We start from the raw sequence: 72,089 nt of genomic DNA, 5'->3' as shown, positions 1-72,089 counted from the left end.
ATTCAGACAAAAATTGTGCAAAAATTCTGCAAGCCACTGTGCAAAACTTTTATTATAGAGCCATGGCAGACCTGCAGATCATGCGGATGGCTTTTACAAACTCATCTACAGCAAAATAGTGCCATTTACCATCTTCGGAAAGATGCAGAGAAGGGGCATAATTATAGTAGTGCCACTGGGGCTCCTATATAATCAGACAGGTAGGAAAAAGGGTTAAAATAATGTACCTCTGTGGTCACTGTGTGCACCTTTGGTAGATTTTTTTTAAATGAAGTATTAAAGTGGAGGCAACTGCTGAGCTGCCCTTGCTGCAGACAGTAATAGGGTAATGTGCATACACTAGTCCTGGACATTGAAGTAAAAGTAATAGGCTTTATTGAATAGATAGGTTGCTAACACTACATGTAACTGTGCCCTTCATTAGGTGGTGCTAAAGAAGAGTTCTGCATAACAGCATCATACTATTGATTCACTTTAGCTTGTGGTTCAGTATAACCCTCTCCACACTACTACTTCCTGCACAGTCCCTCCCCATTTTATATGTGTGCACCTGACTGGTCCTTCCTAATAGGAACACTCTGCATTTGCCTTGTTAAATTGCATCCTATTTACCTCAGACCATAGCTCCAGTTTGTCCGGATCATTTTGAATTATAATCCTACCCTCAAACGCTTGCAACCCCTTCCATCTTGGTATTTTCCACAAACTAATTGTACTCTCCATGTCATTATCTAAATCACTGATGAAGGTATGGAACTGAACTGGACCCAGGACTGATTCCTGCAGAACCCCACTCATTATGACTTTTCATCATGATAGTGAACCATTGATAGCTACTCTTGGGGAACAGTTAGCCACCCAGTTATGTACACACCTTATAGTAGCTCCATCTAGACTGTATTTTCCTAGACTATTTCTGTGAAGATCATTCAAGACTGTATCAAAAGACTTATTAAAGTCTAGATATACCATATCTACTGCTTCCCCCTGTGCACAAGGCTCATTACGGTGTCAAAGAAAGCTATCGGGTTGGCTTGACATGATTTGTTCTTGACAAATCCATTCTGACCATTACTTAACATCTTATTATCTTCCAGATGTTAGCAAATTGATTATTTAATTATTTGCTCCATTATCTTTCCTGATCCAGAAGTTAAGCTGACTAGTCTGTAACTCTCTGAGTTGTCTCTGTTTCCCTTTTTTTTATATACAGCACTATATTTGCCCTTTTCAGTCTTCTGAAATCTCTATCTTCCATGGCTTTTAAAAAATAATAGCTGCTGGTTCAGATACATCTTCTGTCAGTGCCTCAAATATTCTAGGATGTATTTCATCAGACCCTGATGATCCATCTGAAGATGCCTAACTTGTCTAAGTAATCTTTAGCACATCCTTTCCCTATTTTAGCTTCTGAACCTATCCCATTTTCACTGGCATTTTAATGGCTTGCAAGCTGAGGTGCGTATCTCTGATATTTATGAAGTTCCATAATGTCTTAGATTAGTAAAAGTAAGGGTTTAATTAAGCCTATGATTAAGGAACTCTTAAAAGGAGACTGCTATTAAGGAAATGTGATTGTTAGACTAGTGTTCCTTGAGCCTGGGTAACATAACAAAAGACATTCTTACTTGTTTTGCAGATTAGTTTCCTTTGCCTGACATGAAGATAAATAGTTCTTCAGGTTGTTTTAATCTATGGGAATACTTACCGCAAAGCTTTTTAAACCCATACAATATACCAGCTTTTTCATTTTAGCACCAAAACCTGCAAATACTTATTTGTGTGCTTAACATGAATCACATGAGCGGTCCCATTGATTTCACTTTCATATTGATTTCAGTGGGACTACTCAGATGGCCAAGCTAAGCATGTGAATAAGTGTTTGCGGACTGGGGCCTTAATCAGGTCTCTTGGATTTTTCCAGATGGAGCATTCAGAATTCCAAGAACTCTATTTTTCAATAAGGGCAATTAATCATTGCAACAAACTATCAATGAGAGTAGTGGATTCTCCATCTGTTGAAGACTTCAAATCAAGCCTGGATGCCTTTCTGAAAGTTTTGCTTCAGACAAACACAAGTTATTGGACTCAGGAGTAAGTGGTGAAATTTAATGGCCTGTAATGTATAGAAGGGCAGACTAGATGACCTACAGGTCCCTCCTGGCCTTAAATTCTATGAGTCTATTTAAAGTTTATTTTCCTCTCTAAAAACATTTAATCCCCTGCACCTCTCTCTGTATATTTTATTTGTGGTTTACATGTAAATATATATTTATACAGAGTGTATGCAAGTTATATGATTAAGATAACTGTTTTGTAAGAAATGCTGATCTTGTGTAAGATTATTCTTTCCCATAATAATTATATTTTTGTGATATTTGAATATGAAAGGCACATTCAACAGACTGTTCAATTAACCAAGGTACTAACTGCTATCTTTCTCTTCCTCATTTTTACATTGAGGGGTGATGCTTATGTCTCCTCCCCCAAGTTCATACATTAAAAGGAAGAACATTTCTCTATGTACAGTATTCCATCCTCCTACGCTGCCCAGGCTCAAGAAGCTGCATTAGGAAGTGTTTTCTGCTGAGAAGGAGAACATGGAGGGGGAATGAACGAGCAATTATAAACTGTTGTCTTTAAATGAAAGAACCTTTTTGTAGTATTCTTCAATCTCTTGTTTGGGCTGTCAACAACAATTTGATAAAGAATGTTCCTGTGTCTGACCTGTTTTTTCAAGATGGTAACCTATATTGTGTATCATCTATACTCAGGGGATAATCATCTATTATACTCTGTACTGCAGTTCCTGCACATTGAACCTAGCCTTTAAAACAGATAAATTGACTGTTAGTTTTGTGGAGAAAGCTGCTGCTAACAATATTTTACTTAAGGGAAGAAAAATTAAAGTTTCTTTAATCTGATTCTTCCCCACCCCCCATGCACACTTCAAAGGCCAAAGCTCATGATAACAGTTTTGTGGTGAATGGTCAATTGTTACAAAATTCTAATTGGTTCTGGGTCAGTCCCTTTGAAATAGCTGCTGTGCTCTAGTAATTTTTTCAATTAATTCTTAACAACTGACAAAACTTTGGATCTTGTCAAAAATTGTTCAGATTTTTTGTTCTAGGTATGAACAAGATTAGCTTGGATTAAAGAAGCATCCTAGGTAGATTATCACTGAAATGTCAATTGTCATTTAATTTAATTGTATTTTTACTTGTTCCCAGGATGATAATGCTTTTTCTCTGTTTTACTGGGGAATTTTCCCCCAAGGATAAATTATAGAAAATAATATATGCAGACATGTTCCTGAATAAATTAAGCAAATGCAACTAATGTGATAAATGTATAAAACTAAACTCTTATCAGAGCTCAGATTAATTTGAACTATTGCATAAATTCCATAGGGATAGAACTTCAGATACCGTCAAACTCTGCTCAGGGCAGGACTTAAGTGGGGTACAAAGAGATCTGTTTGCCACTGTTACACCTTCATTCCCTCATTTCAGAGGCTGGTTAGATGCCAGTTCAGTCCCTGATGCAATTCACAGCAGTCTCAGGCCTGACTTACTTGGAGCTGGATGCAACAGTTCCAAAGGGGTTGTCTAGTATCTGGGGAATAGTAGAGTACAAAAGCATTCAGGCCACTGCTTTTTGCTTTTTGCCAATTATATCAGCTTTAAGGCTTCTTTGTGACATAGAAGTAGCAAAAGTAACTCTAGTGGAGACCGCAGTTTGACCATGCTATTGCTTTTATTGTAAAGCTGTCAGGTATGAGAGCTTCTCTCTCTGGATTACCCTTTTCTCCTGCAGCATCTTATTTTGTTCAGGTGACAAGGTCAAGATAGATTCAGTCCTTCAGTAAAGGTCAAGATAGATTCAGATTACCTCTCACATATCTAAGATTATTTGTGAATATTTTCTCTGACACTTCTTAATTATCAATAAAAGACTGGATCCATCTCAATTTATCCATCAATGCTCATGTGACAAGAAGCATTTGCATATGTGAGGACATTCATCCAAAAATACATGGGTATAGTTTATAGGCTTAATACTGAGTAGCCTAATGGATAAAGCTCTGGACAGTGACTCAGAAGAGATGGCGTTTAGTGCTAGCTCTGCCACTGGCTAGCTGGCTGACCTTGGGCAAGTCACTTCATCTCACTGTGCCTCAGTTTCCTCATCTGTAAAATGTGCATAATGACACTGACCTTTGTTTTGAGAGCTACAGATGAAAAGTGCTGTATAAAAACTGATATGATAACAACTTTGGGTCAAATTATACCAGGTGTGTAAATTCAGTGTCACAGTCCACCACTGTAACTGAGATCAGAATTTGGAGTTCAGACTCTCAACCCTTACTCCAACTCTGTCATCACTCCTATGAAGAATAATAAAACACCAATGCTACAACTCACAGGAGCAAGGGCGTCTGTATCTTGCCATTTTGTCACTTAATTTGCTCTAGTGAAATTTACCTGGATCTATAATAGCTCTTAGATAGACAAGAGGTGGTTTAAATCATATGTAATTCCATCTGCCCAAAATCTATCCTGACATAAACTTGTGCAAATCTAAATTAATTCTCTTGGCTTCCCTGGATATAGTTTTGTCTCACCCTAATATAATGATGCAGAGTCTAGTCTACTACCTTAGGAAGAGGCCCACTTGTAAGACCCATTTCCCAGATTTTCTATCATGACATCTTCCACACTTGTTTGTACTACAGTCCACTCTTCTGCTCATTTTGTGTACTCATTTTAATCAATGTTAATTTATCTGTACAGTTCCATGGACTGTCTCCATAATATGTGAGGGCTGTTAGTCTAAAATAAAGCATGATTTGATTTCGCAGCAAAATGTTTCTCCATATTGAAAAGCAGGCTGCCATTACTCAATCTCTAGATCCTCTAACTACAGTGTTTATTTCCACTCCCTTAAATTCTCATTCTGTTGTTCCTGTTTTCATAGGGTCTTCCAAAAATGGTCGGCATTTTATTGTATTTTTCAGTACCCCGATTTTTTACCCTCTCCCTGGTACAAACTGTACTTTGCTATAAATAAGAACTTTTTGAACATCTTAATTTGTTTTTCTTTTATTTGCTTGTATAGGAGAATAAGAGCCTGATCCTGAAATCTCTTCTTTTGTGTGGCTTCCCAGGGGAGTTGTGAGTCTGGACAGGTTACAGGATCAAACCTTTAATTACCCAAGGGATCTGATTTCTGTATTTTCAAAATCTACAAATTACATGAAATTCAGCTAGTAATCAATCTGATCTTTACAAATTTCTAATTGTTTCCAAAGAGATTTTGTATAATCTCTCTGATGATCATAATTTCTGCTCGAGAATTTACCACAGGTATTTAACCAAACAATCAGATTACCTCACTCTTTGGTGAAAGGAACAAAACTGGTTATCTGGTGCTAATTTTCGCTGGTCATATCCAACTCTTTTTGGTATACTTGCACATGTAGAGATTGTCTACTCTTGCCTCCAACTTCAAAGGTAGCATGTTAATTAGGATGCTGGGAGATTACTAATGAAGTGCTGTGGTGAATATGCATTGCTTTATTAAGCTAACTCTCCCCCATGCAACTTCAAAGTATCAAACTTGGAAGTGCTGGTATGCATGTAGCCAGGGGCACTTCATATATAATTCCATCTTCCCGAAATCCACCCTGACATAAACTGGTGTAACTCTAAATTAATTATCTTGGCTTCCCTGGAACTATTCTTGTCTCACCCTAAGTTTGTCTTGCCAAAATTTTCAGTAAAGGCACTTCAAAGTAGTGTGGGCACTTTGAAGTGGCCCTGGGTACATGCATGCCAGCACTTTGAAGTTTGACACTTCGAAGTTGCCATGGGTGAGAATTAGCCTAATAATGTGCTACATATTCACCACAGCACTTCATTAGTAATCTCCCATCACCCGGATTAATTTGCCCCCTTCAAAGTTGGAGGCAAGTGTAGACCCAGCCATAATGCTGCCATGCACCTCAAACTTCTTTTTGAGCAAATCCATGGGATGAATCAAAAATAATTAAAATCAAAATTGATTTGAGCATGTCTTCATTAGTGATAGCTCTGAACTAACACCCTGGATCTAATCATCTTTTCAATTTTGAGAATATGTGTATATGTGTGTGAGAGAAAGAGAGACAGAGATAAAGAGAGCAATCTATATGGAAACTCAGTTTTACACCTGGGCTGACTCTACACTAGCAAATTCTTTTGAAAGATTTTTTGAAAGAAGTGGGCTCTTTCAAAAGATCCAGTGGAGCATCTACTCACAAGAAAACCGCTTTTACACATGCCTTTTCTGCATGGTAATGAGCAGCCCAGAAGATGCTAATGAGTCATGGATGTAAATTTTCCACACTTCATTAGCATATGGCCACGTGATTCAGAGTCCAGAAAATGCTCTTCCAGACTTCAAAATAGCCATGTAGACACATGGCCCATGGAAGTAAACCCTTCATCCAGAAGCCTAATTACTTGGTTTTAGGAAGAAGGGGTTTTGAAGCCTGGGGGGTCCTTCTGAAAGGCCCCCCTCTACATGGGTGGTGTGCATTCCAAAAGTGGAACTTTTGAATGGCACTCAGCTGCCATTATGCTAATGAGCACTGCATATTCATGTCAGTGCCTCATTAGCATCTTCTGAGCTGTCTCATTAATATGTCCTCTCCAAAAGGAAGAAGCTAGTGTAGACACAGCCTAGGTGTGAAGAAAGGTGGGTTTCTTAAAGATCTAAATTTTACAAGTTGGCCTTTTTTTAGTCCTCACTGATATTTAAATCTGGGAATTTCATCTCCATCATTGGTCACCACCAGATGAAATATTACAACTCTGAAGTTAATTTGTCTTTTATATGAGTATAAAACATTTCTAATTTGGGTCTTACAAATACATTGTAATTGAACATGTTGTTAGCAAAAATGAGTTTTCAGGCTTCTGAATGTTTGATTTTCAAATTTTCTCCAACACAGCATCTCTCTGCGGTGAATGTGTAATGAATAGTAACACAGGGATACACTTTTTAACCCTTCAGGGTCCTAGTGATGAAGTGAATGAGACAATGAACATGTTTAAAGTTGCGTCAAGGCCAGGGCACTCAGCACCCTGCAGGACTGGACCTTTATTCAGTGATGTTGTGTGGGAGAAGGGCTGATAAGTGGTTTGGTGAAATCCAAGAGCTTTTCTAAACACAAATCACTTACAGTGGCAGCTCTGCTGCTGAAGTGAAGATGCAACCTACAAGGAACTGGAGGACTCAAATAATTTGCTAACATTTGTGAAGTGGATTGGGGACCTCTGAGAAAAAAGAAACACAATTAGTGCAAAACACTTCTCTTTTTGCTCAATTTGATTAGCCCACACCCTGACTCTGCTCTTGCCTGAGCATAGAGCTCTGCAGCTGGGACCCACTACCCCAAAGCACTACGCAGATCCAGCATGGGAAGGCTGTAGTGTTGCTCAGTGGTTGCCCAGCCTATTTAAACCTTTATGTTGTGTGAGTGCTCTGAAGACCACAAGCTGCTTAGGTCCCCTTGTGCTGGGTATTGTACAAACACATAAAAAATGATAGTCCTAGATACTTCTTCGCTCATCCATAATATGTAATGCACTGGGCAAGTCTGGTGGTGCAGGTGCTACCTGATATAGGGGTAAGTCCTTTTCAGGGTCCTGAGCAGCTCCCAGACTGAGGACTAGTATTGATTATTTTTAGAAAAATCAAGCTGCTCTGATGTCTACTCTGGTCCATAACTCTGAGAACTATGCTTATTGGCAAAATGATGAAGTTATCAATGTGAGAAAATGTGATGTTATCAATATATTTCAAGAGGCTCAGATACTATGGGGGTATAGCTTTCTACCTAAATGAAATATGAGGGAGGGAAATAAAAATGGAAGATTTTATACATAGCAAAATAATATGGTTACCGTACTTGACCTTTCAAAAAAGAGGACACCCTTGTGAGGGAGTGTATCTGTTTCAATATCTACCAACTCACACTGGATTAATGTACTATATATACTACAACACATTAAGACAATGTGAGTTGGTAGATAGTGATACAGATATACTTCCTCTCAGGGGTGTTCTCTTTTTTATTCATATGGCAAAAAATCATAGAATTACAATAGTTATTGTCTTGCAGTGCAAAGCCATTGTAATACAAAGTAATGGGTGGAGAGCAGTCTCTCCTAACATTGCCTTTTTACATGGACTGGTTATAATATCATGCACATTGCTCACAGGTTTGGTCCCTGTAGCCCAACCAAAAGCATGCAGACTTCGAGGGGGGAGCTCAGCTGATGAAGCCTGAAGATTAAAGAACAAAGTATGGCTCATGGTAATACTGTAAATATCACCAGAGTAGGAAGAGACACAGTCATGCTGTCTGATAGTGATCACACCGGGGATGATGGCTTAAAACCAAACATTAAACGATCCAAGCCACTCATTAGGAAAAATTTCGTATCAGGCAGAGTGATTAGGTAGTGGGAGAGATGTAATGGAGGTAATTGAAGCACCATCACTACAACTATTCAATAATAGATTAGCTACGTAGTGGGGATAACACAGGGAAACATCCTGCATGATGCAGGTGGGGTGGGTATTAGTCACCCAGGAGAAGAATAATTGAAATTATAGATTTATTCCCTTCTAACCTTGTAAATTATAGCACCGGGTGCAAATATCACTTATGTTAAAAATTAGGCTAGAATAGCACATACACTACAACTTAATACTGCAGGAGTGGCTCTAACATTTTCTTTGAACAGGTGACATCAGCCCCATTTCACAGAGCTTCACATATTTGTGTTACTTTGACTTTGTGAAGTGAAACGAACTAAGCAGAGTAACATCAGCTAAGGACATAAGTTGTCAAATTTGCTAAAGAAAGATTCTATAACTGCTACTTATATTGTGAATTTTATATTTAATTCTATATATTATCACATTTGCACTTTAGTTAAAAAAAATTTTAAAATAATCTGCCAAAATTATGAGTTTATTTCTATGAGCCTTGTAGCAAGAAGCAAAAACAGTATAATGGAAAATCATCTCAGAGGGGTGTTAGTCTGTAGCTTCACAAATAACAAGCAGTCCTGTGGTACCTTAGGGTGTGGCTACACAGCACAGGTATTTCAGAAAAAATGGCCACTATTCCAAAATAACTTTGCAGACATTTACACAGCAAAACCTCTATTTTGAAATAATTTTGAAACAACAGACAGTTTATTTCAAATTATGTAAGCCTCATTCTGCAAGGAATAGTGACTATTCCAAAATAGGTATTTCAGAGTAGGGGCTGTGTAGTCAGGGAATAAGAGCTATTTTGAAAAAAAAAAAAAAAAAAGAAAAGAAAGAAAAACCCTATTCTGGAATAGCTTATTCTGAAATAATGCTGCTGTGTAAACATAGTATTTTTGATTAGCGTTCTTCCAGGGGATCTAATCTGAAATAGGCTGTATTGTGTGTAGACACACTATTTCAGAACAAGTTTTGCTTATTTGGGGGCATCTCTGTAGTGTGGGTGTGTTATTCTGGCTTAGTTTATTTTGGAAAAATATCTCCAGAATAATCTATTCTGTAATGACTCTGTAGTGTAGATATAGGCTAGGGTTACAGTGTAGCCCTAAGGATATCTCAAAATAATTTATGCAGTTTGCATTGTGCAAATTGTGTAAGTTACTTTGAGATAACTTATTTCAAACTTAGTGTCATGAGGTTTGAAATAAGTGCCTGTTTCAAACTTCCAACTATCCCTCTCACAACAAGGGGTAGTGGGAACAAAATACCACACCCCGGCTATTTCTAGCACTGGGTTTGGCCATGTGGTTTCTATTTTAGGATACAAATGTATCCTGAAATAGAAAGTTCAGTGTAATCATAGCCTAAGACACTAAAAAATTTATTAGGTCATGAGCTTTCTTGGGTAAGGCCCACTTCTTCAGATGTTTGAAGTAGGCAAATAGAATCTTGGGTTTATATAGCAGGGAGAGAGGAAGGAGGGAAGGAAGCAAGGAAAGGGAAAAAAAGACAGGGGGTACCTGACACTAGTTGGACCATGAAAAATCAGTTACACGCCACATAAAGCATCTTCAACATACTCTTGAAAGATGTATGGGCTTCAAGGTCTCTACCAAATTTTATTTAAGTGTTCCCATGTCTTGGGTGACAATATACTTCACTTGTAAAAGATGGGCCATTTCTGCACCTATTGAATTAAACCAGTATTGTGCCTTTGCTTTCATTAGGAGCAATGTCAGACTCTGTCTCAGAAGGGGTCTGATCAAAACCTCATAGAAGTCCTAGGCAGTCTTTTGAGTGACTTCACTTAGCTCTGAATTGGACCCTATTGGATTTGTTACATATTCTCTTAGTTTTCAAGGCTTGTTTGTTAAAGATGTGGTCCTGTAATCATATCTGACAATAGTATTTCAGGGAAGGAAGGGGGAAAAGGTTAACATTGCAAAACCATTTTTTTTAAATTTTAGTATTTTCAAAACTGCATCAAATTGGGGAAAGATCTATACATTTCCCCCCAAATGCTACAGTTTTACATTTGTAATGTTTCTAATTTGTCACATATTGTGAAGTTGAGTCCAACAGAAATCAAGAGAATCCATTCATCCTGACATTTGACCCAGGTCAAAAGATTACACAATAAAGAAACAAGTAGACATATTAGTGACTTTTCTGTATTGATATAGATCAGAGTTCAGCAACATTATAAAGGAGATTGATGTCCTAAATATATCAACCATCTGTTAGTTTTGACAGCAATAGTTGTAGTTATTGTATCTCTTTTTAATCAGACAATCATTTTAAATATGAAGTAAGTGCAAGATTTGCTTTCCATTTTTGAAAGAATTAATGAAGGATAATAAAATGTTTTAAATAACAGAGTTATTTTTAGTTTTATTTTAAAATTATTTGGCACTCCCACTCTATAAGCCCTATTTTGGGAAAATACATTCATCTGAGAGTGAAATTTAGCTATCTGAAATAAGGGTCATAATGGCAACATTATTGAAGCACATTGAACCAGTTTGGCTTACTGCTATCCTTATGAATGCCTGAATAATAAGGGATCACTTTTTTTTAAGTGGGGTTTTGTAGGCTGCACACAGTAGTCTGTAATATCACAACTTTATATGCATTTATTTTGCAAATTACATGAACACATTCCCATTTGTTTTATCTTGGCACTTGCCTTGTGATTTACAACTCCCTGACACTTGTTCAGAGCCTCACCGAAGTCAACGGCAGAGCCAAGGTTCTGCCGCACATTGTAAATTTCAGGATCACTGCCTTAGAAAAGTAGATATATAGTACATGCAATGACTATTTGATATCACAGACTGAATACAGATAGTTAGTTACAAATCCACAAATTAAACACTCTTCAAATACAAATAGCCATCCTACCACATAACATCTCCTATAGTGCAGTTAGAGTGCATTGCAGCTATAATTTGCACATTAATGACTCCCTCAGCAAACGTTGAAATTTCATGATGATGTACCTTAACAGCTCCAAATTGTCTCCCACACATTATGTGTGAAGATGATGAATAGGCAGATGATGGTACACAAGACAGAAATCATTACATAAATAGCACGTATTCGTGCATGCATATGTAATTTCAGAGACTGTTATATAGCCTTTATTTCTATTAATCATTTTCAGTACCCAAAAGGTGCTTAGTACCTCAAAAATATTTTAAACTATATCAAGAGATCATCTAAAAAGTTCTTTATAGTAAATTATTTATTCACACAATTAATCTAAATTAGACACTGTACCCCATCTGAGGCCTCATCAGGGCCAAATAGAATGGGACAATTACCTCATGTGACTTACATACAACACTCCTGTAATACATGCTAGAATGATATTAGCCTTTTGAGCAACTGCATCACATTGTTGACTTATATTCACTGTAACATCCGGATTCTTTTCAGCAGTACTGCCGCATGCTCAGTTATTGCCCTTTTTGTAGTTATGCTTTTGATGTTTTTCTTTCCTAAGTGCAGTACTTTGCACTTTCTTTTCATTGAATTTCAGCTTGTTGACATCAGACCAGTCATCCAATTTGTCAAGATCCTTTTGAATTCTAATCCTGCCCTTCAAAGGGTTTGCAAACCTTCCCCACGATCAAGCTTGGTGTCATGTGCAAACTTTCCACTCCTTTTCTCCAAGTCATTCATTAAAATATTTAATAGTACTAGACCCAGTCTTGACCCCTCTGGGATCCCACTACATATGTCCTCCCAGTCTGATAATTATTGATAGGGTTTGGCTGTGTCTACACTTGCAAGAGGCATGCAAATAAGGCAAATTGAAAATGCAAATGAGGTACAAATTTGCATACCCAACACCTCATTTGCATATTCTTATTTCGAAATAGCTCCTTTCAAAAGAAGAAAACCAGTGTAGACACTGCTCTTTCGAAAGTAAACCCCATCTTCGAAAGGGAAGAAGATTCTTTTGAAGATGGGGTTTGCTTTGGAAAGTGTAGTGTTTACACTGATTTTCTTCTTTCGAAAGAAGCTATTTCAAAATAAGAATATGCAAATGAGGTTGCAGATATGCAAATGTCTATCTCATTTGAATTTTCAATTTACCTCTTTTGCATGCCGATTTCAAAAGAGGAATGGACGTGTAGACACAGCCTTTGAGAAAGGTCTGTCAACCAATTGTGCACCTACCTTATGGTAATTAAATCTATAGATTGTGTGATCAATGACACCTCTGAAACCCATTCTCTTTGTCTGCTTTACTTGATCATAGCTGGCTGGAATTTAGTAAATAATTTCTCCCTCTCATGTAGTATAATAAAACTCAGCTCTTAACCAGCACTTTTATCTTTATATCTCAAAGTCCTGCACAAAAGGGGTCAGGATGTTTCACAGAGTGGGAAACTGAGGCATGGAGCTTGATGTGATTTGCCCAAGGGCACCCAGCAGACAGAGCTAGGAACTGAATCTAGGTCTCCCAAACCCCATTTTACTGTCTGATCCACTAGATTATAAAATCTAGCTCACTGTCTCTCAGCTGAGTCAGCTCTGTGTGACTAACAGGTGTATAAAGCAGTTAAAAATTTATTTTTCTTATTCATGTCAGCAGACACTACTCTGAGTACCCACACAAGGCAGATCTGCTGGGTAAGAAGGGTTTCCATAATCACTTCCTGAATTGCTCAGGGTTAGGGGTGTGGCTCATCATGGCTGAGTGCAGTAGAAGTCCAGCTTCTGTTTGCTCATTTCAGTTGGACTGAGTGTGGGTCTTAATCCTAATCAAAGGCTGATCATGATCCTAATCTTACTCGAAGACTGTGCTGTGGCTTTGCCACAAGCATCAGGTAAGAGAAGCCAACACTTCCCACTCCATACTGGCTAAGCTGCACTGGCCATTGGTCGACAGCCCTCCTGGATTTTCCTGGAGTCTCTAGAAAATTGAAGATTAATCTTTAATTAAAGGTAAAGTCACTTGATGAAACTTCCAAGAATATGTCCAGCCACAGCTGGCAACTCTAACAGGGCAGCATCTTGGGGTAGCAAAGTTAGGGCTCCATCCATCCTCCACCCTACCCAAACACAAGCAGAGAACAGGGAATCATATCCCCATGTTGGCTACCTTCTCCTTCCTTCTGCAACACATTATGTAGGTGGCCCACACAGGGTTCCTTTACTCTGCTAATTCCCCTGTATGGGCATATCCCGCAGATCACCGCCGTCCTCCAAACACATTCCAGAGCAGCACTAAAAATGCAGAGAAAGAGAAGATATGTAAGAACAAAGGTGCTATTTCCCTCTGGGCCCAGTCCTACATGTCATCCTTAACTTTAAATTCAGTGAGAGCCAGGTATTCAGCCTGTAGGATTGGTCCACGGTTTAGGCCTCTCTCATGTGTGGACTGTCTGCATTGGTCCATGGCTTTGCCATGTAGTAGTCAGGTGTAGTAATAAGAGAGCCTGAAAATGGAGGCCGGTTATGAGACCTAAGGCCTCAACAACAGTCAATACTTTGCTAGCATAAAGCCAAGCTAATCTTTGAGCACCAGGCGTCCATTGTCAGCCCCTCTTATTACTACACCAGGATTCTGCAGTGACACCAGATCAACACCTACTGGCATTCTGAGTCTGCACAATCCCACCTTTTGTTTGTTCTCCATAGGATAAGTGTAACATTGAGTCCAAACGCCTTTGATTTTGTAATACAGCCGAGGGTTGTGCTGGATCCTTCGTGTGTTTTTTATTAGCACTTCTGACTTCCCTTCATGTTCTACTTTTGTCCAAGTTGCTGATAACACTTAGTGAGCACCTCTGAATTTGGTATTACGGACGAGATCCGTGTTATTGATTGGTTGGGAACACAGTGGGGACACATTATCTTCCATGTTATCTGAAGGTTATGTGATCACACTGGTGCATGCCAGAGTGCATTTTCATCTCCAGTTGTCACATTTTCTTATGGCCTGTTAGCATGGCCAGTGTGATCTGACATGGAAAATTGCATGGGAACCTAACATATGTCAACTATATTCCACAGACCACAGCTTATTGTTATAAGACTTGTTTTTTTTGAAGTACAGCTCCCTGTGGGCATAACAATGTGTCCCCCAAAATAAACCCCCTTGGCTACATCTACACGAGCCCCAAACTTCGAAATAGCCATGCAAATGGCCATTTTGAAGTTTACTAATGAAGCGCTGAAATGCATATTCAGCGCTTCATTAGCACGCGGGCGGCAGTGGCACTTCGAAATTGACGCGCCTCACTGCCGCGCAGCTTGTCCCGATGGGGATCCTTTTCGAAAGGACTCCGCCTACTTCGAAGTCCCCTTATTTCCATGAGCTGATGGGAATAAGGGGACATCGAAGTAGGCGGGGTCCTTTCGAAAAGGAGCCCCATCAGGACGAGACGCACAGCGGTGAGGCGCGTCAATTTTGAAGTGCCGCGGCCGCCCGCATGCTAATGAAGCGCTGAATATGCATTTCAGCGCTTCATTAGTAAACTTCAAAATGGCCATTTGCGTGGCCATTTCGAAGTTTGGGGATCGTGTAGACACGGCCTTTGAGACGAAATGACCAAAACAGAACAAAATGTATTACACAGCTGTGGTGAGTTACTCCTGGCCAAATACTGAAAGTGACTCTGTGTCAGTGTATGTGTATGTAAATAAAGGTGTTAGTAAACTATGACCTCATGTGAAACAATCCTGCTTTAACTCTGTGCTGAATTCATTTTATTTATCCTAAGCATAATTAAACTTGGCTGGATGTAAATGGGTGTTTACCTTGGAAGTATGAAAATGATCCTCACATGATGGTGAAAATACAAGCCAGTTTCTCATTTCATTTCTAGGAAAATAAAATGGAGTAACCCCACGGAAGAACATGAAGTTACTCTATATGATGCTGTAGAACCAACAAGTCTCGCATTGATCAGGGCCCCATTGTGCAGGTTGTCAGACAAATTCACAGGAGCAGTCCTTTCCCAAAGAATCTTGTAATCCAAAGCCATGGCACAAAAGGAAGAGAGAAGAGGTCAGAAATAACAGGATTTTTAGCAGAGACTAGTTCTGTCGGCATCTCATAGACAGCCAGGTGCAGGAATCACAAAGGCCCCAGCTTGTCAATTTCTTTCTAGCTTTGTGGTGTTTTGTTATGGCTACTCAATTTGCATTATTAGTTATGTTAATGAAGATAGGCAGTGATTATGTGTATAACTTCAGGAAGTCTGTAACCATTAACCTTGGGACTCCTTCTTGGGTATTTTCCCATTTTTGGACACTCACCGTCAGTGGCAGTTGAGAAACTGGACTAAACAGGCTTTTCCCACCTTTGCAGCATGAGAGTGCTACTCACCTCAAGGTTTCCCACCTTAAGTGACTATATAAAGACTGTGCGAAGCCTGTGATCTTGCTGTCTGGCCCGGAGGCAGCAATGTGTGCGTTCCTCTCCTGCTACTATAACATTGCTGAAAAAGCTATTTGTACCTGCAAGAGCAAAGAAAGGGAAGATCACCATCCTACTCACCTGTGAAGATCATCGTCCACAGAATCTCCTTCTATGGGTTCAGACACTGAGGGACTCTTCAGTGATCCTCCCCAGCGGATTGGCTAGAGCCCAAATGTGTAGAAGACTTCAGTAACTTCTCTGATGCAACCACTAGGGTGACTGCACTCAAGTTTCTGTGCAGGGGTAACTTAAAGATCCCTTGGTAGAACAAAGGTATATGTCTAGGCTTCATGCCCCATGTCAAGTTATCATATCACTGTTGTTTTATTTTATTATTACTGTTATTATTTCACAGTTTTCATAGTTTTCACAGACTATGGGGGAGAATGGAAGGCTTTATTCACTCCCCCACTCCAGTGGACAGCTAAGGCCACTGTCCATCCAGTCGAATCCAAAAATAAATAGTTTGCTGTAAGACTATGGGCCCAACCTGTAACCCCTGAGCAGGAAAATTAGTATTAAAAGCAGTAGACCTGATGATGATCTCACTTATACCAGTTTTAAAACAATGTACTTCAGTGGATTTATGCCAGCCAGAAATCTGCTCTGTGTAAAATCAAAAGCTTGTCTCTCTCACCAACAGAAGTTGGACAAATAAAAGGATTTCAACTGCCTTTTTAATCTAATGTTGGACTGGCTTAGCTACACCAAGGCAGCACAGAACTTGCCTATCAGATTTTCTGGGCAGGGACACACATGTGAAGGTAGGGTGCCTAACACAATGGAGTCCAGTTGCATTTAGGGGCTCCAAGTATTATCCTAATACAAATAATAAACAGCAGTACAAAATGCACCTGGTGGTGGTGTTATTATGGACAAGTGTATTGTAAAGAATTCCCTTGGGATTGGTCTGCACCTAAAACTCAGTTTAACCTAGTGCTACACAGCTCAACGTTGCAAAACCTTTCACACCTCAGGCATGGTAGTTCAGGTGGATGTAACCTCCACTGTGTAGACCCTGCTAAACAGATGGGACAATTTTTCTGTCATCCTAACTCTGGCCTCTGGAGTGGGTGGATTTGCTATACAGCAATGCTGGGGTATAACTGCTGCTGTTCTGTGGCACTTTTGTAATTTACCTGCCTTCTCTGTGGCAGCAGATGATCTCTTCTAACACTGTTCAAACTGACACACCAGCTAAGCCTCTGGGGGTTATTTTTTTCTCCTTTCCATTTTCTTCTTACTGTTTTTTTTTTTCCTTTTTATGATAAACTTTGACAGCAAACTTTCAGATACCAGTGGCAGCCATTAGTCAATGGTACATACCCAGTGATACCTGGGGCAAGGGTTAGGGTTTGTCTACGTGGAGACATCTAGGAAAAGTAATCTGAATTATCTAGAAGCATGAAGAGGATAATTAAATCACCTTAAATCTGGGTTATTCAGAGGGCCATTACAGGAACTCTTTGATATCCGGGATCCCTGGGACCAGGAGGTTGACAGATAATTAAACATTCTGTATAATAGAGAGTTCAGTACTTGCACTGGGTAGGAATGCGGAGAAGCCTTTTGGCTGCACTCACAGACAGCGCTGAGCGGCGTGTCCCCAGCCCCACTCCCCGCCAGGGGGCCAGGAATTGCTTGTGTGCTCAGTTGTAGGATGACCATGGGCTAGAGCATGGGCCTGGGCAGGAGGAGGCAGGTTTACAGCTGCCATATCCCACCCTCAGGGCTCTGCAAAGTCCTCCAAGGCAGAGCCCCACAGTGGGAGGAAAGGGTGGCACCATGCGGGGAGCTGCATCCGGCCCTAGGAGGGTGGAGGGGGTGACGGGTGGGACCACAGGGGGATCTGAATCCAGCTCGAGGGGGAAGGGGTTGAAGCACAGTGGCAGGAGCTGCATCTGGCTCTGGAGTGCACCCCCTACTCCTCTGGCTGCCAGCCTTCCCCTTTTGGAGCAGGAGGCTTGCTGCAGAGCTTGAGAGTGCCGGTTACTAAAATACCAGGTAAACAAGAGTTTAGTGTGTTTGGTTTAGTTTAATTCACTTTGGAAGTAATTTAAGATAAGCAGAATTAGAGACATTTTAGTTCTGAATGAAGGCATTCGAGAAGAAGTTTAATGCAGTTTAACTAATCCACTTGCAACTCTCAGATCATTTGGATTAGTTTTCCTGGATGTCCCCCTGTAGGCAAGCCCAGTTGAGTACTGTGCAGGAGGTGGATTTCTTCCCTCTAATTATCCAAAATAGTAAAGCTTAGAAATTTGGATTTTCATATCATCATTAGCAACACAGGCGACTCTTTAAGGCCTAATATGGAACTGGGAACTGGGAACTGGGATGCTTGAGAAATTAGTTTCTTCAAAATCAGTAGGATGCTACCTTCTCTCTGTTAAGATTGGGTTGCCATTGTGTCAGTGATGAGGGTGATTTTGCTCTTCCTTTACTTGGAGATCTGCCTGATATTTTAAAAGAATGGTCACCACCTCAGCACAGGGTATCTAGCCATTTTCACTTGCAAATAAAATTAATTTAAAATTAGAAAGTAGCTCAGTTTTATTAGGTGTACCTTTTTAAAAAGTTACATGTTTATTTGCAAATCCCACCCTTCCTTCTATTCTGTACTTGGCTATTTTTAATTGAAATGCATTGAAAGAAAAATGCCTTGCAAATAGAGGACTGGGTGTATTCTATATAAGGTATATTATAAGTGACAGTAGTTTTCCACTGAGCCAAATAACTGCAGTTACAGCATAAATAATACTTAAGAAAAGTACTATTCATTTCAACTCTTAGATGTTTAAAGATATTCCATAATTTTGTAAAAAGAAGCCTGGAATAAAAAAACAAAAAGTCCTGTGGCACCTTATAGACTAACAGATTTTTGGAGCATAAACTTTTTTTAATTTTTATTTTTTTATATATTTTTGAGGATGAATCTGACAAAGTGAGCCTTTGCCCATGAAAGCTTATGCTCTCAAAATCTGTTAGTCTATAAGGTGCCATGAGACTTCTTGCTGTTTTTGTGGATACAGACTAACACAGCTACCCCTCTGGAATAAAGAAAGCTGCTCAATTTTGGGCATAACATAGGACCTACATTACACTGAAGATCTGTGTGACACTTTCTTTTTATATATAAAATATATTCTTTTAACAATAGTGAGAGAGATGTTTGTTCAGCTACTAATATGAATCCAGAATAACTCTATTGAAAAGAATAGTTATTCCAGATTCACACTGGTATAATAGATAGCAGAATCTGACCTGAGAATATTAATAAACCAGTTATTTATTGGGCATTGGAATAAGTGGGTCTTAATTACCTGAAAGGAGTGTTTAATTTATTACCTTTGTCAGTTTCAGAGACATTTATTGTAACAACTTTGAGGGAAATTATTAAAGTCAGTTATGCTTCCATTCACATCCTTTACTTCTGCTGAAAATATCATTGTTGTGACCTCCTGAAAGAATTGTGGCATCCTATTAAGCTGCTGCTTTTTACAGTCACAATTCCGTAGTAATAATATAAAAATATGAATAAAGGCATCATCACTTATTTTAAACTCCATGGCCAAATCTCTTTGGATATTGCAGTGGGGGAGAGAGGTTATTTGAGGAGTCAAAAAAATCTTTAATTTATTTGACTACATATCTACACAAATAGTGAAAGAAAAAAAATAGGTTTGTCCATTGAAGCTCAAGTCATAATTTTTGTACCACTGGATTGAACTTGGAACATACGTTTGCTGCAATGGAATGAAACAAGACGGAATCAACAGAATGGCCTCCTGTCCCTTATCTGTAATAATACATAAAATATTATTTGCAGTGTAGCCCTGGCGTGGTTCTTGGAACGTGGCTTATTCCAATTATAATGAACTGCGATAGGGTTTCCAAGACTTGGCTTCTGTAACTGGCAATCACGTTTGAAGAATCAATGTTCCCATTGCAGTAAGCCAGAAACACGCCTTCGCTCCAGAGCCACTAAGCAAAACTGGGCCCCGCGATTCATTTGAGCCTGCGTTTACTTCGTTTACTTTGTCACTGCGTAAAACCAAACGACATTTAACAAAATTTCTTGGTTTGAAAAAAAAATCGATGTGGGACTTTCTTCCAGTTATATGCTTGAGTCAAGTTCTTTCATCACAAACCACTGCTTCCATTTCACACTTGGGCTGGGGCACGTAACTGCACAGACGCTCATCTTGTGCAAGCAGGAACTGGCGAGAGAGAGATCAAGAAAGAGAGAAGGGAAAGACCGCGCTGGGCTAAAAAGTGTTTTCTCTCGCACTGCCGCAAGCATCCCTGCGTGCTTGTCAGTTTCACCCAGCCGTTCACTTCTGAGCTCTGAATGGTCATTTCAACAGCTTTGGAAAACTGTCTGTCGGCATTTTAAGCTCTTTCTATTTGCCGTAGTTTGAGCACGTATTTAAGGTCTTCGCCTGGCTGAGTCAGTAAATTAAATATAGATCTAATAATAGTGGTCTTCTAAGTTCCTCCGTCGTTTTAGAAAAATCTCAGTTATCAGATCACACAGGCTCTGCAAAGGACAAACTCCTGAATGACGCCTGACATTTAATGCCGAGGAAGAAATGAATTTGAGTAATTCCGCAAGTGTATTTCGTGAGATCTTTATGTTAAAAAAATCCATTCGCCATGCGTTAAGAAATAGTACTTTTGCACTCCTAACATTCCCTGTATGGAAAAGACATGCACTTATATTTATAATAGAAATGAACTGTTTCCGCCCTTTTATAGAGGGTTTAAAAACACTATACGGTCATTCGGTTTAGCCGTTTATAAAAATATTGGTTCATTATTAGCGGATAAAAATGTCCTGCCGCATTTCCGAGGGCTTAACACAAAAACATGACAGAGAGCTTGATATTTTTCCCCCTCTGGAGACACTGAAAGAGCCACCCAGTTTAAACTCCCCCTAAACCAGATTTTAATCTAAATCTCAACAAATGTCTAGTGTCAGGAAAGTACCTAGTTCTATGGTGGGGCTCTGAAACCTCCAGAAATGTAACCAGGCCAAGCACTTCAGTACCGTCTAGAGGTCACTGTACTCACAGCCTGGACACCAGCGAGAGAGAGATTCCCTGTGTTACAGGACCGAGCATCATGGCAAGTAAACGGCCTCCAGAATTGACGCCCCATTTGCTCTCAGCAGCGGTATCTCTGCGAACAAGAGAACGGGCGCTGCAAAAAGAAGACCCTGGTGCAAACACCCTCTGCTGTTTTGAGAGTGGTTCAGAGGCAGGTCGTCCTTTCAGCTGCCGGAGAAAGGCGGCGGCAGACCGGGCGCAGCCGAGCCGCTGTCTGAAGGGATCTGCAGTGACCTGGCCTTTGGCCGGCGGGTACTTCTGAGGCTACCACTCACACTGCGCTCGCCGCGTGGGAAGGGCTCTAGAGCCAGGCGGCGATCGCAGCCACGTGCGAGACAGGCTTGGGCGGCGGGGACGCGCGGGGCGCTGAGGCTGCACGGCTGCGGCGGAGCGCAGAGAGCAGGGATCCGAGCAGCGGCGGCGGCACTGCGGGCTCCGGGACCGGGCAGCGCGGGGGAGTGAGAGCGGGGCGGGTGGGGGCGCAGAAGGATGGGGGGTCGCACCCCCCACGAGGCTGAAGCACTCGCCCGGCTTGGGCAAAGGCAGGGGGCGGCCGGGCAGAGCAGGGGAAGGCGAGCGGCGCCGGAGGGTGGGAAGGGCTGGCGAGGCCGCCGCGGGCACCAGGTCCCCGGGCTGCTGGGCCGGGCCGGGCCCGGAGCGGGGCTCCCCAAGCGCGCGGCCATTGGCCTCTGGAGCTCGTTGCGGCGGATCTGGAACCAGAGCTTCCCCGAGGCCGGCGCTCGGCGCTGCGCGGGGAGCGCTCGCGGCCGCAGGCGGACTCCGGCGGGCCGACCTGGCTCCTGCAGAAAAGGCTCCTGCTCTTCGTCTCGCCGCCGCGCCCGGCGGCCCCGCCTGTGCCTCCTGCCTGGGGTTGGGGGCAGCCCGGCCCGCTGCCCCCTCCGCTGCCGGCCGGCGGGTCTCCGGCGACCCCGCGGGTGCTGGCAAAGCGGAGCAGCAGCCTTCGCGGCCGCAGCAGTCTCCCGCCCGCCCCCCCGTGTCCGGCTGGGGTCCTGATGGGCCCCGGAGGTGGCCCAAGAGCCGCCGGGAGCCCCAGGGGGAAGGAGGGGGGCACCCCCAGAGGTGCGAAGGCGAATCGCTCCCGAGGACAGCCCGGGACGGGATGGGGAGCCCGGGAGGGAAATGAGCTGCCCCAGGGCTAAGGGCGGGACAGAAGGCGGCCGGAGTGGGGCGGGGTACCCAGAACAAACGGTCTGAAAGCCTGGGCGGGGGGGCGAGACTAATTATCCATCCCACCTTCATCACCAAGGCAAAGTGTAGCAGGGGAGTCTTGTGTGCAGCGTGTTATCCGGCCGGGCAGCGGCATGCAGGCCCCTGGCTGCACACGAATGCAGTGTGTGAGTGTGGGTAAAGCAGTGGGGGCGGGTGGAGAGGTGTAGTATGCAGCAGGGTTGTGTAGGGAAGGTGCGTGCGGCTTGTGTAGGGGCGGCGTGCACATGGGGATGGGGATGTGCAATGGGCCACAGGCTGGGCACGGAAGGTGGAGGGGAGCAGTGTGTTTAGGACTATGGGTGCAGCAGGTGGGAGCATACAGACTATGGGCAGTCAAGTAGCACTTCAAAGACTAGCAAAATCATTTATTAGGTTTGAGCTTGGTCTGAAGAAGTGGGTCTGTCCCGCCAAAGCTCATCTAATAAACTATTTTGCTAGTCTTTAAAGTGCTACTTGGCTGCTTTTTGTTTTGATAGTGTATAGACTAGCACGGCTTCCTCTCTGTTACACACTATATGTGTGTGTGCAGTACATGGGATGGGTGCAACGTGTAGGTGTGTGTATGGTAAGTGAAGGCATGCAGTGTGTGTGTCTGCAGTAGGTGAGATGGGTGCAGTGTGCATGCAGTAGGCTGGTGGGTGCAGTATGTGGGAGCAGTGTGCATGCAGTAGTTGGGTGGGAGCAAGATATGGGTGCAGTAGGTTGGGTGAGTGCCGTGTGTGTGCAGTAGGTGTTGTGAATGCAGTGTGTTCAGTAAGGAGTGGGTGCAGTACGAACAGTAGGTGGGTGAGTGCAGGGTGCACTGTAGGTGGGTGGGAGCAGAGTGCACGCAGTAAGTAGGTGGGTGCAGTGTGCAGTAAGGGGTGGGTGGAGTATGTCCAGTAGGTAGGTGAGTGCAGTAAGGGGGTGGGTGCAGTGCATGCAGTAAAGGGTGTGCGTAGCTTGCAGTAGGTGGATGGGTGCAATGCGCAATAGCTGGGTGGCGCAGTGCTCAGGAGGGGATGGTTGCAGTGCGCAGTAAGGGGGTGGGTGCAGCACACAGCAAGGGGGTTGGTACAGTAGCTGGGTGGTTGGATTGCACAGTAAGGGGGTGGTTGCAGTGCACAGGAGGTGGGTGGATGCAGTGTGTGCGCGGCTGCAGTGCAGTAGGTGCAGCGCGCGCAGTGTCTTGCAGTGCATGTCAGAGACGCAGAGAGGCTCCAATGTCTATACCCGGGTGGCCCTGGCGCTCACTGGGCTCCTGTCCCCAAGGCCCCCGCTTCCAGCTCCTGCTCCTCCGACTCCCGCCGCCGCCACCGCGCTGCACCCTCCGGCTGGCCCCGCCCGGCCCCAGCCACTGAACCGCCGGCCGGGCGGCTGCCAGGAGAGGCGGCGCGGATTGGCCGGCAAGGGGCGGGGGAGGGGCCAGGAGGAGGGACGGTGCCGGGGCTGAGGGAGGGGGCGGGAAAGGTGAGGCTGGACGCGGGAGACGCGAGCAGGGCGCGGAGAGCGGGCGGGCCGGGCGCGCGGGGCAAGGCGGACAGGCGCTGTGGGGGGAGGGGAGAGGAGGGAGGCGGAGGAACAAGGGAGCAGGAGGCGATGGAAGGACAGTGGGGGGACCAAAGAGGAAACAGGGCGGGGCCAGGGCGAGCTCGGGGGGAAGGACGGAGGGGCTGGGCAATGGGTGTGGAGGTGGAGACCTTCCAGTGGCTCCCGGGTGCTTTTTACTTCGCAGTGCCGAGCAGGGTCCATGTTTGTGACCAGCCCCCTCTGGAGAGCGCGGGCGGGCGGGGGCCGGGGGAAGAGCCCAGCCTGCTCTCTGCGGTGGGCGGTGCGATCTCCGGGTGCTGGTAGAAGGCGCTGCTTTGGCTCCAGCCTGTGCTGCTGCCCGTAAAGCCCGACTGTCAGCGGCGGTGAGAGCGTCAGGGACGAGCGCGCACTGGGATGGGTTACCTGGAGAGCGCGGGGGCTCCATCCCCAGGGCTTTGTAGGTCCCGGCTTGACAGAGTCCCGGCTGGGATGACTTAGCTGGGGCTGGCCCGGCTTTCAGCAGGGGGCTGGACTCGATGACCTCATGAGGCGTCTTTCAGCCCTATGATTCCGATGCTCGGGCCTGTCCTTAGTTCCTCACTCCCAGGCTATATCTAAACCTCTGCGATTGCGGTTTGTTTTTTTGCTGCGTAACATCTCCATCCACCCAGGTTCAGGATCTCCTCATTTCAGAGCTCACCTTTCTTCGCGGTCTTTCCCCACTGTGGGCAATATGACCCTGCCCCACTCGCTGCAGAACGATGCACGTAGATGTTTTCCTGGCCAGTCTCTTCCAACCCCTCAACCACTCGCTCCTCCTTCTCCCTCATATCAAACACAAACTGTTTTTATTCAAGGCCGGCTGGTGTCCTATCAGTCATTTCTCCTTTGCTACTGCGTTGTGAGCTGCTGCAGCCAGTCCACACAAAAGACCAGCCCCTTTTGTCCAGTTCTTAAAGTGGCGACGCTTGGGAGGAGCGCCCTGTAAACAGACTGGCTGTTACTCCAAAATGAACGTTATCCTCCTTTAACCCCCACCTTAAAACTCTCCTGGTCCCTGATGTCTACAAAATATTGGCAGTGGTCAGGCTGCTGCTGTGATCAGCATCTATTGGTCAGATGCGTATCGCGCTGGTCCATCCCATCCCATTGTTTCTTTGTGCCACCCTCTCCCCCACAGGACTGTATTTTTCTGTGATCTCGTATTAAATTGTGAGTTCCTGGTGGCAGAGGCGAGCTGTTTCTGTTTGCATGGTGCCTCCATCTTGGACCATGCCTAGGGCTCCTAGGTGCTTTGGTAAAACAAGGAGGATGCAGAAGTGAAAACAGGAGCCAGGAACAGGAGTCAGAAAAGTCAGAGACGGTGAAGGAAGGGGACACGGGTAGAGAAAATCAGCAAGCCGAATGGAGAAAGGTGGTACCCAAAGGATGCGGTGGACGGCAAAGAGATTGGGATGTCACAGAGACAGACAAAAAGCTAAGTGGGATGGACGGTGTGGGGGAGAGAGGAAAGCTGAGCTGAGCGAGGGGGTAGGGTACCCACGAAGAGGGTGCGTCTACACTTTATTTGATGGGAAGAAGGATTCTTTTGAAGATGGGGTTTACTTTCGAAAAAGCAGCATCTACACTGACTTGTTCTTTCGAAAGAAGCTCTTTTGAAATTAGAATATGAAAATGAGGGGGCAAATATGCAAATGTATACCTCGTTTGCATTTTCTATTTACCTCATTTGCATACCTCTTTCAAAAGAAGAGTGCAAGTGTAGACGCACCTAGGGTGACAGAGGGAAGGGGGTTAATATGGAAAACGAGATGGACTGGATGGAGAGACGATGGAGGAACTCAGAGGAAGGAGTGGAGAGGCGAGTAGGAGATGAGAATGAAGGAGCCAGAGTTGAAGTCAGAAGGGCAGAGGGCACAAGGAGAAGGCGAAAGGAGGAGAGGAAAGAAAGCAGAGGGGTGTGTATAGGGGAAATGAAGGAAAGACACGAAAGAAAGCAAAGGCCAGTATATTGCTGGGCAGTGAATAGGGTTCTGGTATGTGCAGCCGATGATTGGAGCCCATCTCTGATGGAAGCCCCTAAGCACAATCAACATAACTTTATTGTTTCCTGGATAGCAGCGAAGTGAGAAGTGAGCTCGGGGAAGAGCTGGCCGAGTTCACCTCTCCCGGAGGTAAATCAGGACCTGAAGAGCCTGGAATGACGCTGCTTCTCATGAATCTGCGCCCCTTTGCAGCAAGCCTACTCTGCAGGAGTTCTCCAGAGTTCTTGGCCGGAACGTGCAACCCCAGACTTGGTCATTTGCTGCCTCCGGAGGTGGGTGGGTTCAATCTACCCTCAAGTCCCAGGGAGGTCTGCAGGTTTCCGGTCTGTGTTTTAAGGACAGAAAGCAAAATCCTCGTGTAACAGTGTGTGGCTTCCGGTGCATTTTAATGCATGGGCTATTTTCTGCTCCATTTGGAAGGACATTTGAAGATGATAGTGGTCCTCATGAGCCATTTCATATTCTGGAGCGGTGTGGGGAGATCAGAGGCTGTGTGGGTAGGCTGTGAATGGAAGGGGGTGTTGTGTTATGAAAGGGATGAGGTGTGTTGTGGAGCTGTGCGAGGGAATTGTGAAAGGGTTAGTGCGTGTGTTGTGGGGAAAGTTGTTTGGTTGGTTGGTTAGTTCATTGGTTGTTTTGATTTGATTGGTTGGTTGGTTGCTTTTATTTTGGTTGGTTGTTTTGGTTTGGTTGGTTGGTTGGTTGGTTGGTAGTTTGTTTTGTTTTGGTTGGTTGATTGGTTGGTTGTTTTGTTTTGGCTGGTTGGTTGGTTGGTGGTTTGTTTTGTTTTGGTTGGTTTGTTGATGGTTGTTTTGTTTTGTTTTGGTTGGTTGGTTGGTTGGTTGGGTTGCTAGTTGGGTTTTTAGCATTTCTCCAAACTCAGTTCAGATTTAAAGACACCCTTTCACTCTGTCCCCAGCTGGGCAAATTCCTACCCTCTCAATAGGGATTGGTAATAGAACTGCTGAAGGTTCTTAAACACCCAGCTGTACTGGACCATTAAAATAAGGGCATCTTGAAACGTCCTTCATCTTTTCAGGGCGCCAGGGCTCTCTGAAAGAGCGGGCTTACGGCATTGGCGGGACAGATAACTCCGATTCACAAGTAGACTCAATATTTCAAGGCTTTCCTCTGCAGGAGCGCTGTGTTTTTTCCAGTGGCCGCAAAGCGCCAGTCTTCCGTTAGCCTCCCTTGCATCCAACGGCACATCTCTTGTGTACTTGGGGGTGGGGGTGGGGGTTTAGTGGGAAAAGCAGGAGCTGAATCATTCCGTTCAGGATAACTCAGTGGTTTGCGCATTAGCCTGCCTAGCCCCAGGTTGTGAGCTCAATCCGTAAGCGGGCTATTTAGGAATCTGGTGGGGGGGAATGGGGTGGTGCACAGTCCCGCCAAGAGGGCGAGAGACTGGACCCACTGACCTCCTCAGATCCTTCCAGCTCTGTGAGATGTGTATCTCCGTTCAGGGAGAGAACACGGGAAGGGCGGGGGGGAGGGTGGGCTGAGAGCGAGGAGAGAAAATGGGGCTGGTATTCGTGGTGAGACATCCTAAAACAGAAGGGAAGCAATGGGTGAGAGAGGAAACCCTCCCCCGGCGAGAGCTCTGCTCACTGGGCTGAACATTTGGGTTGCTTTTTGCCCTCCTGTTCATGCCTCTGCCGCAGAGGAATTTGCTAGTGCCGTCACGGGCAGCTCAGTCGGGTTGCCTAGGAAAGGTTTGAAGTTTACTCCGGGGGAACCTTATGGATCAATATCCAATATCCATCAATGCACACTTGTGAGTTAGGCGTCCAACGCACGCTGTTACCCGCGGGTGTAATCCAGTACCCGTCCCATCGCCATCAATATCGTTTTAAAGAGAGAAAACAACGAGGGCGAGAAGGAAATTGGGTGAATTTCGGGAAGCGTAACGAAATGTTGGCACCTGTCAGCGGTTTGACACTCACCTACCAGTGCAAAGTTCCCCTTCCCCAGCAGAGGAAACACAGAGAATAAGGATATAACGACCTGTCGCGCGTTCAGGCTCAAGGAACGACAAGGTGGTCCCGCGTTTTGCTTTATTTTACAGCTGACAGGAGCAGGCACAACTTACAACGGGGGTCCCGATCCTGCTTTCATAGAAATCAGTGGGCGTTTAACTATTGATTTCAAGGGTGTCGGGATCGTGCCCAGAATGCTCAGCAAAGGTCCTGCTGCCGCTTTGCGCTATCCGTGGTGAGCGAAAGCTGGACAACGATATATCGCGTCCTTTGAGCGGCTGTAGGGAAAGTGTTTTATCCCACTGACGAGCTGGTTGCAGCTGGCGGCCCATGAAAGTAGTCAAGTGCCTCATACAGGCAACAAAAACATAGAGCTCCTCAGAATTAAAGGGATGGCCCCTCTTTTGAACCCAGGCGGTAAATCCATACCAAGTTAGGGGCCCTTAGCCCTTAAAGCAAAATTTCACTTCAAGTTTTGCCTGAGTAAAGACTGTGGAAATTAGCCCCTTACAGACGTAGTTAGGAAGATGTAGAAAACCTGGTCTAGGTCCGGACTCGACAAGTCACGGGCAGTTACGTGTGTGCCACTCGTAAGAGGTGGGGGAAGTGGGAAGGAGGAACTCAGATGATCCAGGGGGACTATGTCGGTATTTCTAAAGCTGCGTTCCGAAAGTTCCCCCCACGTATTGGTCTGGCCGCATTTTCTTAGGCGTTGGTGTCTAGAGGACTTGGGGGATGATGTGATTCGGGGCGACTCTCATGCCAGAGTCAAACGCTCTTCCGGAGCATGTGAAAATCCCGGGCAGAACATTTTCCCGTGCGGCGCTGTGGGTTAAAACGCACCCCGCAGTTCCTTCGCTTACACTCACGTGCGCTGGAACGAGGACCCAGAAAATCCCCAGAAGGATCAGCTTCTAGAAGTTGTGATTTCTGCTGCTCAGTCAGTTCCGAAGCTTTTTACTTCCACAGCTTCGCCTGTTCAAAGGGGCCTTCGTTATTCCTTATTATTGGTTTGCATTAAAAAACTCAAGCTATTCCTTTCCTATACACTGGAGATTGTTTCTCCTCTCCAGTGTTTATGTACCAGCTTTTCGATTAAAAGCAACTACTTTTATACATTGAGCCCTGTTGGGGGGTTTGTTCTCTTGTTTATTTGGGGAGGGTCCACCCCTGTATTTTATTTTTTATTGTCAAAATTGCCTCTTTAAGGCCTGTACCTCTACGACATTACTTTCAGGGACTGTATTTGAAGAGAAGAACGGGACTACTTTCTTCACATTAAAACAACATTTCTCAAATTCCCATCCGATAGATATATCCAGTAACTAATAATTTCATCCAAATCCTGGACATTCCTAGGAATTCATTACAAAAATCACTTCACACGCACAGTACGTAATTATTTGCGTGGCACAACCCAAATCTCCTACATTAAATCTAAGTATCCGCCATCAAATTTCATTTGAAACTAGATAACCTCGATGAAGTAACTTTCTTCAATTTTTCTCCTTGTGATTAAGTATTTTTAGATCTATTTTCAGCAAAAATAGGCCAGGAAAGGGCAGGTTCACTGCTATTCCTAAAGGAGAACTCAATTGCAAAAAAACCTGCAATTTTCTCACATCTTCGAGTGAGAGTCCCAAAATTCAGCTCTGTAGTTTGATTGGGTCCCTTTAAAGTCAACTTTATGAATGTCACCCGCTTGACTGTAGGTACAGGAGTGAAGAGGAGCTCCCGCGAAGAGTAAAAGAGGCTGTTTGTTACAACAGCAGCTGGAAACTTGTCTAATTCTGTTCCACAAATCTTCCCAAGGCAAGAAAAATAGAAATCTACAGACTGCTGTCTCTGTCCGTCTGCAGTGTCTTACCGACGCAGGATGGTCTCTGAACATTTTCCGGTCCTAGAATATTCCCACGCTTCAGGCTAAGTGAAAGACAAAGTGGTCGCGCGTTTTGCTAGATCTTGCAAATAACAAGAGTAGACACAACTTACAAGGAGGGTCCCGACCCTACTTTCACTGAACTATTCGGAGGGAAGCAAAGGCAACCCTGACATCCCCTGTCAGGAAGGGAGGGAGACGAGAAAATATTCGAGCAAATGAGAGAAGTCTGCAGTTCTTTGTGGGTGCACACAACTATCTGTGTGGGCGCCCTAGGGAGGTGGGAATGCAGTGAACAAAGCGCAAGAGTTACTAAATACATGTATAATTATGTAGGATGTTTTTGAAACTCCAAGAGAGGCGCCGAGTTTGATCTCTCTGGCCGAGTTAGAAGGCATTCGGGGCACTCAAGAAATGCAGAATCGGTCCTTCAATGCCCACTCTAAACACTTCCCCTCACTCGTCTCCTGGGAGTTCAAAACCATCGACTGACTCTCTTTCCTGGAATCCTTTTTAGACAGGAGACAAGCGAGCTTAAACCTACTAGGGGGATTCCCCAACAAATCAATTAGCATGTGGTAGGAGACACCGTCTCTCTCTGTCTCCCAGCCATTTGGCAAGGGGGGGAGATAAAAGCTTACCACTGCAGGGCCAGTGTCAGGGCCTCATAGCGGGAAACGTTTTTCTGCACGCGGATATTAAAACGCGTTCTCAGTGAAGGGCAGGGAGAGGAGCCCAGAAGCGCTATCTGCAGGGGAGGAAGGTGGTATATGAGAGCCCTGAACGCAGTATGGCAACGATTTTGAATCGGTAGGCCCGAGAAGTAAAGATTTCCATATCTCGCTGCAAGTGGCGCGCTGCATAATCTGTGAATCGCCTCTTCAGTGATCGATGTGGCGTGGGAGGATGCACAGCCCCAGTGGCCTGCCGGCTCACAGAGCAAGGAGACAATCGAGTCAAAGACAATGCACTGTACAATAAAAAAATCAATGGAAATGTATGGCAGGGCCAACGCACGCAGCAGATTTATCGAGGATTGATCGGCATGAATGTTTTATACCGGGGCGTATTAAAAAGCTGTAAGAGATTTTAGGCCGGTGAGCAATAGCATCTGCTGGACCGATCGCTTAACAAGATGCTTTCCAGGCTATTGCTCATTTTCAGCTCAAGTGTAATTAATGATCCTCGCTGTGGCAGTTCTAGCACGGATTTGGTTCGCTCCGGGCAGCTCCGGAGAGTTTAAGTGCTTCTTTTCCGGAGTCGCAACCAACAACCCCAAGTTTGCCCGGGCTGTGTTCAACGTGACAAGATACGATGCAGCTTTGCCTCTGGAGTGCCATCTAGCCAAGCTGTTGTACCACGGTTCAATAAAGAAACGCCAGCAGCCAAGGAGTTATATTTCATACTAACGCAGCTGTAGTGTCACTGGGTTTGCTTTAGAGGTGTTTTGAGGTTGCTTTGAGCTACTAGCTAGCAACGTTAGTCTTTATATGGCACCAGCAGCCCTTACTAAACAAACATAACCTTGCTCATACGTCCAGAAAGTCAGGAAGGGCCAATTTTCCGTGCAGAACTACAGCGTGTTAGGCGTAGTTCAATTAAAATACAGGCTGCAAGAGTTCGCTTTAAATCCATGGCGTTTTCCTGGGGTAAGAATCTTGCAACATCAATTTACATTTAAAGTAGAGAAGGGGAGATTTATATTATATTAATATTAATATATGATGATGTTTGCACCTGGTTTCTAGATTCTCTGAACCCCGTAGACTCTTGTCAGCCAGCTCTGTGTCACATTTCCCAGTGTAAAGAAACCGAAGTGGGCGCGTGTTGAAACTGGCAAACTCTGAATGAAGTAAGGGAAAGCAATGAGATAGAGAACAAAGCATACTAAACCCCTTTCCCTGGCATGAATTCACGTCTTGTACCTTTTAATATTTTCCTATGACCATAGCTGGAAATACAGAGTATGAAAAAAAAATCTGTTTATTGATATAACAGCACGTCGTTTAAAAACAAACTAATGTCAAAACACGTTTTTCTTTAAAAAAAAAATCCGATCGATCATTTAGGCCGCCTTCAAGACCAGACTATGGAGTAGAATCCGAAGTGTAGTAATCGTCTCGTACATTACTCAAAAGACAAGGCATGTGGACAGTGGCAGGCGGTTAAGGAACACGGTTAATCTACTCTGATATGATTATTGTGAATCATATTTTACTCCAGTCGGGAACACTGAGCGGTTTGTGAAGTTGCACGTGGTTCTCCCATCTAAACCTGTGTCTCGAACGGAACCAAAGCAAATATTGCGAAATAACACATATTGCATAGGCAATAAATATTCTCCCCCACCCCGACATAATGGCCTGCCCCAGCCAATAGCAAGGCCAATTCCGATTGGAGTTGCTCCCAGCTGGAGGATTGTCGACAGGTTTTAGGATCGACTGCATCCCAAAACCTCGTCCGCTCCCAGTGCCCGCTGCCCTCCTCTGGAAGCGAGAGCGGGGTTTTAGATTCGTTCTTACACACGCGGCTGGAGATTTCCGCGCAAGTGGTCAACTCACATAAAACCCCCAAAACTCAAACAAAAACAAAACCCACAAACACTGGCGAGGATCTCTTTGAGCTAGTCAAGGGAGTTCCCAAGTACGGAGATTTGAGCTTCCGCAGCTATGAAGCTAGACAGACTCTGGTGGAAAAGAACAATAGGGAAAGTTACCGTTGTCTCACACACCGGGTTGCCATTAACCTCCATGCTGCCAGCTGCTCTCAATTCATTGGGGGGAAGATGCCGCCGAGGGTTATGTTTTAGGCTGGCGAGAGCAAAATATGGAAAAGTTATAGCCCGGCCAAGGCATTGGTGGCACAGATGACTCTCCGTTGCAACTCCATTGCTATTGGCTCTCCAGGAATAAGGCGAGCTCCCCGGACGTACCATTTAAGCCCACAAATAAGCTCGTTTTCTTTCCAGAGGAAAGACCCACACACGTATGCTCCAAGACTCACCCAGGATCTGCGCTCCCCTGAACAGCCGCACAGTGCTCCGAGCTGGTAGATTAAATTACATCTGATTATACCCTAATACACGGGGTGAAAGCTTGACCTTTCCCCAAAACGGAGTTTTACAAAAGCTTTCCCTCCCACCCTCGCTGAAATTCAGCACATCCGGAATCCCCGAATCCCAGCCCTGAGGTATAATAATTGACCCAGGACTAATTTTAGCAAGGAAGAGAGAGAGAAAAATAAAACAGCTCCTAAAGGGGGCCGGGGGTAGCTTAGGCATGCATAATACTTCATATAATATCACGTTACAGTTTCGCTTGTGTAACTAAAGCTACAATTTCCCAGGCTGCAGCCGTCTGATTTATTCTAATTGCCAGTGCCAACAATTCGTCAATTACACAAAACTAGCCGGAATCCTCAGCATCCCGTAAGGGACAGTAAAGCCGTGCTGGGTTTTGCTTAGACTAACCAGGAGACCAAAGCGATGGGTAAATAGACCCTCTGCTCATCCTGCCACGTGAAGCCGGTATGTTTAAGGTTATTAGCCTGTTCTGAAGGGAAGAAACTACTTCTGAGCGAAGCAGCTTAAGGCTGTTCTGCAGAACGGGTTCAAATGAAAGGCCAGGCATTTGTTAGACGTCGCAGGAATTTTATCACAGGCTTTCGAGACTTTTTAACCCACGTGATAATTAAACTATGGGAAATGGCCTTTGGGCAGAGAATAGCCGGTAAATAAATGTTTTTTTTTTCCTACGGTGTTTGGAGTGAGCCAGATCAAAATTAAACCTCAATGCGTTTTCAAAGAATAAAATCATAGAATCCTAGAACACCAGAACTGGAAGGGACTTGCAGTTCCTTGTCCTAATGGCAGGACCAAGCACCTTCTGGACCATCCCTGGTTGATGTTTATCTCATCTGCTCTTAAATATCTCCAGCGATGGAGATCCCACAATCTCGCTAGGTAACTTATTCCAGTGTTTAACCACCCTGACAGTTCGGAACTTTTCCCTAATGTTTTCCTGGTGTTTTCCTAATAGCACAGCCCAGTGACCAAAGAAGTCCGAATTCAGCCTCCTCTCCGGGTTAACGTGGGCGTACCTAAACGATGAGCTGTGCCTCTCTTAAAACTTGCCCTATCCCCACCACTTGACTCCTTAACTTTGCAATTTGATGAGATGCGGCACGCCAGAAGGAAGACCCCGGGCTGGGTTGTGAAGCCCTTTCCTCTCCCCTCCCCGTCTGGGGTTCCCCAAAAGGCGCTTACCCCATCCAGTAAATGATGCCCCAGTCATCAAAGAACTGGTAAAGTCCTTTACATTCGTCTCCTGCTCAGCGAAGGCTCCACCGTCCGGGTTCGCTGCAAGGAGCGTTTAGATTAAGGGAGGTGAAAGTCGATTTAACGACCCGAATCCCAAGGGTTGTTGTTCCCACGGGTGTACGCAGCTAATATGCAAGGAATGGGGGGGGGGGGGAAGATTCTCTCCCACGCGACTGTATTTTCTTTGGGCAGGTGACAGGCAGAGCCCTCCCGGGGCCAGACAGGGCGGTGATTGTTTTCCTTTGTTTTGTTTTTGTTTTTGTTTTTTAACAGTTACCCTCAAAGTAGGCTTATTGCACGTTTCAAAATTCAAAAGCATCCGAGGAAGAAAGGCGAGCATAGGAAATCTGGGGGGTGGGGGGCGGCTGGGCTGAAGCGGGTCGGGTTGAAGGGTCCTTGCAGAGGTGGATTGTCCTCAAACCAGTCCTGTCATCTGCGATCTGAGAAAGGGGACCGAGGCGGCGGGGAAGGAGGCCAGGGGGTAGGTGACGGCGTGGGAAAACCCCACCAGAGGAGGGGACCCGTGCGGCAAGGAGAAGCCTAAAGCACTTGCGGGCGAGTTCTCGTGGTACAGGATGGGCACCCTGACCAGCCTCTGGGCGGCCTGGGAGAGGTTGGCCGCCTCCAGGTCCGCGGCCAGCTGTCTTTTCCACTTGTTGCGGCGGTTCTGGAACCAGATCTTCACCTGCGTCTCGGTGAGGTGCAGCGAGGCCGCCAGGCCGGCGCGCTCCGAGCTGCTCAGGTAGCGCTTCATGTCGAACGTGGACTCCAGCTGGAAGACCTGGCTGCGGCTGAACACCGTGCGGGTTTTCTTCTTGCGGCCCGCGGCTCGCTGCTCCGCCGAGTCCGGCTCCTCGGCTCGGTCCTCCTCCTCGCGGCTGGCGCTGCCGCCCGCCAACGCCTCCCTCCGCTCGGCCGAGCCCCGCTCGGCAGCCTCTCGCCTGCAGCCCCCCGGCCGGCCCGCGGGCGCCTCCTCGGAGAGCTCGGGGGACTCGCGGTCACTGGCTGCGGGAGAGAGAGAGGGACACGGGTTGTGTCTGCCGGAGCCAGCCACGCGCACGAACACGCACACGTGGGCGCAGCGGGGCCCTGTTCACGCCCCCCCACACACCGGGCCTTGCTCACGCACACACACACACACGCACGCACGCGCGCGCACACACTGGGCCTTGCTCACGCACACACACACAGGCACGCACGCACACACACCGGGCCTTGATCACGCACACGCCGGGTTTTGATCACACACACACACCCACACACACACCGGGCCTTGCTCACGCACACACACAGACGCACGCACGCACGCGCGCACACACACCGGGCCTTGATCACGCACACGCCGGGTTTTGATCACACACACACACACACACACACACACCGGGCCTTGCTTTCTCTCTCTCTCTCATACACACACACAGGGCCTTGATCACACACACAAGCACACCCCGGGCCCTGTTCTCTCTCTCTCTCACACACACACGCACACACACACGCCTTGCTCTCCAGACTCCGCTGGTGTATTAGCTCCTGTAACGCCGACAGGAGACTGGCGTATTCCTTATGCGGCTACATTTAAGCGCCCCCACGCTGATCCGCCCCTACACATGAATTCGAACGGCCGCGAAGGGACGGGACCCCCCAGCCCCAAACAAAGCGAGCACAGAGGAGAGATGAAGGGGGTGGCACCGCGCAGCTGAGCTTTCCTGCTCCCTCTTCTTCCCGCTCCAATGCTTCCCCCAGTTTCCCACATCGATATTCCAGGGCCCGATCCTTCGCAGCACACCACGCGGATAAGCATTTCCCCTTCAGAAAGGATCACTGTCCAAACCAATCAGCTGCACGGCTAAGAACCATTGGGTGAAAACCCCACGCAAACAGTGATCCCCAAGGCAAGAACTAACACAGACTTCCAGCGCGGACCGCTGGCTGCACAGGGAAAGTGGCTTCTCTGAAGCACCCGTGGTGATGTTGATAAGTGTGAAGGTAGAAGAACCGCCCGCCCCCCGCCATTCGCAGCTTGAGCTGTTATTTCCCACTTCGCAATTGACTGTATTCAACAACACATAACAAGAGCGCTGGGCAAACGCCCTTCCTGAAATGAGTCGGGGGAATGAAAATATCAAACTAGCCAGTTGCGGCTGTTTTTAGCACGGGGCCTGGGTATAGAAAAGGGTTTAGCTCGTCAGCTTGCAGGTGAAGTTTGGAACCAAGTGACTAGGTGTGATTAAACACACCTCCTGGGGCTTGCTCAGACCGCACCCGCTCATCTTTCACGCCAGGCACTGGCATGGAAACCTGAGCATTTAACCGGCCCGTCTGTAGCTCACAGGCACGTTAGCAGGGGCCGGTCTTTTTCAGCAGCCTGTAAACTTTTTTCAGCTCTCAGTTCTTGCGCTGGAATTTAACTATCTGCTCCGATGTTGTTCTCTGCCTTTAAACCAGGCCGGGGCAGGCCTTGGGTGCGAGGGGGGCTCTTTGACAGTCACAGCTCCTCCGTTCCCGCTCCAGGTGATTCTGTATTTTTAAATCGGGACTTTAGAGAAGCCAGCCCGCGGGACGCCCCGGGAACAGGCGTGTGTGCGTGGCTGGGGCGGGGGTGGATGTCTTGGACCTACAGCGATACGTTGCAATGGTCACTATCCTTACGATTTGGGGGGGAAGGTCTGGCCAGAAAGAGCGCGCCCGCCACGGCTCACCAGTGAGAGAGGAGGGATTTTAAGGAGAGGTGAGTTGGGTCTCTGGCTAAGCCCGGGTGCTAGTTTGCCCTTCATTGCATTCTCTCTTTGGGGCCCCGAGGGACGCCTGCACCCCCCTGGGAAATCCATTTCTTGGGGCGACCGTGCAAATACTGCAGTGAAGGGGAGAGATGCTCAAGACGTTACCTGGGGACCAGCCCCCTCTAGGTCTGCCGGGTCACGGCGCAGCCTGCCCGGAGAGCGGCTCCCTCTGTAAGCGGCCGGGTACCCCCAGACATAGCAGCTGAGCAGCCTTTTGCTCTTCCCCAACGCCGGGCCCCAGCTGGCTGCTGCAGCCTCCAGCCGCAAGGGAACTTACTGTCTGGACTGGCGCAGCCGAGGAGCGGAGCGTGGGCTCTCCTGTACCACTCCATTGTACTGCCCCGGACAGGGCAGCCCGCCGAGCCCAACCCGAACCCGAACGGCGAGACCCGGCAGCACAGCTGAGCGCAATGGCTGCCGGCGATTCCGCTCGGCGGCCGCGTCTCTTTGTGGCCGTCCTCCGCGCTCGCCTGCGTCCTCTCCCCTCGGCTTTCCTTCCCCTCCGGGCCCAGCAAATTCTCGATGAAAAACGACGAGACCCGGCCGGAGGCGGGGCTGATGTTCTCGGTGGCTTCGTCCGGCATCCTGGCTCCAGCGCCGGGGCTCGGAGCCGGGCGCTCAGGGCAGGCTGGCTGGAGAGATCGCTGGTCAGTTTCCAGGGCGCTCAGGCCCCGCGCCAGCAAGCGCCCGCTTGCGCGGCGAGACCCGCTGGCTGCGCTCCCGGCTCGGAGGGGTGGTTCCCCGGGGGAGTCATTACAGATCGCGGGCTGCCATCCTTCCCTGCCGGCGGGGAGCGGAGGAGAGGCGGGGAGCCCCTCGCCGGCGCCGGATTGTGCGCCTGACGCCGAAGAAGGACACGCACACGCCACGCGGGCGAGCTAAGGGCTTCGCGAGCGGGGGCTCATCCTCCGAGGGGGGGGGCGCCGCGCGGCAGATGCGCTTCGCCCCGGACACGCGGGGCCAGGGCGTCGCGCGGAGCTCCGCGGGGCCGGGCGCGCTGCCCCGGGGAACGGAGGAGCCGTGTCACTCAGGAGCTTTTTATTTAGGTCAATTAGGGAAGCAAATCAAAAGGCGGCGAGCGGGAATGCCCGGCTCCAACGCCTGGCTGAGGGGGCCGGCCAGGCCAGCAGCCCGGGCCTCCCATTGGCTAGACCGGGCAGCCCAGCCAACCAATTCCCGGCCGGGGACCCTGGCAATAATAATAGTGAGGCTGATGGATGAGTGGGGCGCGAGACTTGCCTGAGAGCGCGTTACCAAGGCCCTGCTCCCTCCGGGGACCATCCGTCCCCCGGTACCCTCCTGCGCCCCTGTCCAAGCTCTGTGCCTCTGCCTGAGCCTCCCGCAGCCGTCTGCACCGGCCTGGGGTGGGGACGGGGGATTTCTTAGCAGATCCCCTCCCCCGCAGAGCTGAACCCAGGACGGCTGCACTGAAGAGCTCGGAGCGCTCGGCTCAGCTGAGCAGGGCTGTGGGAGGAAGGATCCGCCTCCCCGACCCAGGTGTGATCGGTGGAACAGGCAGGGTCTGTTTCCAGCCCGTGACCCCTCGCCCCGCTGGGGCTTGTAGGGGGATGAGGAGGTTAAACAGAGTGACTCGTACCTGGATGGACAGGATGCCCCCCCACCCCCCGGCCCAGCGCCTCCCTCCCACCTCTCCCAGCCTCGCCCCTTCTGGTGGGGGTCCTACTTTGTAGCCTCCAGCATGCTGGGCAGTGGACCCCGCAGGCCTGACGGGCGGTCAGCGGGAGCTCTCCGCCCCGGCCCAGCGCTGCGGGAAGCGAACCCAGCTGGGTCCCAACCGCGCCGAGCGCTTCAGCAAGTCTCTGGGCCGGCGGGAGGCCCGGCGGTGCCCCTCGGAGCAGAGAACCCTTCGCTCCTAGCCCTGAGCACGCCGCGTCCCAGCAAGGCTGCAATTTCCCGTCCCTCACGTACACACGGCGGCCCGGGGGCGCGTCTTTCCGCGGCCACTTGCCCAGAACCGGAGCGGGGTACCCAGGGAAAGCTGCGCTGCGCTGCGCTCCCCCGCCGGGAGGAAAGGGAGCTGGCGGGCGGTGGGGGCTTCCCCTTCTCACCCGGGGACTCGGTGCGCCGAGGTGTCAGAGGAACCGAAACTGCCGATTTCAGACAGCGGACCCGGCAGCTTCGGGTAAGCAACGAGACCCCAGGCGGCAGCTCAGGGCCGGCTGCTGAAACTGACCAGAGGGCCCCGCCCCGAGTTAACGGGCTGACTTTCGGCAAGGTTGGACACCGTGGGGCAGAAGAGCAACGGCCGAGGTGAGAGTTATTCACCGGGACGCCTTCTCGTGCGGGACGAGCCCTGTTACTCCCGGGCTGCAGCGACCTGGGCGGGCAGACAACTCCTTGCAACGCCGCCTGCGGCCTCAGACCAAACATCGCGTCAGTTTCAGCGCTTGGCTCGCCGGCTGCTTAAGACATGGAAGCAGCTTGGAGAGACTGACCCCAGCTGAGGGAGCGAGCGAGAGCGATCGGAGGTAATTTGGGAGCATGCACTGTGTCAAGCCCTGTGCCTCATTGTCTGCCCTGCTGGAAAGTCGCCTTTCTAGAGGGTGGCGGGCTTGGCCTGCTCCGTTAGCTTTTGTACAAAAGCCGCATTGAGGGAAGAGTGGTTTGTGCTTTAGACACTGATATTTTCAGCCGTTTCCATCAAAATCACAACGCAATTCCAAAATATACCGCTCTTAGATGGAGACTCGCCTTGGTTCAAAGCTGGTGTGGGGCAGAGCTGATGGGAATACAGGTGTATTGTGAACAGGAGGGTCAAATACATTCACTTATGTTCTACAGCAACTCATCGTCTTAAATCACCACTGTTAAAGTTTTAGGTGATAGCTACACGTCTTCAGTTTACGGGATATTTCAGTTTTCCCACAGGTAGTTCCCAGAAGTGTATTCATCTATCTGTATTTAGGCATGTATAAAGCGTTATGTATACTTATTAACACATGCATCTATAATATGGATGTGAATGGTGTGTGTGTGTGTGTATATATATATATATATATATATATATATATACTGTAGATGCACATAAAATATCGAAAACTAAACACACACTCCAGACATATATTGGGTAGAGGATTTCAGCTAGATAAATCCTCCATATATGTACAGAGAAAGTGTGAAAGAGAAATCTTGCTGGATATTACGAACCTAAAAACTGCCATGCTGGATCAGATCACAGGTCCATCAAGCCCAGTATCCTGTCTTCTGACAGTGGCCAATGCCAGGTGTCCCAGAGGGAATGAACAGAACAGGTGACCATCGCGTGGAATGCACTGCCTGGAGAGGTGGTGGATTGTCCATTCTTCGAGGTTTTTAAGTTCCGGGTTGATAAGGTCCTGGCTGGGATGACTTAGCGGGGGTTGACCCTGCTTGAAGCAGGGGGCCGGACTAGATGACCTCCTGAGGTCCCTTCTAGCTCTTTGATTCTAAGTGATCAATTCCCTGTCACCCATTTCCAGCCTCTGGTAAAGAGAGGCTAGGAACACCTCCATGCCCATCCTGACCATTGATGGACCTATCCTCCACGAATGTACCTAGCTCTTTTTTTCAATTCTACTATAGTCTTGGTCTTCACAACATTTAAAAAACAAAAAACCAAAAAACAAAACACCTCGCTCCTGTCCTCAGAAGAGGCTCCCACAGCCCCTGTTACGCCCACGTTCAATAGGCGAGATAGAGTTATCAAGCCCCTGTGCACATTTAGTAAATTTTCTCTCTGTAACATAGGAACAAGGTAATGTGCTAGATGGGCGCGTGCTTCTGGAATAACCTATGCAGCTGGGACACTGGTTTACATTCGGCCACTGGTAAGATAATTACACACCAGCGCTCAGGAAGAAAACAAATGTCTTCGAGGAATTCGAGATGCTGGTTGCTCCTCACCCTGATTTCCTAATCAGATGTCAGATGGCGCTTGAACGTGTCCAGTGGCTCATTCAGCCGGGCTCAGACCTCAACACAGGTGGCCTGGGAAATTGGCTTGACCTAACTACAGGTCTCCCCTTGGACTTTCGCCCCGCAGTGCTGGTTCCTGCGTTCACATCCACTTTCAGGGCTAGTAACTCGGGGTGCCGAGTGAATGTGGAGTTTGCCTCGGGCTTTTCCAAACCTCGCCGGCACACGGGCTCTCTCCTGCCCCGCCAGTTCCCAGCCAAACCCTTCGGAGAAGCCGCCTGCCCAGAGGTTTAGCCAGGTATAGGAGAAGAAAAGTACTTGAAAGTGCTTTACCCCCGCGGCGAATTCTCGAGCCCTTCACTGTTCTCTGTTCTCCATTGACTTGCTCAGGACCAACCAGGCTGCCTGGATTTTACGCTCAGCCCTGGTGTTTATGGGACTTGTCCCTTGTAGGATTAAAGGGCAAGTAACTCACCAGCGCCACCCAGGGCCCCGGGAGCCTTGTTTCAGCCGAGGAAGCACCATTGTGGCCGAGAGATGCCCCTGTTTGAAGTGGCCATTGCGGATCACCGCCGAGCGCGCGCCAGAGTTGTCCGTGCGGGGCTCCCCTCTGCAGCCTGTCCCGCGTGTGTTTGCAGTTCCCCAGGGTGGGCGTTCGGCCTCCAGAGACGGTCCCAGGGAGTGTCTTGGGTTCTTCCGCAACGTTGGCTGCAAACCAGGGAACAGCAAAGCGCGTCAGTCCAGCCGTTGGCAGAGGCTCTCTCAGCCCGGGCCGCCCCGAGAAACGCCAGGTTGCTGTGTGCTCTGGGGAGCTGCTGGGGGCGCGCGAGCGCAGGGATCCGACCTGGCACTTGCCAGGGGCGTGTAAACACCCTTCTCCTGCTCCGGAGCCCGCTGGACCCTTCCCTGGGTGGGCAACAGCCGTGCAATGGCACTGCGGCTCCGCTCTTCCCTGCGGCCGCGAGAGGGGGGGCGGTGCTGGCTCTCCGGCAGAGCGAATTACTTCTCTGTGCGGCAGGGCATGTGGACGCGCTGGGTCGGTCGCAGTCACTCCGCTGGTGACCGAGACGCCGCGCGGGTAGGGAACGTTGGCCTGGAGGAAAGAGCTGCCAAACCTCTGCCACTGGCTGGGATTACAACTATCCCTTGTGGCAGCCACCTTCACTCTCGCTAGAATAACCACCCCCCCTCCACCGATACTGCGGGCAGGGGGGCAGCCTCGAACCCGCCAAACAAGCGCCGGCCCCCGCCCCAGGCCGAGACACAGGGGAGGGCCCCTTCGGGGCCGGGGGGGGAGCTACGAGCGCCTCTCCTTGCTCAGGGCTGTCCCGATCCCGCGCCACTGAGATCGAAGCCCTGCTGGGGCTCCCGCCGGCGCTGCGTCGGGCCCGGAACTTGCAGGCGGGGTAGCCAGCCGCTGTGCCTCCAGGCTGCTCCGGGAGCGGGGCCTGGGCCTTCTGGGACAGCAGCGTGTGCAGCCCAGGCGGATTCTGAGTTAGCCCCCTTGAGACCCCCTGGGGCGCCTCGCCCCGTAGCAGCCAGAGCACAGCACGTTTACAAGGGTGGGGTAAGTGGGGCTTTGCCCCGGCACAGTATAAACAGCGAGGTTCCTCTCCCTCCAGCGTGTCTGTGCTGGCCCCTGCTGTGGGAACGAAGGGGTTAATCCCCTCCCCCATGCTGCAGGCCTCTGCTCCCTCTTGGGAGGTGGGGAGGGAAGGAGAGAGGGGGAGAGACTCCTCACATGCGGGGCTGGGCTTCCTGCTCTCACGCGGATACTGCCTTCCCGTGATCAGGCCAGCCCAGCCCTTTGGTAGTTTGGTATCTGCTTTAACAGGGGAAATACGAGCTCTGAAGTTTTTCAAAGCTCATTATTTCTGATGAATTTGCCTTTCTAAAGTGTGTAAAGTAACTTGATAATAAGTAGGAGAATTATTTTCCTATTTATTGTATGTCCCTTTATTTATATTGCTTGTTAAGAATTGCTTGTTACTTTTAATTATGTGTGTAAAAGATGTTCCTACTACAATTGAAAATATATTTTGTCATAGCACTGTCCTAATTAAAGATTTTTGTGGATTTTTCTTGAAGTGAAGATAAAATGAGGAAACTAGAGAGAGTTTTTAAGTTGGAGGAAAGGTGGCACATACATAATATTTTGCCCCAGCACAAAAATACCTACTTATGGCTCTGTCAGAGCAAAGCATGGCTTCTGCCTTAGTCCTGGGGCCAGAATCCAGCCCTAAGTGAGTGGGGCTGGAGACTTACACAGGTCTCTGCCTTACCCTGCTGTGGGGTGGCTGATAACTTGCAAAGCATGGCTGAACCTTGAGCTGGTTGTGGCCTATCCCATGAAGGTTCTGCCTTCTTTGTGCCCTGACCGTCTCTGAAAGGCACTGAAGACTTGGGCCAGGTCTATATTAGGCCAAAAAGTCAATTTAAGATACACAATTCCAGCTACAACAATTGCATAGCTGGAATCAATATATCTTTGATCAATTTTTCTGGCCATCCACACCATGGGAGGTCAATGGGAGAAACTTTTCTTTACTCCTCACAATAAGGAGAACCAGGATCAACTGTAGAGCCCTGATGGTTCAATTTAGCATGTCCCCACTAGGCCGGTTAAATTGAACCCCAGAAGATCAACTCCGAACAAGTCAATTTTCTGGTAAGTATACCGTTACCCTTCCTTTCTCCAGCATGGCAGACTCACTCAACATCACTGTCAGGATGCTTGCTAGCTTTTCGCATTGCACAGTGAGTCCCCTGTTCATCATACAAGTTGAGAATCATTCATGTTCAATTTATACCCCTACCTCTCACTACTGGTCCCAGGGAAGTCAGTGGGGAACCTCTGGTGTCCTCTAATCAGAGCATTGTCTCACTGGCAGTAATAATCAGATTTGTATTTCACTTCTCAGTTTGTCCTCTTTAACTGCTTTAAAATCTGGAAACTAGACTAGAGTTTCTGGGATTGGATTTTGAAGAAGGGGTATAGAAAAGCTTGCTTGTTGCTCCTGCTTTAAGTTACGAGGGTGAATCTATACTTACCGTATGATCAACCATGCTGTGGTTAACTTTCCAGAGTTTGATTTTGTTGTGCATGTTGAGATGGCAAAATTGATCTTTCTCGGCTCGGCCATCGACCCCTGTACTCCACGCTATTGTATGGACTAAGGGATGTCGGCTCAAGCCTGAAGAGACCCAGATTTTACTAGATAAGACAGTTGATTCTGATATGTAGATTCTAGCTACGCTAATGGCGTAGCTAGAGCTGCATATCAGAAATCGAATTTCTACCCTAGTGTAGATTTAGCTAAGACTATGTTTACGCTGAGGAGCTATTTTGGGATACCAAGGTAAATCCTCATCTAGGAACAGCACCTGGTATTTTGAAATATTTTTTGAAATGCAGGGTACACTAATTCAGCGTCCCTCAACTCCTCATTTCAAGAGGAGTAAAGGATGCCTGGAAATAGTGCAGTGTTTCAAAATTAAAATCTTGAAATAGCTTATTCAAAATTGACTCAAAATAGGATATGCAATTTGCATAGCACAAATTGTGTATCTTATTTCAAGTTAAGGGCACAGTGTAAATATAGCCTAGTAGAAGGTACTTATTCAATACAACACAACAGCTAGTTACAATCAGTTCCTCTAAAATGATGAAATAACTAATCCTAATAGATGTGGGAAAGACTGGAACTGAGATAGGGATGTGTCAGAAATCATATTTCAACAGTTAATTACATGGAAGATAAATGCCAGACATTGAAAATAAAAAGAAAAGACATGTCTCAAAGGCAAAAAAAGTGAAGAGGGTAGATTAAGCTAAAACTAACACACAGGGTGATATAACTCAGGTTCTGAGGGAAGATTCGCTAGCGTATTTCTTTGCTCTGAAGAGACTGCAGTGCAGCTCTACAGCTGAATTACTGGAAGGTGTAAAGCCCTTGTATAAATATTCATTCAGTTTTTCAAGTACATAATAAGAGTTTGCTTCCATTAATTACAATTCCATGGATTTCATCCAAGACAGTTGAAATATTGAAATAAGGGCAGTTCAGGAAACAAGATAATAAGTTGTACATGTCCTAAATGAGTATATAACTTTTAACTTGAAATTGAAATAGAAGTTGAGACCTTTGACACTGCTATGTTCATTCACTGCTTGATCTTTATATAACGGGATGGTCTTTATGTACTGCTAATAGTGAAGCACCTATCTATGACATCAAGACCATGGTGTATTCTTTCTACAGACAAATTTGCAATCAGGTACCAAAAGCTACATAGGATCTGCATGATTTCATAAACTCCAGTTGAATTTAGGGGCTGTAGACTGCTCAAGGTACTTTAAACAGACAATACAACTTTCAGGATTATTTCCCATCTTCTGAATGACACAGACCCTTCTGTAGGTTTTCTTTAGAGGGTGTGAACTCCAGACAACTTTGCAACTTTTATGGTGAAAAGAAATCATCTACAGTAAACTCTTTCATATCTGGCAGCCCCAGGACTGGGAGGTTGCCCGATATTCAAATATTCTGAATAATAGAGGCGTAGACCTGGCAATGCCTAACACTTAAGAAAAACAAGGTAAGATCTTAAGAAGCAAACTAAAATATAAGCCAAGTATTTTATTTAACAACACTAGTATTGGATACTGTAAACTTATCCAGTATTTGCTATATTTGTTTGTATTTATTTTCACTATACTATACTTACAGAAAATGTAACTAAAACTTATTTATGGTTAAAATACTGGTTATTTGAGAGTTCCAGATGATAGAATGCTGAATATGAAAGAGTTTACCGTACCTGTTTTCTTCTTGGTGGCAGGGATCAAACAGGAATCTTTAGCTGATCAGCATGGTCCCAGATATGACCTCTCTTGTAATAAAAAGGTGAGGGAAGGTATCGGGGTAAGTGTGTGTATGTGTGTGTGTGTGTTTGTAATTTTGACAAAACAGAGTTATGTGCAATGGTAGACCTGGCTTCAAACAGCATAACTGCAATGATTTTGTCTTCTAACATCATAGGCGAAGACTTTCTCTCTCTCTCTCTCCTCTCTGTTAAAAGACAGCTAGGAACAATCCTACACTATGGTCATTAATGAAGTTTCCTTAATTAATGAGAACATTATAGGTACAAAATGAACATTTCTTCTGGAAATGATACAACTTGTCTGGGTATGAAATTAAATGTAAAATTCCTAGCAGAAATAATTATACATATATCCACACTTCCTCCAAGGAAATAAACTATTCATATCCAGGAAGCATGAATCAGATACATAATTACTGGCTAGAACCAAGGTCACTGAAATGAGCTGACAACAGTGGGTTTGGGATTAAGCTGTTTTTGAATTAAACATATTAACACCAACTCCATCAGTGTTCATTTTCTTTTGATGTCTTTACAGAAAAATCACGCTGTCTCCCTAATCAATGTATTTAATTTAATTTATTTATTCCCAAATTAAGGTCAGCAACCCCCCCCCCCCAAAAAAAGAAAGGCCTTGGGGTGCAGCTGTTAAAAAATACTGGCACCTTAAACTCCCAATACAAGACATTCTGATTACAGAGTCCAAACTCTTTCTGATGTGGCTGATCAGATAAGAACCAAGATATACAGTTTTATTTTTGCATTGGGCTTTCAGGAATCTCCCCTTTTCAGAAATGGAAAAAAGCATGCCTGTTCTAGTTAGTTTTATTTCAGAAGACTCAGGGGTGAGGGGTGGCTGATTCTGTAACAAGATTCTAGAACGTTTGGGAGAGGATGAATACATTCAGTCTGGATTCTTAGTACAGCATAAATCAAGTACATGGATCAGACAAATCTCACTGTGATGTGGTAATGCTAATACAGCTGTGCTACACTCTTCTTTCTAGGTCATGACCTGGACTCTGCATAGGTAGGTGAATAAGAATTGCATCTACACCCCTTCATGGGTTACCTGTCCCTTTGATATGGGACAGCAATAAAATAGCTTGATCCCAGCTTACTCCTTCCCCAGAGCAGGTAGATGGGGAATGGGCAGATGGAGGGGTAGGGAACTGAAAAGACTTAAATCTAGTCCCTCAGTGAACAGCCCAGCTATGCCAGTTTGGAGGTGGTAGCAATTTAGTACGGATACAGGTCATCAGTAAATTATTCCCCCTCCCCCCCAGACACCCAAGGGGAATGATGGCAGGTGGTGGAGAAGGAAAAGAGAATTGTAGTTACCTTAGCTAAAATTAATTCCTTGGGCTACCCTTAGGACACCACAAATATGTGCTGACCCTCCTTTGGGCTGTGTCTCTGTGACAAAGTAACTCCACTTTACAATATACAGAAACATGATATTATAAATAAGACAGTTAAAACTTTTATTATGCTAATGTACTGTGTTATTGTATAACGTAGAGGTCTTGACTGAGATCAGGGCCTCATTGTGTTAGATGTTGTACAGAGATAGTAAGAAGCAGCCTCTATCCCAAAGAGCTTACGATGACCAGACAAGACAGGAAAGTGGTGGGAGAATAGAACAGAAGTGAAGTGATTTGGCCATGTTCATCCCAGCAAGTCAGTGACGGGATGGAACCTCGCTCTTCCGACTCACAAGTCTGATGTTGTACCCACTAGGTCATGCTACCTCTCAGACTGCTTCACGCACTGTCATATTACATTTCCATCTACTTTCACATTCTCCCACATGTTCTAATTTTATTTCATCAAAATAAAGTACTTTTGAACTAAGGGATCAATTATAGATTCACAAATGCAGGAAGTGGATGCCAGTAAAGCTTTTATAACTGTTACTGAGGCAAAAGGGCAATGAGGAAAGAGTAGTTTACCAGATTCTGTCAAGCATATCTCATGCTGTTATCAGTCATGAGAGACAATATTGAGGCATATTAAGCAAAGCTCACTTTTCAGCTCTGCATTCTGTTTAGCTGGTTGGGAAAACTTTAAGACTATGTCTACATGGTGCCCTAACCTCGAAAAAAAGCTATGCAATTTGTGTAGCACAAATTGTGTAGCTGATTTCAAAATAGGCTATTTTGGTACGTGGCACAGTCTAAATGGTGCCACATGCTGAAATCAAATGCTATTTCGAGGCATCCCTGTGTTCGTCCTGCACTGAGGTGTACAGGGATGCTGAATAGCACACCTAGGCTACGTCTACACGTGCACCCAACTTCGAAATAGCTTATTTCGATGTTGCGACATCGAAATAGGCTATTTCGATGAATAACGTCTACACGTCCTCCAGGGCTGGCAACGTCGATGTTCAACTTCGACGTTGCTCAGCCCAACATCGAAATAGGCACAGCGAGGGAACGTCTACACGCCAAAGTAGCACACATCGAAATAAGGGAGCCAGGCACAGCTGCAGACAGGGTCACGGGGCGGACTCAACAGCAAGTCGCTCCCTTAAAGGGCCCCTCCCAGACACACTTTCATTAAACAGTGCAAGATACACAGAGCCAACAACTAGTTGCAGACCCTGTATATGCAGCACGGACCCCCAGCTGCAGCAGCAGCAGCCAGAAGCCCTGGGCTAAGGGCTGCTGCCCACGGTGACCACAGAGCCCCGCAAGGGCTGGAGAGAGAGTATCTCTCAACCCCCCAGCTGATGGCCGCCATGGAGGACCCCGCTATTTCGATGTTGCGGGACGCGGATCGTCTACACATCCCTACTTCGATGTTGAACGTCGAAGTAGGGCGCTATTCCCATCCCCTCATGGGGTTAGCGACTTCGACGTCTCGCCGCCTAACGTCGATTTCAACTTCGAAATAGCGCCCAACACGTGTAGACGTGACGGGCGCTATTTCGAAGTTAGTGCCGCTACTTCGAAGTAGCGTGCACGTGTAGACGCAGCTCTATTGTCTCAAAAACTGTTTTGAGACAATGGGAACTTTTCTTAGACATTGGCAGCTCTTTTGGGATAGTGCCGTATCCTGAAATAGTGCCCACCATGTACACATAGCCTGAGGGAAAAATTTTACACTGGAAAACACAGTTTTGTTGAAATACAATGTTTTTAAAGACTGAGGTAATTTTTCCAAAATAGTGCTTAGAATTAAACTTTATGGTAAAGAATGAACAATGCCTCATTTTGACATTTTCAGAAAGAAATTCAATTTTTTATTTTGAAATTTTCAGTTTGATTCTTTCAAATTTTGCATCATATTATAGTATATACTATATATACAAAGTTGAAATCTAAATTAAATGTTTTGACTAATCCATTGTATACATAATACTATTCATTTATTTTAATTTTTCTTCAGGGAGAATTCCAATGTTTTCAGGTTTTATTAGATTCAAAATAGGTCAAATTTCAAAATCTCAAAAACCTTCACAAAACAGAATCTCTGTCCTCTGCACAACTCTCATTAAGCACTTTCACTGCATTTTTAGGCTAACGGGGATTTTCAATAATACCTATTATCCAAAGTTTAAAGTTTAGCTTTCTGGAAGAGACTTCAGATACTGTTGTCTTTCTCCTATCAACAGCTGAACGATTTTAGAGCAGAGAACAGACATAAGCATATGTAGATTCACCTATGAAATTTTTGACCTATAGATGTATGGCTACGTTGGCTTCTTCCTTTAAGGTACTGAAACAGATGAGGTGTATGAATTTAGTAAAAGTGTTTATCTTCTGACAGTAACTTCCATCGACAGATCACTGTGGTGTAGACATAGCCCTATATTAAAATGTGGCTCCCACCAATGGAACTTGCCCTTTACACCTACTTAGTAACTCCCCTTCTGTAAAAGACGTAGGCTACGTCAACACTACAGCGATCTGTTGATGGAAGTTACTGTCAGAAGATATCTGCCGACAAAACTTCTGTTGACAAATCATGGCCATACATGAAAGCAGATCACTCTGTTGATCTGCTCTGTTGACAGAGAGTGGTCAGACTGCCCAGCTACTCTCTCAACAGAATGGCCAGCTAAAAGCACAATAAACAGGGTTGCCCGCTGACCCAGAAGTCTGGTGACCTGGAAGCCTTGTCTGGTGACAGAGGGTTCCCTGTAGCACCCACACACCTTTTTTGCTGACAAATTCTGTTGAGAAAGGCCTGCCTCGTCAGGGACAGGCAGAAGGCTGTTGACAAAAGTGCTGAGTTCTGTTGACAGTATGTTGACAGAACACATTTTTAGTGTGGACAGCCTGCGGGTTTTGTCAAGAAAATGACAGTTTTGTTGCAAAACCCTTGAGTGTAGACACAGCCGTAGTGCTTAGGTCAATGCAGTTAGACTGATGTAATGTCAGTGTAGACACTACCTTGCTTACATCAACTGTTACTGCCTTTAGAAGACTTCTTACGATGCCCCATACTGATAGTTAAATAGGTGCATACATTCCTGATGTTGAACGGCACTGCCACCATAAGGAACATGGTGGGGACATGCAAAAGTGATTTAATTACAGTGGTGCCTGTATGTCAACATACTATTTTCTACTGTAGACTTGCCTTTACACGTCACTGATCAACTATCAGGTAGAAACTACTCAGCTCAATAACAGCCTTAACATGGAGTCACAGACCATTCATTTGGTCTGTCTTAACAGCTAAGTAAGTCTATTGATTGATAAACCCTGATATCAAGGATCACAGCAAGGTTCAGGTTCCTCCCAATCCCAAAGTACCAGCCAATTATCACAGCCGATGGGAGCAGCAAAGATTGTACTAAGGGTGAGGGCAGTGCACAAGATCTTCCTTCCCCCACAAGCAGTGTGTGGCACTTAGAGATACAGGACCCCAGCAGCTGGCTGCTGTGAGCTGCGTGGGGCTGAGGCAGGGAGCCTGTCCAAGGGTCCTTATGGGCCAGAGATAGCCCATGGGCCATGTTTGTACTTATGAGTACTCATCAGTGTTCAGTTGAGACATGAAGACCTTGGAATTGGTTGGCACCTGGTTTGCCAGCATCAAGGGCCTATTTTTAATTCGATTCAGTCTACCGAAAACTACCCCATCCATCCATAGTGTATTTCTCAAGGAGGTGAATGAGATATTCACATATTGATCAGAGTTGCTTCAACACCCCATTATGATTTACAGAACTTTAGTTTTGAGATATTTTAGAGAGAGAAGTTATGCTGCCTTGAGCCCCAAACCCTTTGATGTTTTCTCTCCCTGGAGTCCTAATGTGTAGCCTCTAAGGGCGATACATTATAATACAACTTAGAAGCCTCTACACATTTTCAAAAGTGGCTTTTCTATACCAAATGTTGTACTTGTAAGGTTCACTATTGAATTATTTACAAATATCCAGAAACATGATCTGTGTCAACAGAAGGACAAATTCCCAGTTTTTCATCCATGTATAGTTTTACTATAATGGATTGCCATCAATCTGATCTTCTATTTGCCACTAGTCCAGGATCAAAAGTTGTCCAGCACGGATCTATAGATCGTGAATTTTTGGAGTGTTTACCTCTGGAGGGGTGGGGGTGGTAGAAGAAAATATTTTTGTGGGTTTTAAACACATACCACTATGGACATTCAAATGAGTTCCAAGGTTTCCCAGTTTTAGAAATAATCCTGACCAAAAGAGTTAAGATGTCACAGTGCATGTGAGTCAGTCAAAGATGCATGGTAAACACAATTTAACAAGTAGTTCTGCAGCTTATTACATGAATGACGCCGCCTACCAATAAGGATATGACATTCACACTGCAACTGCATACATATACCATGTCAGGGGCATTCACATAGAAATTACGTTTTCACACAGAGTTAAAGTGTTGTGATAATTTCTTTAGCAGCACTGGGTCAGGTCAAAGATAATATAACTAATGAATTAAGGTACTAATGTAAGCCTGGGGAACCCCCAAATGCATTAGCTTTCTTATACTGAGTTATATGATTATCACATCTGATAACCACTACAGAACCCGGAAGCACTGAGAAAGCTGGGTCAACGAACTCAGTGGTAAAGCTCAGATTTTGTTTTTCTCAGGCTTGATCTACCTACCTAGACCTTACAGTAGACTGCAGATATGCAATTCTAGCTACAGCAATTGCGTAGCTAGAATTGAAGAATCTGCAGTCGACTGCAAGGTCTGTCCTCACTGAGGGAGGTCAGCAGGAGCATTTTTCCCATCAACCTCCAGTATTCGTCATGAGAAGAGGAGTACAGGTCTGCCAGCCCTATAGAGATCAACTTTGGATGTCTTTACCAGTTGTATGAAATTGAACTCCCGAAGAGCAACCATGAACAGGTCAATTTCCTGGTAAGTGTAGACATACTCTGAGACTCTGGAGGAAGGAAACAGACTGTGGGTGACATCCTTGTGGCTACAGTCTCAGAGTTACATAGCTATGGACTGTCTTCAACAGGATCCGAATGCAACTATGCTGCAAACCCACAGTGAGCAGCTTTTTCTCATAGGATTCCATCTTGACTTTTCAAATTTATGAAGTTGGGTTAGGATGGTGTGAATTGATTCCTATTGTAATTCCTTAGGAAACAGATACACAGAAGCCTGAATTTTGCCCTTGTGAAGACATAAAAATCAGCCAGGAAAATGAAGTAGATCTCTGGCTGTGATTAGAACAGAATCTCTGCTGTGAGAACTTCTCTGGTGTGTTTATGACTTCCCATAGGTCAGATGCTGTCTCACGTGAGCTAAATCATTGGTTTATCCCCTAACAGGCCCATATGTGAGGCTCTCTACTTATGTATCTCTGGAGTTGTGTTGTGCCACTTTCCATCTCTCCACTCCATGAAAGATTTTATAATTATTTAATTATATAGTACATTATACCACTAAATAGCTTAGCAGTACCCATCCTGCACAAGATCCAGCTCACAGGGCACTATGCAGTAGTTGTTGAGGTGGATTTCACCCCTTCACCCATAGTCAGACTGTGGGACAGTAGCACAGCACTTCTGTGACCTCTATCCCACTAAGTAGGCTGCAATAGTTGTGCTTCTGGATTCAGATAGTCAAGATCTCATGGACCTTTCTCTATCCCATCTCACACATGCTGTGTGATCAGGCTTTCCTGAGATCAACATGGGGCCATCCTCAGTGCACAAGGCCATTTAATGTAGCCATATAACCACAGCATTGGGACAGTGTGGTTTCTCAGGGTAACCAGAAGCAAGCCAATCTCTGCCATTCTTGGTGTGCAAAGACAGTGATTGTGCCTAGCTGTTCGGTAGGATCTGCAAGGAGGAGAAGACTAAATATATCTTGAATCCATACAATGGCTAGACAGAATCTGACCCTGTAACTACCTCTATATTTAGAGCTATAGCTGCATCTTTCTTATACCAGACTAACTCAAACCACACTGTGCGGCTGCTTGGAAATGCAGAGGTGAAGGAATATCTGGTTCTAATATACAGATCACCTTATGGCGAGGCAGATTTCAGTTTCCACAAGAGAGTGCATTTGTGCTAGGAGTGATTTCAGCCATTTGGGACCTTCAGAAGCACAAATCCTCAGTGAACCTTATTGAAAATGACTACGCTTGCTGAAAAAAATATAAAGAAGAGAATCAAGAAGGTGATCCAAGACTGCACACATCTGAAGAATGGAAATGAAGTATTTTTGACATGCTGTTCTTTTTCAGTGTTGGGCGTGATACTCATTCCTTCATTCCTTTGAGATATTAAGTCATGCAGACATTGGTACAACTGTCTGTTTGCTGTGTAAGACATCATGCATAGCTAAAGATACTCTGTGGTTTTTGAAAAACGAGCAATGTTCATTATTGCTAATTTCCTGTTCTGTGTTACTAATTCTCAAGGAAGAAAGGGTCATGGACAAATTCTCCTCTCTGATTCACCTGCTGGGATTTGACTATGATCTTTCACACTCCCTCTATGCACAGAAATCCCATAGGAAGGGCAGAGTATCAGAGTGTAGATTGGCTGTGTAGATTTGAAAGGAGGAGTTAGCCCTTGGGTCCCAAACTGGAAAACTTTTTGTACATCATAGTTTCCTTAAAACATATGTGTTTAATAAATAAGCAACCAACCTTCATGGACTCCAGTGGAGCTGCAGTGGTGTGAATGAGAACATTTGGCAGATTATTTATTTTTCTGGCATTTATATTCTTCAGATCCCATTCACCCTCCATAAAATTATAATATGTCAATATCTGCTTATTCTTTCCAGCGTCTAATGGACATGAGGATATGGATAAGGGTAAGCTTCCTGAAGTTCACTCCAGACCAGAGGGAAATGATACTTCCATAAAAAATTGGACAGAACACAATGTAGAACAGGCGAGGAGTAATTCTGCATTTTCAAGGAGGTGAAATGGATAAACAAACTGGGCTTTTCCATGTTTTCACTTTTATGATTCTTTCACTCTGTATTTCACTCTCGCAACAGAGAGAAGCATAGAAAACAATGGGCTGGGGCTGTGTCCACACTTTGGGCTGAGGAGATGAAGAAGAAGGTAGTTCTAAGTTGCATTTTTATTTCTCCAACCCTAGAGCTGCTGGAAGGTAAAAAAGCCCCTGGTGGAAGAGTCAAAGCAGTGCACATTCTGTCCCCATCTTTCCCCCTACCGGTATGCCCTTTGCCCTTTTACACACCATGCTTGCCCAAGACAGCCTGCAGTCCCCAGAGTACCATGTGACTTAGGCAGAGACAAGAAGCTGGAGTGGAGAAGCACCTGGCCTTTGCTGATAAAGTACCTTGATTCTGAGGTGTTGAGCATAGCCGTTGCTCTTTGGAGGGCCTCCCCAAATCCCACTCCACTGTATGAGATTAGAAAGTCCTCAATGCTTCACTAGAGACATGATGCACCCCTGCAATTTAAGTACATTGTCCATAGCCTCAGGATTGTTCCAGACCCCTAGATCATAAGGCTTGTTCATTCATGAGGTTGCATGTAACAGAGATGCTGCCTCTCTGGTGTTGATCTTGCCCCACTGGTTCATGATTTTGTAACTCCCAGGTTGGATTTACTGCACTGATTTCCACCAGAACTGACCTTTAAAAGCCTCTAGCAGCTTCAGCCATACTGGACTATCAACTGGGTGTCTGCTGAATGGGGTGAACCACTGTCACAGTAAGTATATCTCGGCAGTCCTCCATGCGCCATACTTACTGTCTGATGGCTTCCTGATACACTTCAGGAGGTAGAAATGTCTTCTCCTCCATGTCTTTTGTGTGTGTGTGTGTGTGTGTGGATGAATTGGATGATTCGTCAGGAGCTCCTGCCCTCACCCTGTCATATGTCATCCCTAAAATACTGCTGCACCATGCTTTATGTACACCATGCACAGATTAAATTGTCATGCACAGACTCTCTCATCCTTCCCTGCCTGCACCTTCTGAGCTTTACCACAGGGTTCAGTTGGTAGTTGACCCACATTTCCTCATGATGCAGGGTTCTTTAGTCCTAATCAGGTTTGTTAATAATACAATGCAGTACCAGAAAGCTAATATGTCTGGGGTTTCACAGGGTTTCTGTTTATTCATTGTAACATTATGTGAGGTTGTGATTATGTCATACTCTGCCCGGCTTTTGGACAGAAGTGTGGGTGTACCAAGGAGTGGTTGAAAATGAGAGAAGTAGCATGGAATACTTGAAGTCCAGCAAGATTCTAAGCATGAGTCATTAAACCCAACAACTCAGAGAAAACAGATAATTTTAACAGGCATTCAATTCAGCAAAAAAATGTAATAGCAATGAAACATTTCCATTAGTTTTTCAAGAGGGAGGACAGCCCTGGAGCCGCTCTGCATTGAGAAAACTATTTTTTTCCCCCACAATAAAAGTGGCTAGATCAATATGGTTAATACTGGTTTGCTACCTACCTTTGGGTAAATTGACTTTTGCCACATGTATTCCAAAATATGTGTGCCCACACAGACTTGCTTTTAGCTAAACAACTCAAGTTGCTTTCATTCTAAAATTGGAATATCCATTTTACACCAAAATCAGTTTGAGGAAACCAGTTTAGCTAACTTGGTGCAAATTTATGTGTAGACCAGTTCTGAGACAGCAGAATGCTACATCTGTGTCCATCCACCCATCTCTGTCTATCCCCTCCCAGGGTGAGAGTCTGTGCTGAGCCACCTAAAGGCACAATCTAGAACTCACAGCCCAATTGCAGGATGAGAGCTACAGTGGCTTTAAGCAACCATTCTGGCCTCCTGATCCTTGGACACACTAGGGATTGGAGCAGACAGGTCCTTTGCCATAGATTTTTAATAGGTAGGAGCATAACAAATGCATTGCCTTGTACTCAGAATTTCCTTAACTTTTTCTTCATGGGTTTGTTCTCCAAACACCCATCCCTGTGGAATCTGCAAAGGCTTTGGTCCCTAAAAACAACAGCTGTTCTAAGATCATGTGACTCTGAAGACACTCCTAGATGTGCAGAATACACACAAAGTTCTACTTTCTCCATGGCACGTTCAAGATCCACACAGCCATGCACTCTTCAAAGTCCACATCCTTCTCTGAGGGGCAATGGAATTTGTGATCAGAGCAGGGTGGTACCACTTTGCACCAACAGTAATTGCAGGGTGACTTGCTGCTGTGAAAACTGCCAGGTCCTGGAGATAACCACATTCTTTCTCATGTTATCTGACTGTGTAATAGATTGGTCAACAAATGACAGTTTGTTTTTTTTGTTGGAAATCTCAAAACAATTCTTTTGGGGAAAAAATCCTGTGAAACTACTTCAGTTTTTTGCAGGAAAAATAGATATTCTTCCCCTTTCAAAAACTCCTTCGGCAAATGGGTTTTACATGAACAAGAAGTGCCCATAATACAGCAAATCACAGGAGATGTGCATCATCTCACATTCTGCTGCAGCAGGAGAGTGTCTTTGTGGTGGAATGTTGGGGCCATAACCTTGGCAGGAAAGCAACGTTTCGGGAAGGATCATTGGCCAAAGTTAAACCCCAAGTTTCAAATGAAAATTCCCCAGCTGTCCCATTTCAGATTTGCAAAGTTCTCTCTTAGCAGAAGGAATGCTAAAAGTTGGCTTATACAGGGCAAGCTGTGAGCAATAGTGAGACAATTCTTTCCAGACTGTTCAGCAATGGATTCTGGGAAGGAGAAGTATCTAGTGGAGATGGGTGAACCAATTTGGTTAAAGTAAAAAAATGGGCCAGACCTGTGACCTGAAACCAAGTCTTTCATGAGATTCCACCAAGGTTTTGTTATGATTTATCCTTACATGATTAGCATCCGTACCCTTTCAGTCAGGATGACCTTCATTTTACAGTGAAAGAAGAAAACCCTAGAAAGAGCTAAAGTCAGGTCCGCATGAGGGAGTGTCCAGTTCCTGCCCCCTTTGTAATGGGCTGCATATGGTAAGTGGTGGGAGGTGGGTGAGAAAGTTCTTATTTAAAAGTGCAATGTGAAGAAAACTCATAACAGAAGCAGTGTATGAGCTGGTTTGATGAGCCTTTTTTTATTGGTATGATTGTGTGCTTTCAAATTTCTACCAAGAACACGAGTGTAAAGGTACCTGACATCTGAAATAATGGCTATGAATCCTGTAGAAAGGAAGTAGTAGTCTATGGTTCATACATTTTAAGGCTACATGGAAGAACTACGGTCATCAAATACTGCATAACTCATGCATTCCACCTGTAACTCCTGAAGTGGAAAGAATTATTCTTCACTATGAACATTACTGAGTCCATTACCTTGTGGGTAAAGTACAGCATGTCTTTTAATAAAAAGCCATTTTATCTCAATTTAAAGATCCCACATAATGCTTTCCCATTACCCTTGACTCTGATGGCTCCGATTACTTTCACTGTTAAAGAGTGGTCTCCTTTTGGTCACCTGCTAGCTTAAAGTGTCCCTTGTGTCAGATTTCTTCTTTTGATTGAATCACCTCTTTGGTAAGGTATGCAGCTTGAGTTCCATTTATATCTCATTGTAATGCATGTTTGCCAGACCTACATCTTTTATGTAGTTCTTTTCCATTCAGAATTCAAACATCAGCGACAGATTTTTTTTTTAAACAAACCTATTTGCCCCAGATCCCTAAATGGCCCCCTTGAGGATTAAACTCACAAACCTGCATTTAGGAGGCAGACCCTCAACTGGTAAAGATCAACTTCAACCTTCATAGAACTATACCAGCTCACATCAGCACCTGATCCTTAGAGTCTCTGACACCAAAATTATTCCAACATTATCTGAGTAAAATAACCCCTTATCCTCATCAAGGCAGGTAAACAGAACACCACGTATTTAATGTTTCTGGGCCCTTTGGATGGTGCATAAAACAACAAGGCTCTCTCTCAACTGTGCTTGCATCTCATGGAGTTGTCTGCAGATATAAGGGCTCCTTTGAATTGTGTGGCTCACTCTAGGCTAGATTCTTCCACTGTGATGAAAACCCTGAAGTAAGAACAAGTCCTGTGGCACTTTATAGACGAGCAGATATTTTGGAGCATAAGCTTTCATGGGCCAAGACCCGCTTCATCAGATGCATAATGTCTCATAAATCTGATGAAGCGGGTCTTTGCCTGTGAAAGCTTATGCTCCAAAATATCTGTTAGTTTATAAGGTGTCACAGGACTTCTTATTGTTCTTGAAGATACAGACTAACACGGCCACCTCTCTGACACTGAAATAAGAAGTTCCAGAGGGAAAAGAGCTCTTTCCTCCCTCTATTGGTGAAAAGGGAAAAGTGCTGCCATAGATAGTTTCGGTTGCATAGGCTGCTAATCCCCAATTCCTCCATTGCAGTGCTTCGCAAATGGTGTTGCATGGAACCTCAGGGTTCCGCAAAGTGAAAATCAGGGTTTTGTGGGAAAATTCCTCTGTGGTTCCCTGCCCTGCCCCAACAGAAACAGTAGAAGTAAATTTAATTGGTTTAACGGCTGGCAGGGCAGCAGGAGGGATCTGGTCATTAAACCAGCTGAATTTAGTTCCATTACTTCAGCAGCAGAAGGGCAGGGAGTCGCAGATGGCCCCTCACTCACCCTGTTACCTGAGTGGCCACACCCCTCCAGTGGGCATGGATCAGCTCACCCCCACCAGCGGAACACATCCATGCCAACCTTCCTTCTGCTGGGTGCATGTGTCTGCATGGCTTAGGCTCCCCGGCCAGTGCCATGGGCGTGTTAGTCCCAGGGCCTGGTTTGGGGCTGCAGGGGTCTAAGCCTGGGGTTGGGAGGCAGGTTTGCAGGATGGTAAAGCTTGGCGATAGGAAGGCAGATCTAGGGACTGAGAGCTGATGGGGGTAAAGCCTGGAGATGGAGGGTGGATTTGGGGGCTGAGGTGGGTAGAGCTTGGGAATAGGGTTCTGCAAAATTCTTTAGAGTTTCAAAGGATTCTGTGGCCAAATGAAACTGGGCAACACTGCTCTAGTGAGCCTTGTGGAATAGATTTTGTGGGGCAATAGGATCAGAAAGGAGCAAAAGTTCTCATCTTGTAACAAACAGCACATACCAAGTAGATAGGATTCCCCTCCCATGGTGATTTGCAAGAGATGACATAGAGGATTTTGCCATGAGATGGTGGAGATCGAAAACTCCTTGGGAAGAGACTGTACAGGCCAACGACTCTGCTGTGAGAGGTAGCCGAGACATTCTGGGAGCGACAGACATTGCCAATGGCAGTGGTAGAGCATAGTGGACTTTGGTGAGTCCCTACTTACCCAGCACTTAACACTGAGTCATGAAGTTGGTTTATGTGGTGGTGCCTCCAAGGTACCAAGCAAGCAGCTCCCTAGGGACAGGAGACTGACCTGCAAAGGGTTGTTTGGACCATTCATACCCATTGATCCCATCTCCCAGGGGATCTGGTGGATAAGTGAGGTGGTGGAACCTGTAGGATATTCTCTCTGATGGGTGGGAAACAAAGGCTCCAGCAAGAGCCCTGCTTTGGGGATTGAGGCTGATGGGATGAAGCGAAGAGAAGCAGCAGCAAGGAATCTGAGGGAATAGACCTTGGCTGCTTGTTGTAAAGTCCTTGGACTGGAATCCAGTAGTGTAAATTCTCCTATCTGCCAGTGGGAAGCTGGCCTGGTGCTTCCTGAGAAGAGGTAAGGGAAACTGAAAGCCCCAAGTCAAGGAGCACAAGGGCCATGGGGCCCAAGGCTGGATGTAAGGACTGGGACAGTTATCTGTTAGATTTTTGGTAATGTAAGAAGAAGGGAAACTCTGAGTGACCAGGCCAGAGGTCTAGGTCATGACAAGACACAGCAACGTAGCTGTCAGCAGGCCATGCCCAATGAGCAGAGCCTGCTCCTGCACTTTCAGGAATAAGAAGGTGCCCTAGTGATAAGTCTACTCTTCACCATTTTCCCAAGTTTATGACTAGGTTCCCTATCCCCTAATAAAGAGTCCGTCCTTTGTACACAGGCCAATGTGTGCTTGCAAGTGGGGAAGTTCTGGCTGTTAAGAGAAGCCAGAGAGTGTGTGTTTACAGTTCCCAGGTTTCTGGGTAGGGGCTCAAGTGGGTTTAGTTATTTGCAAAAATGGGCCCTAGCATGAGCGATTGGTAATAAAGGCAAATGAAGGCATTACCATTTCTAAGAGACAGGGTGACCCCAGCCACCACAAGCCATCTGGAAAGCCTGAGATCCTGGCTGCTGTGTGGTTGCTCCAGGGCTGTAACTGGGTCCAGAGCCACAGCTGACCAGCAGCTCCTGCCGGCCAGGATTGGGGCAGGGGCTGCCTAGCTGCCCATCTGCTGGTAGGGCCAGGGCCAGGGCTGCACGACATCCTGGATGCTTCAGGGTCCATGGCCAGGAGGAAGAGGCTGAGGGGAATCCTGGGCTGCCCAGTGCAGTGGGAAGGGTAAGGTTGTGGTAGCCTGGGAGGGCAGGACTGGGCCTATTGGTCAAAATGGGGGCTCAATTCTGGTGGGCACAAAAGACATGAGGCTAGAGCTTCCCCCCCACACCACCACACTAGGCCTTCACCCACCACTCATGGACCCTAGATATACTGAACCTGCGTTTCTTGCCATGTGGCAGAAGGGTTACACTTCTTCATATTCATGCATCTCACTCTGTGAAGTTAAGGCTCAGTTTTTCTGTGGGGGTGAGGGGGACATTTTGGGTTGGGTCCTTGTGTTCCCAGGGCTGTCAGCACTGCTGTCTCTCCTGCGGTTAGGCTGCAGCACGTCATTTGAAAACAATTTCTTTTTATGGTAAATGAAATGTGTTCCTTTGCAACAAGAGCTTAAGCTTTTGATTTTTCTATTTCACCAGGACAAGCACAAGGTAGAGGAAGATTTATACTCAGAATAGCCTGCAGTATATGGTCATAACCGGCCAAGTTATTAGTTGGTAAGTCAGCATAATTGTGTTTCTAGTTTATAGCAACTGACACCAGATAATCAGATGAATCCACAGCATGAGTAAGAGTTCCAGAAGGTCAGTGCTAATTACCAGGGTTGTGACTCCTGAGCCGTGTCTACACGTGCACGCTACTTCGAAGTAGCAGCACTAACTTCGAAATAGCACCCGTCACGGCTACATGTGTTGGGCGCTATTTCGATGTTAACATCGACGTTAGGCGGCGAGATGTTGAAGCCGCTAACCCCATGAGGAGATGGGAATAGCGCCCTACTTCGAAGTTGAACGTCGAAGTAGGGCACGTGTAGACGATCCGCGTCCTGCAACATCGAAATAGCGGGGTCCGCCATGGTGGCCATCAGCTGAGGGGTTGAGAGACGCTCTCTCTCCAGTCCCTGTGGGGCTCTATGGTCACCGTGTGCAGAAGCCCTTAGCCCAGGGCTTCTGGCTGCTGCTGCTGCAGCTGGGGATCCATGCTGCATGCACAGGGTCTGCAACCAGTTGTCGGCTCTGTGGACCTTGTGTTGTTTAGTGCAACTGTGTCTGGGAGGGGCCCTTTAAGGGAGCAGCTTGCTGTTGAGTCCGCCCTGTGATCCTGGCTGCAGCTGTGCCTGGCACCCTTATTTCGATGTGTGCTACTTTGGCATGTAGACGTTCCCTCGCAGCGCCTATTTCGATGTGGTGCTGCGCAACGTTGATGTTGAACTTCGACGTTGCCAGCCCTGGAGGACGTGTAGACGTTATTCATCGAAATAGCCTATTTCGATGTCGCTACATCGAAATAAGCTACTTCGATGTAGACTTCACGTGTAGACGTAGCTCTAGATTGGCAAATGGCATTGGAAATTAAAAAGCAGTGATGGGGAATGCCCCCCCAAATCTTGGGACAACATATTATTCAAGTGTCAATTTTTCATAATGTTCATTCTGGGATAGATGGAAATATGTTAAATGTGTCTAAAATTTTACCTTGTGAACCAATATTCAGCTTCTTGGTGTATTTCTAAAAATTAGAATCTTGACTTCACTTGGTCAGGAGGGTAGAATTGACCATCAACCTGCTAAGCTGAACCAGATCACTTTGACAGGGTCTATACTACAAAAGTAACTTCAAAGTTGCTTACTTCAAAGTACAACTTCAAAGTAAGGAACTTCAAAGTAGAGCGTCTACGCACACCATACTTCTAAGTTAAACTTCAAATTAGGGCACTACTCCATTCCCGGGAATGGAATAAGGACTTTGAAGTTGGGCTCCCTACTTTGAAGTTACCTTCGAAGTAAGGGAAAATGTGTGTAGACTCTCTGCTGGCTACTTCAATGTAGCGAATAACTTCAAAGTTAACTTTGAAGTTAGTTCCTCGTATAGACGCACCCTTTGTGTTTACATTAACATCAAACTTTATAACATTGTAAGGATCCTACACAGTGGAATGTGACTTTCCTGCATTAAATTCTTTCACCATCTGTTCAAGGAGAGTCGGCCATGGAGCATTTCCATTCAACTTTCTTTTTTCTTAGCTCATTCATTACAAAGAACAATGGCAAAAGTTGGGGAGCGGAGTTAGAGGGAGTGGAATGAAAATACATGAGTCCTATAGCAGCGTTGCAAGAGACATCAGGGGGACCATAAAGATTGGAGTGGGGAGGGCCAGGAGGGGAAAGGACTGTTGGCTCATCTCCACTAGAGTGCAGATTTATGATGCAGTATAATTAATCCAAAATAAGCTCTTTATTAAGCAATTTTCTTAACATATTTATTATTTAGATTTTGAAATCTGACATAACAAAAGCCACTCTGAGTACACATGTGGTGTGAATTATACTCAAACACAATATCTTGGATCAGTGTGTATCAGGCTGAGGCCTTGCTTCAGCCATCTAAATAGCACCATCTTCAGGTGATTTATGGGACGCATCAGTGTAACTACTGGGCTAGCTATGGTCTGCAGAAGTGGGTCCGTCCCACGAAAGCTCACCTAATAAATTATTTTGTTAGTCTTTAAAGTGGCACTGAACTGCTTTTTTTCTTTACTCAGGCTTACAGTCATTTCTAACTTTTCAGGTTGCTCTATCAACAGCAAGTGTTTTACCTGGTCATTTACAATAGAATTCTTTTCCTCTTGCTTTTCTGTTATTGGAATTCTTTCCCTCTCACGATGAGCTGCTTTGACACACAGAACGAAGTCTAGCTCCAGCATGTGAATATACACATGGTGTTGTGTTTCTACAGCCGGTGACATTCCATTGAGGTGAAACTATGTTCTGAAAAGATGTAATCTCAAGGGCATCCAGGAATCAGCACAACACATCAGTAAGAAGTGATAAGGCACATAACCCACCCCCTGCCCTGTGCAACTGCTCCATTTGTCCCCTCACCCCAGTCCATGGGCCTCTACATATGTCATAAGATTGTTACATCCATTCCATAGAGCACAGCATAGTACAGTCATACCCCAAGATACGCCCATTCAAATTACAAGAAATCGGCTTTACAAGGAGTTTCATTTAATACTTCAGCTTACGAGGCATTTCTTCACATTTACACAGACCGATTTGGAGGCTGGCGGCTCTGGTAGGCAAGCACCGAGGGGATGGAGTTGGCTGCGTTGGTCTTGACGAAGAGGCCTTGCAGGGGGGCGGCAGTCTGGTGCGGGGAGGTAGACTCGTCCGAGTCCCGGCAGTAGATCACGCCGCTCTGTGAGAAGTGGATGATGGGTGCACAGCCCATCCCAGCTCCGCTGTTGCCGCTCACCCCCCAGGCTGCTAGGGTGCTGCCGCCGCCTGCCCTGTTCAGCTGTGCCTCGAGCGCCGCTCACCGTCTGTGGCTTTCCTTCCCACTTAGTGCCTGTCTTGCCTGCCGCTGCTGCGTTGGCTGCCGCCGGTGGGGCCTCTCCGCTGCGCAGCCCCACATGAGAGAGGCATTGCCCCTCGCCAGCTGGGGGCCCCCTGTGCCTGCCTAGCTCCCCGCACAGCCAGCCCCTGGCAGCGCCCCCTCCCCACTTAACCTAGGCTGTGCTCAGGCCGGGCTGCCTCCCCATGCCCTGCCCTGCCCTGCCCACCCCCTTGCACTGGATTTAAGGGGATTTGGTGTTGGTTTAGCATAAATGGGTGTACATTTTGGGGCTCAGGAAAGCATAACATTTTTTCCCAATGAAATTAATGGTAATTACATTTTCAACTTACGACAATTCACCCTAAGAGGGGTTTTTCAGGAACGAATTACCCTCGTAACGCTGGGGAAGAATGCACGTCTTTGTATGACAACTATCCTGTAGGACGTGAGTTGTCATTGTTTTAAGGTCACGAACAATAGCTTTCCTTTCTCTAGCTGGCTTACTCAGATTGGACAGTTGGAGCTTTGGGCCCCAGGCAGATGCAGGGATTTTGGGTTTTGGCAGCCAGAAGGAGTCTGGGACTGGGAAAAGATGCAGTGTCTCTTTCCTTGCCCCTCTTTGCAACTATTATACATTTGAAGGTGTTTGAATTTTTCCTTTCCTACCCCACCAAGGAGCCCGATGTTCCATCCCAATATCTGCCACTTCTTGCAGCAAGGATAGAAAAGCTCATTACCTGGATGTCGGTGCTAAAATGATCAGCAGTGAACTAATTAAAGACGTTGACTTTAAAATATGCCTATTGGGCTTCACCCTTTTAATGGAGGATTTGACTATGACTTCTCACAGTGGGAGAGGTCTAGGTTGGATATTAGAAAAAACTGTTTCACCAAGATGGTGGTAAAGCACTGGAATAAGTTACCTAGAGAGGTGGTGTAATCTCCAGTTCTAGAGGTTTTTAAGTCCAAGCTTGACAAAACCCTGACTGGGATGATTTAGTTGGGATTGGGCCTGCTTTGAGCAGGGGGTTGAACTTCATGATCTCCTGAGGTCTCTTTCAGCCCAATGATCCCAAGATTATTTCTATCTGCAGACCCAGGCACATTTCACAGTACTGCTCTACATTTGACTCATGTTTTAAAGAATTTCTCCACAACTATATGGATTACAGATTTATTTTCAGCTAAATGAAAGAGTAAGGTTATGGAGCAGGTATAAAACAGTTCTATGGAAAGTTATGTAGTTGCATTACTCCATTTTAAATGGGGAGGACAGACATCAATGGATGCGGTATATGTGGAGTAAGACCACTAACTTCAGCAGAGTTATTCCAGATGTACTCTATTCTAAAGGCCATCAGATGCTGGCCCTTTATTTCCACTACAGCTAAACTCTCCAACATTAAAAATACCATTTTCAGTATATATCCCATTTAAGAGAAATCATTTAATTCCATGTTTTAAAACAAAGCTCCATATAGCATGTACCCACCTCTAGTCTGTATAATAAATACTATATATGCAACAAATTATAATAGTCTTTTATGTACATGTTTATATTTACATTATGACTTGCATGTCAGATATTTAAATAGCATTCTAAATTTGATAGTTTAATTGATGTTACAGATCCTTGCTTAATTCTGTTTTTGAATAGAATCAAAAGACTCCAGTAGGCTCTGGATCAGATCCCTCCAGATGCTTTTGTGTATTCTTGATATGGGGCCTGACTGTTTTATGTATCTGACAGCCTGTAGCGCACCCTGTTTATTCTGAATTCTTTTACTCATTTGGAAACAAGCACTGCATTTCGCCCCCACTGAAGGCAATAAGCCAAGGCAAACGCCTGGTGATTTAAGGAATGGGAACTCTAAATTGTATGAAGAGAAAACTCAGTTACTTCAAACATATGTCCTTAGAACAGTACATGACAACATAGCAGACCCTCAGACTCCCTAGACAAACAATTTGACAACAAATTAAATTACTTTCGTCACTCTTGGATTGTTTTAAGGGGGGATGTCTCTGTAATTCACAATGACTTATGGATTTCTTGTTGGTCTGAAGGCATTTTTTTAGCTAGTCATAAGACTTAATTTTTAAATCAGACCTCCCCCCACTTATGAACGGTGTGCACCTCTTCACATACACTTTGTGTTAAAAAATTGCAAACACATCCTGAAGTTTCTCACTCACATGTATATTTCAGGAATCTAGGATTTTATGCACATGAGTTTTTCATTGTGTGGTGGGCCTTTGCTTCAACTGCAAACTGTGGTGGAACTCAAAACATGTGAGCAAAGACTAGGGATTTCAAAAATGACAAACTTTGAAAGGCTTCTGAAAAGTTGGGTATGGAGGTTAGATCAACCCTCAGGCAGTTTGCACAACCAGCACTTAGGAGACACATAACCTAAGCTGACACTGACCTTGCCAGCATTACAGGGCAATGTTTTCACATGGATGGACTGTTCTTGAACTATTTATCCGATGTATTAGGCTGAAACAGGATCTTCCGCAGCGTCAGTCTTGTATGGTTTCATCTCCTGCCTATTTTTAATTGCACAAAACACATTTTGATTGCAAAAACAATCTGATTCTCTGCCTGCAAATCAGTCTACATGCCTTCTTTCGCAGTATAGATAGGAAGCAGTACAGCAGCTAATTCCAAAACTATCTCTTCTTTTTCGCATTCGCTGATTAAAATAGTACTAAAGGGACATTGGAAGTGCTTAGTGAGTTCTTTAAAATACTTTAATATGGAAGGATTATAGCCAATTCTCTCATTTTAAACCATGTGCATTCAAAGAATGCCTGTACCAAGGTCAAGGCAGCCATTTTTAGAACAAATCCCCTATTTCCCAGGGAAGAAAGGGATCACCTGGTTTATCTGGAGTGTGGCGGGAGAGGGAACAAAGCAGGAGGTATCAATAATCTGACATTTTTTGGTGTGAAGTACACTACTGCTGCTGGGGTCCCACACTTGGATGAAAATGACATGACTGATCACATGACTATTGGCCAGTTCATTCAAGCAAAAGGCTGAGTGGAGGTTGCAGAATTCTGTCCAATAAGGTGCTGCTGTGTTCTCACATGTTGCCATGGCAAGCTTGGTGGGAGAAGAATAATACCCCAATTGGAAGGAACCAGGTGAGATAAGGATGAGGCGCATCCAGGCAGGATCAGTTTGGGGTATGATTGGTGTGATGGGTCAGGACCCCCTAATGCTGTCACCCAATGTACTGAGGCCCCAATGAGCCTGTTTTCCCTGCCAGATGGGACCCCCAGTACACTGTCCTTGTGAATCAAACATGCTAAGCTGAGCCTGCTGCAACACAGACACAGGGTTTGGGTCACACTCATGAAGCTGCAAGCCTTAATGAAAAACAGCATGGCGAGATACCTGTGTTTTGCACTCAGCTACCCACCCCTCTGGGTGTTGAACCTTATGCTGTACTGAGATCTGTGCAATATAAGCTCATGAAATTGCCCCTCTTTCTCAATGTAAAGAGAGAGATGCACAGTCTCCTTTGTGCCCCTCCCCTTGGAAAAATTATTGATAGTAGGTTTATTAATAAACATGAGTGATTTTATTAAGTATAAAAGGAACTAAAGATTTAAGGGGCTGTAAGAGATAGTACACAGAACAATGGAGGTTACTAAACAAAATAAAACAGAACATGCAAGCTAATCTTAACACACTAAGAAGCTAGTTACATGTGAGACCTCATCCTCAAAGTTCTCCTAATAAGCTTCTTCATAGACTAGAAAGCCTTCCATTCTGGGCCCAGTCCTCCCCTCACTTCAGTCTTACAGGTTTCCATCGGTCTTTTTCAGTTGGCTAGCCAGAGAGAATCAACAAACTAAATTACCTCACCCTGACCCTTAAATAGGTTTTGCCAAAAGGGTGGGATCCTCTGTATTCAGTCTTAACCTTCTCTCTGCTCTTGTTGAAAAATACAGAACCCAAGATGAATCCCAGGAATGGTTGACGTGGCCCCATATCTTGGTAGGAGTCACCACAGCCCCTCCTCCCAGTCTTACAGGAAAAAAACACATCTATTCATCAGGTTGATGAAGCGGGTCTTTGCCCACGAAAGCTTATGCTCCAAAATATCTGTTAGTCCATAAGGTGCCACAAGACTTCTAGTTGTTCTTGAAGCTACAGACTTACATGGCTACCCCTCTGATACATCTATTCACAGTTCATTGTCTTGAATATTGGGCCATTAAGTTCCCTGAGTATTACTAATGACCCTCTCCTTAATGACTACATTAGTAACACAAGTTTATGCATCGTATTTCTAACTTCAAACACAGGAATGATGATTGCTTACAAATGGGGTTAGCATATTCAGTAGGTTATGACCTTTACAATGATATGTCACATGAAATATCTTGTGTAAAACAAATTCCAATGATGTCATATTCATAAATGTATTCCTGTAAAGATCATGGAATGCTCCATCATAGTCAGATATTGGGTATATTATATACTGTACTCTTGGTTGGACTCATTGGTGTTCATTTATTTGATGCAGGATAACATGTATCCAACCTAGATCAGCAAAACTGATTGGAGATATGTTTTCAACAGCCAGGCAGAACGGAAAGCTAAGGGCAGCTTGGTTTCTGCAATGAGCTGTCTTTTCTAGCATGGGGAAAACGGTTCTAATAGTTAGAAGCTGTGGATTTTAAAATCCATGTGTTCAAGGAACAGAGGAAACAGGATATACAGATGAGGAGTGACTCTTAGCAAAGGTGTGTGCAGCTACATGACATATAATTTCTCACATTAAGTGGTATAATCAAAGTTGTTTCTCAAAAATAAAGCTCCATCTAAATGTGGAGTCTGAATTGGTGGTCCCATTCATCAAGCTGGCAATGATTCCTCCAATGGGAGACTTTTCTTTGGACTTCCAATAGTTACAGTGTTTCCATAGTGGACTTAGTTTCTGGGCTTGCAAGAGTTAGCAGGTGGTTTGCAAGAACTACCTACTTGCTCATGTTTGATTTTATTTTGGAAATAAACAACTACAAAAGCAGGTTGGTGTCACAGGCACAGTCTCTTTGGCATTAAATTATTTTGTCTATTTAAAAAAGCATATCAGATCATCAATATACCCAAAGAAATAATGGCCTTTATAACCTCTGGTCAATCTTTCATGATGCAGAGTGTTTCCTCTACAGGTGGATGAACTGATGTGATGAGAAGGGTTAGGTGAAACATGGAATGCAGCTGTTCATGGTGACAATATATACAGTGTTCACACACCATACACACTATCATAATAATGCTTGTCTAGGGAATGCCTTGTGAGCTATCATTTACGACATGTAATTTGCTGATCATTAAAATCATGATAAATGCACGTCATGGTTTTATTTGTGAAATTATAAACGTAAGGTGAGATAAGGCCCAATGTATGTTTTTCTGATGAGTCTGAGGAGTGGCCAAACCAGGACCTGAGAGATAAAGGGCAAGCTGAGACCTCACAGAATCAGAGAATTCTAGGGCTGGAAAATACCTCAGAAGGTAATTGAGTCCACCCCCCTGCCCAAAGCAGGACCAAACATAAGGAGGAGAATGTGGATGCTAATCCCACTACGTCTTGCAGGTACTTTAGCCACATGTAAACAAACATTACACCAAACATTTTTTTTTCATGCAGAACACCTATGAAATTTTTAAAAATTGTTGTCAGGCCAAAAACAAAACCAAAACTCAAACCATAATGTCTACAGCAAAACCAAAAGGAAGGAATTTAATCATGTATCATGCCAATAAAGAAGTAACATTGTATTTGGTTTTAATAAGAGAAAATATAGACCTCAGTGTATTTTTCCAAATGCCCATAGTACACTTGCATGGTGTTCATGGATAATAAGGTGGCATTTTATTATGTTAAAAGAATAACAGACTTCATATATTTGTACTGTCCAGAGGCAGAACATACATTTCTGGGTGAAGATCAAAGAGCAGGGGAGTGTTGAGGTCACTTTGCATCATAACCAAGACAAATAAGAACCCAAGTATGACGGGCTGGTTGGGAGTGACTTACCTGCCGGAGGCTTTTTGTGAGAAGTCCAGGTTGGTGCTACAGCAACAAAGAATTGCAAAGGGCATTCCGGGTTACAGGGCACTGCTGGCACAGCTGCTCAGTCTGGATTGTGCCCTGGCATGTCCTGGGAAACATCACTGGTAGGAAGAATAGAGGAACATAAAAACAATTGTAAATGTGCTCCCTTTATCCCGCTGTCAAACGGAGAGGTTTTCACCATGGAGATGCATAGAGAAATTACACGTGTCAGATAGAGGGCCATATTGTCAGGTGTGCTGTTCCCATTGAAGGCAGAGGGACTACTTGGCTGAGCAAAGTGGGGCACAACCCTCAACACTCTGGCAATTTGCTGTTTGTTTGGAGATGAGGCAAAAGTTTTTATCACCACAGCCCATCAACTGTAACATTTCAGGAACTGTTCTGGATGCACATTGATTTTGATGAAGTCTGGAAAACCCTGAACCAGAGAAATCAGAGGGACCCCAGAATGGCTGGTACTACAGGTGGAAAACTCTCCAGTGCCCACTACTGCTCCTTACATGGAGGGGTGGCAGCTTAACATGCTACACAGGGAGATTGTCTGTTCGTAGCCTGTACTTTAATGGAAACTGGAGCCTCAGAGGAAGGATTTTAGGGATGAAGTAGGGACTGGGGGGAAGAGCAGAGTGTGGAAGAGAAAGTGGGATCCAATGGGGGGAGAATATATGTGAGGGGGTAGTAGCAGAGAGCAGAGGGATGGGGCAGTAGAGAAGAGGACAGGCACACTGATGGTGCAGAGGGAAATAAGAAGGAAGAAAACAAGAATTGCGGGAGGGAAGGAAGAATCAGAGATGGAGGGGTTACGCAAGGACTTGAACTTGGAGCTTCAGAGGTCAGGGAACAGGAAGTGAGTTGGTGACTGGGAAGAAAAGCAGGGACCTGGTGTGGAGCAGAGCAAGAGACGCAGAGCAACAAGACCCGTGCACTAGATAATCAGTAGAAGGTCTCATTTCAAAGTGGAGCAGGAAATAGCATTTTTCCCCTAAATGCCCTTCTGTCTGGGCATTAACCAAAGAGATCTGCAGCTATGGCTGAAAGAAGATGGAAGGTCTGGAGTCCTCCCAGCCAGGAACTGAAGGCTGAGACGCTTTCACTTTCATTTGGGAAACTTTCCCCTCATTACCCTCCTGACAGGATGGGTGCAGACAGCATTGAGTGGGCCCACCCTACACTCCAGTCCCACAGGAATGTTCTGTGCAGCCCACACTTCAGCACAGGACACAGGTAAAATAAGCACTTCCTCCAAAGCACCTCCTCTTTTAGACTCTTAAACAAACATCACAGGAGAAGGCAGGGGAACCCCAAGTTCCAGAGCTACCCCTCTTCACCCCCACCCCTCTGCTGACACATTACTAGCGTTTGTTCCACTCTGTTCCCAGGAATACAAGGGGCTTGGCAATTAAGGGCATATTCTGACTAGCTCCATAAGTGGTCCATTTGTTTAACCTTTTAACAGCAGCTTGACCCTGTCACAAAGAACAAATCAGTTCAAAACAATGCCCAAGTGTGGGATGGGACAGGACGTATGGCTTTGAGCCTGTGCCTTCTCTTTTTATCCTGTACTCAGTGGTGGTTTCAGTATGACAGAGAATGAGAGCGAGAGAGTATATTTTTTGTAAGATCTGGAAGCAATTCACTGTTATACCGAAATGTACAAGATAAACATCTTTACTCTTGCAGAACAAAGAGTAGATCTTTTGAACTAATAGATGACCACTCAGAGTCCAACAAAAATCTTGCGATAACACTGGCTTTAGCAGAGTTACATTGGTAGATAATTTGGCCCACAATATTTGCATTGAAGAAAATGAGGTTTCTCTCCTCCATTAGTTACACACATATATAGCTGTATGCAGTGCTTTTTTTGTAAAAAAAATGAGGAGCTGGTACTCAGCTGTCTCCCTGTCCCCCACCTTCAGCCAAACCCATGGCTGGGGCTGCCGAGGTGCCAGTACTCAGTACCTGCAAGTACCGGCACAAAAAAGCACTGGCTGTATGTATGGGGCTTCCTGCCTTTTCTGATGCTGATTTATTGTGTGCATAGGGCTTCCTGCCTTTTCTGATGCTGATTTCCATAGGCAAAAATTAATACTCTGTTGCTTATTGTAGACACTTTATACATGACTTAACAATGAATGGGCAGTACTAATAGA

The 72,089-nt window shown here is 45.7% G+C and overlaps 1 protein-coding gene across 1 annotated transcript; it reads right to left on the bottom strand.

The window, feature by feature from the left end:
* Positions 1 to 34,465: 34,465 nt before the first annotated feature.
* Positions 34,466 to 37,414, bottom strand: HMX1 (H6 family homeobox 1). The gene is made up of 2 exons (XM_074991710.1): positions 37,108 to 37,414; positions 34,466 to 35,055 (listed from the first exon to the last, which is right to left on the bottom strand). The coding sequence occupies exons 1-2, from the start codon at positions 37,412 to 37,414 to the stop codon at positions 34,466 to 34,468; spliced, it is 897 nt and encodes a 298-aa protein (XP_074847811.1).
* Positions 37,415 to 72,089: the final 34,675 nt, after the last annotated feature.

Source organism: Carettochelys insculpta, chromosome 4 (assembly GCF_033958435.1).
Source record: "Carettochelys insculpta isolate YL-2023 chromosome 4, ASM3395843v1, whole genome shotgun sequence".
Taxonomy (NCBI): Eukaryota; Metazoa; Chordata; order Testudines; family Carettochelyidae; genus Carettochelys; species Carettochelys insculpta.
Note: the sequence above shows the minus strand (reverse complement) of the source record. Positions and strands in the feature narration are given on the sequence as shown.

What these genes read in the sequence shown, in the direction of transcription:
- HMX1 (XM_074991710.1), bottom strand. Translation starts at nt 37,414, where the DNA reads ATGCCGGACGAAGCCACCGAGAACATCAGCCCCGCCTCCGGCCGGGTC. An exon ending in CGGCTGCGCCAGTCCAGACA is followed by an intron (nt 35,056 to 37,107) that starts GTAAGTTCCCTT and finishes TCTCTCCCGCAG; the next exon opens with CCAGTGACCGCGAGTCCCCC.